The 68,029-nt window shown below is 40.3% G+C and overlaps 13 protein-coding genes across 17 annotated transcripts; 12 read left to right on the top strand and 1 right to left on the bottom strand.

The window, feature by feature from the left end:
• The first annotated feature begins 9,614 nt into the window (after nt 1–9,614).
• Nucleotides 9,615–15,559, top strand: mrps16 (mitochondrial ribosomal protein S16). The gene is made up of 3 exons (XM_084736613.1): nt 9,615–9,757; nt 12,547–12,813; nt 14,304–15,559. Exons 1-3 carry the CDS (start codon nt 9,745–9,747, stop codon nt 14,438–14,440), a joined length of 417 nt encoding a protein of 138 aa, XP_084592739.1. The 5' UTR covers nt 9,615–9,744; the 3' UTR covers nt 14,441–15,559.
• Nucleotides 15,560–23,963: 8,404 nt separating this feature from the next.
• On the top strand, nt 23,964–26,044 carry LOC146331885 (uncharacterized). Its single transcript, XM_084743329.1, has 2 exons — nt 23,964–25,718; nt 25,958–26,044. The coding sequence occupies exons 1-2, from the start codon at nt 23,964–23,966 to the stop codon at nt 26,042–26,044; spliced, it is 1,842 nt and encodes a 613-aa protein (XP_084599455.1).
• A 1,447-nt stretch (nt 26,045–27,491) lies between these two features.
• LOC146331884 (uncharacterized) lies at nt 27,492–31,333 on the top strand. The gene is made up of 2 exons (XM_084743328.1): nt 27,492–29,693; nt 31,247–31,333. The coding sequence occupies exons 1-2, from the start codon at nt 27,492–27,494 to the stop codon at nt 31,331–31,333; spliced, it is 2,289 nt and encodes a 762-aa protein (XP_084599454.1).
• A 7-nt stretch (nt 31,334–31,340) lies between these two features.
• On the top strand, nt 31,341–32,401 carry LOC146331883 (uncharacterized). Its single transcript, XM_084743327.1, has 2 exons — nt 31,341–32,200; nt 32,362–32,401. Exons 1-2 carry the CDS (start codon nt 31,341–31,343, stop codon nt 32,399–32,401), a joined length of 900 nt encoding a protein of 299 aa, XP_084599453.1.
• A 127-nt stretch (nt 32,402–32,528) lies between these two features.
• On the top strand, nt 32,529–34,357 carry LOC146331882 (uncharacterized). Its single transcript, XM_084743325.1, has 2 exons — nt 32,529–33,221; nt 34,271–34,357. The coding sequence occupies exons 1-2, from the start codon at nt 32,529–32,531 to the stop codon at nt 34,355–34,357; spliced, it is 780 nt and encodes a 259-aa protein (XP_084599451.1).
• A 691-nt stretch (nt 34,358–35,048) lies between these two features.
• LOC146331881 (uncharacterized) lies at nt 35,049–36,121 on the top strand. Its single transcript, XM_084743313.1, has 2 exons — nt 35,049–35,846; nt 36,035–36,121. Exons 1-2 carry the CDS (start codon nt 35,049–35,051, stop codon nt 36,119–36,121), a joined length of 885 nt encoding a protein of 294 aa, XP_084599439.1.
• A 742-nt stretch (nt 36,122–36,863) lies between these two features.
• On the top strand, nt 36,864–38,641 carry LOC146331880 (uncharacterized). The gene is made up of 2 exons (XM_084743300.1): nt 36,864–38,513; nt 38,555–38,641. Exons 1-2 carry the CDS (start codon nt 36,864–36,866, stop codon nt 38,639–38,641), a joined length of 1,737 nt encoding a protein of 578 aa, XP_084599426.1.
• Nucleotides 38,642–38,828: 187 nt separating this feature from the next.
• LOC146331879 (uncharacterized) lies at nt 38,829–39,562 on the top strand. Its single transcript, XM_084743291.1, has 2 exons — nt 38,829–39,374; nt 39,494–39,562. The coding sequence occupies exons 1-2, from the start codon at nt 38,829–38,831 to the stop codon at nt 39,560–39,562; spliced, it is 615 nt and encodes a 204-aa protein (XP_084599417.1).
• Nucleotides 39,563–39,584: 22 nt separating this feature from the next.
• Nucleotides 39,585–42,421, top strand: LOC146331878 (uncharacterized). Its single transcript, XM_084743278.1, has 2 exons — nt 39,585–42,269; nt 42,335–42,421. Exons 1-2 carry the CDS (start codon nt 39,585–39,587, stop codon nt 42,419–42,421), a joined length of 2,772 nt encoding a protein of 923 aa, XP_084599404.1.
• A 415-nt stretch (nt 42,422–42,836) lies between these two features.
• LOC146331877 (uncharacterized) lies at nt 42,837–44,941 on the top strand. Its single transcript, XM_084743263.1, has 2 exons — nt 42,837–43,805; nt 44,855–44,941. The coding sequence occupies exons 1-2, from the start codon at nt 42,861–42,863 to the stop codon at nt 44,939–44,941; spliced, it is 1,032 nt and encodes a 343-aa protein (XP_084599389.1). The 5' UTR covers nt 42,837–42,860.
• A 7-nt stretch (nt 44,942–44,948) lies between these two features.
• LOC146331876 (uncharacterized) lies at nt 44,949–48,469 on the top strand. The gene is made up of 2 exons (XM_084743250.1): nt 44,949–46,118; nt 48,383–48,469. The coding sequence occupies exons 1-2, from the start codon at nt 44,949–44,951 to the stop codon at nt 48,467–48,469; spliced, it is 1,257 nt and encodes a 418-aa protein (XP_084599376.1).
• A 2,031-nt stretch (nt 48,470–50,500) lies between these two features.
• Nucleotides 50,501–53,484, top strand: LOC146331875 (uncharacterized). Its single transcript, XM_084745298.1, has 9 exons — nt 50,501–50,778; nt 50,962–51,086; nt 51,289–51,353; nt 51,455–51,654; nt 52,266–52,431; nt 52,547–52,711; nt 52,847–52,917; nt 53,040–53,122; nt 53,235–53,484. Exons 1-9 carry the CDS (start codon nt 50,619–50,621, stop codon nt 53,277–53,279), a joined length of 1,080 nt encoding a protein of 359 aa, XP_084601424.1. The 5' UTR covers nt 50,501–50,618; the 3' UTR covers nt 53,280–53,484.
• A 7,394-nt stretch (nt 53,485–60,878) lies between these two features.
• errfi1a (ERBB receptor feedback inhibitor 1a) lies at nt 60,879–67,750 on the bottom strand. 5 transcript variants are annotated; one of them, XM_084736585.1, is made up of 4 exons: nt 67,540–67,750; nt 63,369–63,574; nt 62,752–62,843; nt 60,879–62,489 (listed from the first exon to the last, which is right to left on the bottom strand). In XM_084736585.1, the coding sequence occupies exons 2-4, from the start codon at nt 63,518–63,520 to the stop codon at nt 61,363–61,365; spliced, it is 1,371 nt and encodes a 456-aa protein (XP_084592711.1). In that variant the 5' UTR covers nt 63,521–63,574; nt 67,540–67,750; the 3' UTR covers nt 60,879–61,362. The 5 variants fall into 5 exon arrangements, with proteins under 5 accessions (XP_084592711.1, XP_084592715.1, XP_084592720.1 ...); XM_084736589.1 differs by having other exon boundaries at nt 62,752–62,840; XM_084736594.1 differs by lacking the exon at nt 67,540–67,750 and adding an exon at nt 63,023–63,095 and having other exon boundaries at nt 63,369–63,527.
• Between the last annotated feature and the right edge of the window lie 279 nt (nt 67,751–68,029).

The following is a 68,029-nucleotide window of genomic DNA, read 5'->3' as shown; positions in this document are numbered from 1 at the left end:
AATCTCAGGTCTTTGCACTCGAGTCACAAGTCCTGAACTTTGATTTTGGAGTCTAAACAAGTCATAATGTAAAAATGAGTTTCCAGCCTCATTGATTACAAAGTTATTTATCTGTTAAGCTAACATTAGCTAATCATTAGCTAGCTAACTGTGTTAATATTAGCCTCGACTTATTTTTACTATCAACTATTTAACAAAACTAAAAATTTTTGCATCTATAACTTTTTATTTGTAACTTTTAACCCAGGCATTTTGCCTTGTAGTTTTTGTATGCAAACAAAATAGGCCTTTTTCGCAGCAGCCATTTTGTTTTACCAATGATCTGAATTCAATTCTGGTCAAACAGAGTCAGGCTGCTTCTATTGTGCTCATTAGAAAAGGCTCTGCTAGACTAAACAGAACAGGACTTTAGTATCCTTGGTAACACCTATGTTTACCCCACTATTTGATATGATTATCACTTTAAAAAAAAATAGAGAAAGAAAAGGGTCTATTATCTTTGGTATATTTTTTTTCCAACCCGGAGCTCAGTATCGTTACATTAGCTCTTCATGGTTCTCTCCTGCAGTTTGATTGGATGCTGCTGAATTGGTTCAAACAAAGTAGATCTAAGGAATTCGACATGCTGAGAATGAATAGCAGTAATGTTATAGTTGATTCAGGAAAGGAAAGGAAATTAACTGATTTGCAACACATTTTTTAAAATACTCTTTTAATCTCTGGACGTTGGTAAAGGCATTGAGTATTTTCAAGTCCAAAGTCACTGCAGTGTTAAAATTCACGTCAAGTTGCAAGTCTTTTTTGATTTTGTCAAGTCTAGTTTTAAGTCAAGTCATGTGACACAAGTCCACACCTCTGCCCTATATTATATTACTGAGTCATTATCACTGATGCATTAACGTAGCATTTTAATGCTGAAGCTGTTTGAGAAGCTAATTTTAAAAACTTTATCTATTATATATTCATGTTTTATATAGCTATCATATGATTGGGCTATATAAAATGAATCTGAAGCTGCAGTGTAAGTTTAGCTGTAAAATAAATGCAGTGATGTAAAAATTACAGTCTTTCCCTCCGAATTGCAGGTAGTTGAATATAAAATAGTAGTGATGGGAATACTCAAGTAAATTACTTGAGTTAAAGTACATGTTTCAGAATCGGACTGTGACATTGATTACATGAGCCCCACACAGCACTTTTTGTCTGTGATTGAGCGCAATTATTTATCTCTGGTCCACATCCTGTCAAAATGTGGTTTAACTTAACAAATATAATTAACATGTCTGGTTGCTCCAGTATACAGAAATTTACCACTGTGTTGTAGCATGTCACTAACTGTTCAATGGACAATTGTTTTGGCCTTCAACATCTAATTTTAAGCATCATATCATGTTAATACGAGTTCAAATATGGTCACAAACATTTGCTTTATCTTAGGTCAGATGGAATTAATTTTTGCACAGCTGTCTGTTTTTAGTACAAGGAAGAAATAAAGTCGTTAAAACCTTGCAGAAAGGTTACAGCTAAATTTGTATGAGCTGTTCTGACTATCCAGACTTTTGAACTGCAGTCTTATTGAGATCTTTGGTGACTTACATGATATCCCATTAGACTGTTTGTTTCTAACATCAAAAGCAGTCGAAGAGGTATGATGTATGAAAGGCAAGTCAAGTTCCCATTCTGGTAACACAACTGTTTTCTTCGTTAATTTAATGCTGTTACATAATTAATGACAAATAAAGGCCTTTCAAAGTAACAAAGTGGGGGCTTTTAAGATATTTACCAAATGAAATGGGCTCTACATCACCAACAAAATTCACTACTTTGTTGACTGAGGCCAACCAAGACACATGCCTCTCAATTCCAAAGAACACAGAGCATTTTTGCTTTAATCAGAGGCTTTAAGAGTAGACAAATCTTATGAAAAAAAAGTAGCAGAAAAATAAAAAGTCTCTTTGTTAATGAAGATAAAAGTAATGCCTCCATTTTGCATGCTATCACAATTAGTCTCACCACAACCATCTGAAAGATCCTTCCAGAGAAGGGAGATCACTTGACCCCCCATCTGTGACCGTATCCTGTCTTTCCATTAGGTGCTCTCCACAAGCATAACGTCTATCTCTGCTCACGCTGGACATAGATGCTTAAAAAAGCAGAGGGCATCACAAAGAGCTCACAGATGAGAAGTCACACGGCGTCTGTGATTGAAAGGATCCATTATTCTGACTGAGCGTACTGAAGAATCTTATGCATATGCTGCTCCTTTCAAACAGCAAACTTAAGACAACATAACGTTTAGACCAATACCTGCAATAAAACATTAAAGTACAACTCTATAAAATGCATTTTCTTATGAACTCTTCTTCTTTATCGTTCTTTCCGTTTAAGTGTTTCAAATAAATTAATTTGAACCTCCCGCTTTAACATTCATAAGCAGAATGCATTTTTTTTTTACACATTTAATAAATGGTTTAACGCATCATAATGTGGTTGTAAGCAGACTTAAGTTCAGAGTTGAGGTCTAATCGATATAGTGTATTTATAGTGAAGCATCCGTGACTGTGTGCTGGTATATAAACAAGCAATAAATGACAACATAATATAATACAGGTGTAATAAAATCCTTACACTTTTCGACATAAACCTAAAGGTCTTATCTTTTATTTTAGCTTTGATTTGTTTATCACAAATACATGAATATAGCTCATCTCACCCTCCCCATCTAAGTGTGTAGGAGAATTTACTGTGGCTGTGAAACTTGCAAAAGGCCCAGGAATTGTTTTTTTTTTTTTCTGCTTTGGACTTTGCAGATATAAATGACTCATTCTAAGGTAACAAAAACACAACAATTCTTATTTTCAAGGTAATTGTATACTAATGAAAACATACTTATGAATATTTTATTCAATTTCTGCCATATTCTGCCCATAGCTCCCCATAAATCTTACACATTGGACCTTTAAAATGTCATAAACTATTAAACTTTCTATAACTCTCATAAATGATAAATAAGTGAAGCGTAACCAAAAAGCCCATTGGGTTAAACTTTGATACTGTGGTGATACATGGTTTTTAAGAACACTGATGACATGTAGCCTCTTCACAGCAATCTCACCCTCAGTCCTGAGGTTTTAGTAATGAAAAATAACAGGAAACAAAAAGCACTACTTAACAAAAAGCACTGAGAAAACTTTGGGCCATTCAGAACCAAACACTTTGACTGGCTATTTTCCAGATAATCCACCTTAGAAAATGTATGATTTGGTGCCAAAATGGTGGTCAGAGGTATGAGGCATAAAATGGTTTAAGCTGTTTTGGAGATCTGGGTGTCACAGCGATTCAGTGGTTAACACAGTCACCTAGGTTTTATCCTTGGTTTTTTTTTCTGTGGTATTTCAATGTTCCACATAAAACAAATAAAAATTCACTTGTTGCTCAGGACAGAGGGATGTTCGATCAGCATTTTTGCCTTCCTGATATCAATTCCCATATCTGAACTTTGCATATCAGCCAAAATATGATACCAATACATTAAAAAAAACAAAACATGTAAGCTACTAATCCTGTATGGACGTGATATCATTGCAATCATTGTTTAAAGCAATCTGGTTATGGGGGGGGGGGGGGGGGGGGTTATATCTTTAATCAGCAGGACAGCTGAAGACATGACAGGAAATTGGGAGAGAGAGTGGGGGAGTGACATGCAGCAAAGGGCCACAGGCAGGCTGGATTTGAACCCATGGCTGCTGCAGAGGACTCACAGTCTCCGTACATGGGGCGTGTGCTCCCCAGGCACCCCCATTCTCCCAATGTTCATGCTGGTTTCCAGTGGCTTCTCTACATATTTCAAAGACATGTACGTAAACAGGATAGTCAACACTGCTCAATTTAAACAAATGTATTTCAGTGTTGGGAAGTCCAAGGTTTCTTCTGTCCTTCTACGTGGATCCTTCAAATGGCTCCAAACCAAGTCCAAGCCTGAAAATTATCCAGCAGGCATTAGAAAGTGAACATTAAGGTTTTGTGAGATGCAGTTTTATATTTAAATATTTTTATATTTATTTATATTATATTTATGGATGGTCTATTACCAGAATATGGCAGATATTGAATATAGTACTAACTATGTTTTCATGAGAGTAAAATCACCTGAAAATAATAATGGCTGTATTTTCGTTACCTTAGCATGATCCACTTATATCTACAGAAGGTGCAGGTCATCCTCGAGTTTTGCATCCATCATAGGTTCTCCTAAACGCTTGGAAAGAGAGAATGACACGAGGTGTTTGCAATCGACAAAGCTCACCTCTAGATGTCTCTAAATCTTTCCCACGGGTCCTTCAATAGCTTTCAAAGTTTAACAAAATGCATCAAGCAGTAAAAAGGCATAATTCCAGTCACCCTAACCCACATGCATGTAAACCCAAAAAAATGGTTAGATATGCACTCATTTTAACATTTGCAAATAAAAGTTCAAGATCTAGTTGAAGATGCTTGACATTTTGGGAAATACCTGTAATTGGTTTCTTGCGGAAAACTTCAAGATTGACACCACTCTTATATTTGTCTGTTAGAATAGAATAGAAAGGCACTGCCAGCAGTTAATTAGCTTAGTTTAGCACAAGGACTGGAAACAGATGGAAACAGCCAAAATGTACCTACCAGAACCTTGAAAACTCACTTATTAACACATGTATGTTAGTATTTACCAAACAACCAGTTTCCAGGAAGTTACTCATAAAACCCATAAAACAAAGACTTGCCGTTTCTACTCTTCAGTTTATGTATGGATTAAACAAACAAGATATAACAGTCAGTAGTGAGCTTTTGAGGAGGTGGATTCTGTTACCTTTGGACAAAGCCAGGCTTTAGTTTTCAACCTCTATTTATTGACAAAACAAGTTAAAATACAAGTACAAGCATATAACACATAGCCTGTTGAAACATATGAAATTAGACTCCCTGGTAAGCTATCTATAGCTTAAAAAAATATGGTTCCAGACATTACACAAATAATATTTAAATATATGTTCACTAACACTCCATCCAGATTTTAAAATATGCATGTATTAAACTGTTACATCTACAACCTACACCTACTCTACACCCTAAACTAGACTTATGAAACTACTTTATTATCCTAAGACATTTTTGCATAAGTCCAAACATTGGTTAAATAACTAAGATAGAATAAATACACACATATCGTAAGTGAAAGATACCAGAACAGTTTAAATTGATTTCAGAGTACAGTAAGAAGTCCTCAGCTTTTCAGGGTATTCAAGCTTCAACATATTCTAATAGTAACTGATGCCTGAAGCTCTTTTTAAAGACAGACACAGATAATGAGATGATTGGCTGTTTCCTCCCTTTTTCAGACTTTGTGCTAAGCTAAGCTAACTTCATATTCACCACACAAATATAGGAATGAAATAACCCTTCACATCTAATTCTCAACCAAAACATGAATAAAGATCTTTCCCAAAATATCAAAGTATTCCTTTAATTGCTTTCCTGTCACAGGTGATAATAATGCCAAAAAAAAGTGGCTATCAATGTACCTAAAATCTTAACACCAGTCCTAAAAAAATCAGCATTAAAAAGTGGCTCAGAGGATTTTATTGTTGCTTTAATTCAGTTAACAGAGGTAGTGAGAGGTGTTTGTAAGTGCACATTGTAAGAGCACGCTCAGTGCTCAGAAGATATTATAAACATCCTCCACATAATCAAATTAAATTCAGATATCTTTGACTACAATGTCTGGAGCCGCTTTCTTCATTTAAAGCAGACTCCTCTTGCTTTTTTCCAAGTAAAATATCTGGTCATCTGAGCGTCTCTAACTGAACTGTCACAGATGATTAGAGGAGGAACAACTCGTCTTGGTATCCCAAAGAGCATGGGGTCCTCACGAGAGAGTGAGCCACAACCAGAATCAATGTCACCGTTCAGATAATCACGCATTGCCGATTCACCATGTAAGATGCATTTTGTTTGCTCCCTAACTGTGTAAAGCCTCTATTCATTTTCACATTTTTTACACAGAAAAAACATGGTCAACTCAATAATGACGCCTTCCTCTTGAAATTTCAGCCCTGGTTGTTGAGAAACAAACGTTTTGTGTTAGGTTCTTCGTCTGGTTGTTGGAATTACCTCTGTGACAAACCAACCTGACTGAAACTTTTCTAATCTTCTTTCCTTGTAATTTTGTTATTCTTTTGTGTGTGCGAATGTTCAGATGACGTGAAGTGAATCAGATTTGTTCCAACTACAGTATACTATTCAGTACTACTTTTGGTAATTAAAGCATTTGTCATGTTTCCCTTGAAAAGTGGTTAATTAATTTGCAATAACATCACAGCTGCTGTGTTTTATTAATAGTTTATAATTTAGAAAGTTAGACTACATTACAAGAGACATTACGATGAATAGGTTATATTAGTTGCAACCTTGTAACCTTTACTGAAAACATTTCAATTAATTTGATCAAATCAGGGTTTAAACAACTAATCAAAAACAACTATTTAACAAATACACTTACACTGTGGATTATTACAAGTTAAACCCTGTCTCCTTTACTTGCTACTTTTTCATAAAAGCACGTCAAGTCAGGTTTTGCGGATCTGACATCATGATGTCCACGTCTCTCCTACATCCCCCCTGCAGTTGAGCAGCCATTTTCTCTTGGTGACTCAGACAGCCGGTCTAAAAAGTCTAATGCAAGACAAGGTTGTGCTTTGTGATTAAATAATTTATTTTGTCAGATATAAAATGGTCCAACTGAATTTGTGCTAATTCAATTTACGCTAATTCAGGCCAACGATAGCCATGATGTTATGGTAATTATTCTATATTTAACAAACTAAAACAACACACTAAGGTCACTATAACAAGTAATTCTCCTGATACGATACTATTAACCATACTATTAGCCTGCATTGTTAAGGAGCATTATTTTACTTTTAGGTAAGGCTGCAAAAGTAAAGTAAAGTAAAGTTTCATTAATTTAAACTGTTGAAAGCAATGAGATTCTTAAGTACATCAGACTCAAAGCAATTGTGTTCATCTAACTTGATTTATAGCAGTGTCACGATTCTCTAAATCAAAGATTCAATCTGACTTTTTGATTTTAAGGTCATGATTTGATTTGATTTTGGTTTTTGGTTTTTCCATTGTCAGGCAATCAAGTTCTCACCTGCAAAAATCCATCAGCCCCTCGTTAGGGAAGGTGGCCTTGTGGGTAACCTGAATCCACAGACTTGAGGGTTCGATAAGTGAGTCTCTCCCAGTGCCAACATTGCTGCAGTCACAGAGATGTGCGTGCTACAAGGGGTTGTTAAACACACAACAAGGAGTTTTTAACTGGTTATGAAACAGTCTCAATTTAATAATGATACCTTTTATGTCCTACATAAGCAAACAAGACCATCTGCAAGAAGCTGGCTGTTTCTATGTAGCTTCTCTTAATGTCGATTTTGATTTTGAAATTGGAAGCTCATTTTTACAGACTTTTGATTTAGAATTGAAATTGTTAAGTTGGTGGAATAACTCTTTTTTTTTCAGTGTGCGTAGTGTCTCCTTTATTTGTTTGTGATCATCAAATGTCTTTGGCTTTATGTATGAAGACTCATGCAGAGACAGTTTCAGAATTACAAACAAGGCCCTATCTCTTTGTGTGTCTTCAGTGACCTCTCCTCACAGAAAAACATGTGTTTGTGACACACACACGCACACACACAGAAAAAAACAAGCTTTACACAACAGGAGTGTGAAATCACCATGTTCCAAGACTGGGGGGGTAGTTGGGCTCCCAGTAGGCAGAAATCTCTGTGCAACTCGGACGGCATCAGGCAAAGCAATGACCCCTGAATTCATGAGCGCTCTCAGGAAATCAGTGTTTCATCTCTGCTGGGGTCAACGGTGGAAACTGATTTAAAACTCAATGCGTTGCTGATGTAAGACACACATCACATGTAGAGTAGGAATTACAGAAAATAGAATGAGATGACATGACCTGACAGCACAGCTGTAACCAGAGAACCTGTAACCTCGAGTGACACACCATAATATTTACAAAGTCATAATTATAAATGTAACAGTTAGCATTTTGTCTTTTTCTCATGTTTAGGATATTATTTTTGTACTCGCTCATCTATCTTTAGTAAAACCAGAAACTGGATTATTCATGTTTTTTGAAGCATTACATTTACATTTCAGTAGATTTACATATTCACACATTTCAGGCCTTTAGCTGCATTTATATATGTATACATGTATACATACAGCCTGATGTATTTGACCACTGAGACTGTGACAAAATGTAGCTCCTGCACACTAATTTAAGGCAGAAATCAGTGTTTTATTTATCATCAAAGAAAAAAATTATCCGCTACCTGAGCATTTCCATTGTGTGCTACTTTAAACCCCTTACTACTACGGGGATGTTCAAGATTTTTTAGACCATGGACCCCTCAGCTGATAGAGAGAGGTATAATATAATATACAGTGCACTGGGTATTTCTGGGTCTTCTCTTGTACTCCTAGCCTCACCCTCTGAACTTTTTTTTTTCTGGGATAAAGGGTATGTTATGTTTCAATAATACGTAGCTAACTAGTTCACCACAGTAGGTAAACAAGCTTTTGTCAAAGTTGTTGAAATGAATGAACACACTATGTAGGCCTATGTTGGGCTTGTGGACTGGTAATATTGAATATTGTATTGATATTGTACCCCACTACATTTACAGCTGTAATTCACTATAAGATTACAATTATAAGTAGTTTAATTCATGCAATTTATATGACATGATAGGTTAATTTCAACCAGCTAAAATATTAAAATGCTGCTTACATGTCAAGGCATCAAAAATAATAATACAATAACATTAGTAGTAAGTAGTCTAGCTATAATCTTAACCAAGAACACCCCAAAGGGGCAACTCTGTGTGAGTACACCTGGTTTTACTTTTTATTTAAAATACTCCTGTACTTTTTCTTTTAAAAATTACTTTTACTTGCAACATATAATTTTGAAGTATGTTTTTATTACTTTTACTTAAGAATCCGAGTAATCCTAACATACCACCTCTGTGACTACAGTATAAAACCACAGTATAAAAACTTGTAGCAACTCTAATCTCTGAGTATTTTTTTTTATTTTATTTTATTTATTTTCCAAGGCTGACATAAATTCTTTAAATTGTTTTAACGTGTCCGAAAATATTTCAGGCTTTCAACTTTCACATTGTTGTGCAGTACACTTGTGTTGGCCTTCGCTTCCTCATGGCACATTAAAAAGCAGTGCAACAGCGCCATCCTGCGTCACAAGAATGGAAAAACAACGAGGCCTTACGTCATTTCCTGTTTAAACATGGCGGCGCACTGACAAATGTCACATTACTTCTGCTGGTGAAAACATACTGTTGTCGTCGTTTCATTAAACACCTGCCAAGCGAATTAAAAAAGGCGACATCAGGGGAGACTTTTTGCTTTACTTCGTTCAACATCCGCGGAGGTATTTCACTGATTTTCTGCTTATTTTTAAGCCGCATGTAACGTCATCATGATGCTCTGTGCTGTTACCGTTAGCCGTTAGCATGAGCTCCACAGATGACACATCCAGGGTTATCGTATGTGTAGTAAATGTAACAGCATGAGCCACTGCTGGCGTTGTTTGAAAGGAAGTTTCTCCTATACACTTGAGTTAAAGGTGACTTTTCTCTGTTGCAGGATAATCCAGCCAACACGATGGTTCATTTATGTGAGTATACAGTGTAAACAGGCACATTATTTTGTGGTAGCAGGGAAGAAAGTAGCCTAAAAACAAGTTACACACTGCGTACATATGTTACATGTAACTCAAACTGAAATGTTTCGTCCTACTAACAGTCCAAAACACAAATGCATGCAATTACAAATAATACAGGACTCTTAGAAGGAGCAAACCTTTACATTTGTGAAGTAATAAAGAAATAATATTTTCCATTTTTTCTTGATTTAGCAAGTGCAATGGTTAATCGGTTAATTTTCTGACAGTCGATTAATCAACTGATTGTTTTGACACAATATGAATCACAGATGAAGCTGTGTGCAAGTTAAATATCATGTTTATAGTAACTAAAAGGGTCTGGTGACCAGTATCACTGTGACATTGTTAAAATGTACTGAAAATGTTATAAACAAAGTACTGATAGACACAGAAATCATTTCACCATCATTTTACATTGATAATGTCTCAGCAAGTTTAAATGGCATCATGTCCTTTGTGATGAAAGATTTTTCATTGACGCGAAACGAAGAGTTTTCAAAGTACAGTTATCAAACAAGGTTTTAAAGGTAATTCAGTTTTGAAGCAGTAATACTAATTGTCAGAAATTTCATTGTGATTTATTGTGAAACTGGGAGGGATAACATAAATGCACTCAGTTGCCAGTTTTTTTTAGGTACACCCAGTTTAAACTAATAGCAGTCCTGCAATTAATCCCATCTTTAGTTAGTTATGATGCTTAGTTTTTCATAAGATAAGACCATCCTTAATCAGTCCCACAGTGAGAAAATTGTCATTGTTACAGCAGAATGAACGAAGCACCAATAAAAGCAAGCAATAGAAAACAAATAAGTAATCAAGCAATATGACCTAGAGGAAATCTAAAAGAAAATAGGAACAATGTGAACAAAATAAATATATAAAAAAGGAACAACATAAACAAGACAAAAATATAAAAAAAAATAGGAACAATATGTACAATAAAAACGAGAAACACTGCTGCATATAAAAATATTGATATTGCAGAGTTGAAATGATAATACAGCTGAGAGAAACATTGGACCTCATGCAAGAACTGTTCGTATGAACAGATTTGTTTTTAAGTGACGTGTATGAGTGATTTAGGAGAATTGTTGGATGCACCAGTTCTCTCGTATTTTGAATTTTCTGTCAGATACAGTTTACAAGTGGTCCAAACCAAAGTTTTTCACTAATCACTGTATATTTAATTAATGTAAAGATGTTTTGAGTTTGAAGAATGAATTGCACTTCAGAATTATGTCGACATTATCCTGTTTGACTACATTGCAGATTATAATATAATTAGAAATTTACATATAAAACCTATCATCATTCATTCAGTGATCTGTTATTACCTGCTGGCAGGTGTTTGACTGTATATCTTAACAGTCTGTGTCCAGGACGAACATCATTACTTATTCTGTCTTCGATCTGCGTGATGAAAACTTCTCCTTAACTTCCTCCTCCTGATGCAGTCATCGCTCGCCCTATACTGTGGTTGTGGCGAGTCATTTTTTTTTTCTTTCTCTGAAGTCATTTTCATGTTGAGACGTTTATTCTTTATTTCAATGACAGTCTGACCCTTCAGTAACATGGCATTAACAGCATTTGCTTTTCCCGCTTTAGCAGGTCTTTTAATTCCACTGTCGATGCTGATAAAATGACAGATTTTCCTTTATGGTTCTCTGAAAGCAGGACGTCAAACACCAAAGTCTTTAAGTTCTTATTTTTTCTCTTTGATGCCATTTTTGTGAATGAACACTTCCTGACATTTGGAGCAGGAAGCGCAGCCATATATGGCCTTACTGGGCATTTGTTGAATCTGACATGACATGTTCCTATGATTCATACAAGCCCTTCTTGCGAAAAAAAAAAAGAAGAGAAATTTAAAATAAGAATACGAGTTCTTGCATTAGGCCAATTGATGTTGCACACCTTGATATAAAATTACCCCTCAATGAATACTGATATTGCACAGTAGTACATGTAGTATAGTATAGTGCAGTCAGTTTGTCAGTTCTGGTGTGTGTGGCCTTCTGGGAGCAGTGCTGGGCGTAAAGTCTGACAGTAGCAGGAAGAAAGGATCTGCGATATCTCTCCATCACACTTACAGATAATGCTCTGTCACTGGAGGAACTCCCAAGTGCTGTGAGAGTGTTTTATAGAGGTGCTGATTTAACTGTGTGGTCACTTTAGAGGAGGTTGGTTCAGGTGCTTTTGTTTTGCATTTTCAGCTAAGTACTAAGACATTTTTCTTATATTTTCTCCTCACAATAGCAGTAGACTGAATATTAGAACCTTCCTAACACTGATTTTACAGAGACTGAACATTATAAAGGCTGGATTTAAACTTCATTAGACTAAGCTACATGCATGTAATGAACTGGCAGCACCTGAAGCTGTGCAGCACCTTTACAGAGCAGATATCACAAAGTGTTTTACAATAAATGAGAAAAGTGACAGACACAAAATGAGATCAATACATAAAATAGAGAGAAAAAAAAAAACACCAATAAGCAAGTTGTGAATGTTTAACGATTGCTCCTTCCCCTACATCTTCTCCCACCACTGTGTTCAAGAAAGTAACTTTGAACGAGGATGCAATCAGTATATTTCTCAGGAAAACAGTGTCCTTATTACCTCCAGAGAATGGATTATCAATCATTTATTGATGCAGTGAGGTGATAAGCTCTTGGGTGTGATGAGAAAGAAACCACGTTCTTGTCTTTGACAGTGTTTACTGTGTTTATTTCTTTCTGCAGCATCATTCCTGTTGAAGAAGTACCATGGGGGTTATGTTGTTATCCGACTGGCTCTTGCCGGCCACAAACAAGCAAACAGACCCTTTTACCGCATTGTGGCAGCTTACAACAAAAGGGCAAGAGATGGTAAATACCTAGAACAACTGGGTACATATGACCCCCTCCCGAACATCTACAATGAGAAACTTGTAAGCTTCAACTTCGACCGAATCAAGTACTGGATCGGCTGTGGCGCACACCCTACAATGCCAGTGGCCAAACTCCTAGGTGTGTATTAGCATGTTCTTTTAAGGTGGATCAACATTGCTCAATTTTATTGTGGGGCTGTTGTGTGCTGCTCTGTAGTCATTATTGTTTGTTTAGGGAGGTCCATCCATAACTTTTATGAACACCTACACCTTTTAGACAATATTAAACTAGAGATACAGTTCACTGAGCTGACCTGTGTTTGAAATGTGTTCTTACATTCTGTATTATCTTTTAACATTTATGATGATTGTTATCTTGCACTTTTACGTGTTAATGACTGAATCCATGCCCTCTGGTTTAAAGCATTGTACAGATCATAAATGCCTTTTTTGGTCAGAACAAGCATTCAGAGTAGGGAAGCACAATATGGATTTTCTCCAGCCAATACTGATAACCAATAATTATCTGCTTCTCACAGCCAATACCTATAGGATAACCAATAATTTTACATTTTTGTATTTAAAAAGACGTTACATAACCAGTAGTTTATGCACACTTGATTGTAAGAAAGGCCAAGAAAGATGGATGATTTGATGTTCCACAGATCTGACTGAATCAAATCTGACATCAGTATTACAACAAAAACAAAGAATAGTTCTGACTTTTTGAATGTTCATTTATTTTTCTAGAAAAATAGAACAAAAAACTTGACAAATATACTTTGGCTTTTATAGAGTATTTCGCCAAAGACTGGGGAATGGAAATCTCTGACCATTTTGGGCGATGGTACCATTTTTGGAGGACAGCGTTTGTATCTGTCATTATCTGTCACTGTCACTGGTGATTTACCACCTGGCAAACTGTTCGTAATTCAAAATGCATTAAGTATGTGCTAAAGACACATCCCCATATAAAGTTCTCAACAGTGTTAATATATCCTAAACTTGAAGTTAGTTAATGATATCAGTCTTTATTAATTAGGAGACAGTGGACCTTGATTCAGATGATCAGCTCGTCATCAAGCCTCTGCAGGAGCCTGACAACAACCTGATCATTTGAATCAGGTGTGCCGGAGCAGGGAAACATCTAAAACATGCAGGGCAGTGTGCCTTGAGGACCAGGGTTGGGAACCACTGACTTAATCTGTAGCTAAAACTATGCTCATAAACATTATCCCCTTCTTGCAGTTGCCAGACAAGCTATTAGTGTCTCTCAGTGATGTTGATCTCAGTAGTAAAAGTAACCTGATGATTTAATGTTTACTGTTCGTTAGTTTTGCAACTGGCTGTTACAGCTCACTGTAGAACAGTGTTTACTGACCCTGTTAAAACTGAGTTACACAAAGTTGAACGGGTTGAGACTATCTGTCATGTTATTGTAGGCAGTATTTATCTTATTTAATGTATCACTCAGTCGGTTCTTCAGAAATCAACTACAGGGAATTCAAATTATCTTAAAATGATCATGTATCAGCTTCCAGAAGATTTGGCAACTCCAGGCAATGTCTCTGCCACAGTTTGTTGAAAAAGGCTGTAGTGAAAATGTGGTTTCGTTCTCTCTTTCTGCAGGGTTGGCAGGATTTTTCCCTCTGCACCCCATGACGGTAACAGAAGCAGAGCGTCGACGGGCTCAAGCGTTGCTGACAGAAACGGCGACAGAAACACAGGATGATCTGGAGGAGGGACAGAAGGAGGCTGAAGTGTGATAATTTCAGCTGGGAAGTGTGTGTGACTGTCTAGGACAAAACGATGTCACAGTTATTTGGAGAGAGAACCGATCGATTTGTTTCCCAACCTGCTGGCTGGACGTCTGGTAGTAACATCAGATATGGCATATTGTAGTTCTTGTTGCTATGAAGTAGCAGCTATGAACAGCTGATCCTTTTTTGAGAGTGGAGTGCCACAACAGGCGGGTGTATCTATTTACTGCTGTATTTGATTTAAAATATTTCAATATAATTGTATTTGTTTGAGGTTAAGTTGCATATTTTTGCTCATGTCCTACATTTAACTCTGACCTTTGCAAAATGTCAAGCAATTAATTACTTACGTGTCCTTTCAACCTGGCTCATGAACCTTGCAATCATTCTGCCTTCTTTTGTCTGTGTTCTTTCTTTTTTTGCCAGTATATATTTGAATGTACACCCATGAATCAATAGTGAACGTCAATAATGTGAAACTTAAGAAACGAAAGAAATAAGAGCTGGGTGGGTGTGTTGATACGATTAATGGCAAGTTCCTCTGTGGCTCAATAGCAACTTCTCCACCCTAACATATACTGTACTGTGTGTTGTGGAAACGTTTGTAAAGTGGAAAATCCCTCTTCACTGATAGAAGTCACATAACAGTCACAGTTCAACAGTTATCTTGGCGTTATGATAAAGTTACATGTTAACTGTTTGAGAGAAAACAGCCCAGTGACATTTTTTCCCATCACAGACTGTAGTGAGACTAAATTCATCATGCTGTAGGATCCAACTTGTACTGAAGACAGAAAAAATCTATGAAATGATGAGATTCACAATAGATCTGTTCAGATACAGATTTTTGAGGCCAAAAATTCACTGATTCCTGACATGCTGGCCAATATAATGAAATTTTGAGCTAGAATTTTAAAAAAGACGGTTTCTATGTGCACTGTGCACTAATTTTTCCACTGATATGACTGATATGCAGAAGCTGCTTTCTTAAACAAATAGCTTCATCAACAAATATTAGATATATTATTTAACATGTTAAGTAATTTAACATATACATATGTCAACCGACTGTTGAAAGGAACACTGAGAAAAATAAACAATAAAATAAACATCAGTAGTATGCAATGCAATGCAATTGCTGAATATTTGAATACAGGTTTGCTGTTGCTTTGGATTTACACCATCTTCATAAATGTTTCCCATTGTGCTAAATCAAAATGATATCAAGCACTGTTTTCAACATTATATGTTCTGCAAAAAAGTTTTCATATTGATGCATATTGGTAAACATGTACGCCAATACAGACATATCTGTGATTGGCCCATATCAGGCCAATACATCGGCTCTACAGTAATATGCTGATTTATCTGAAGCAGGAATGTCAGACTCATTTTAGTTCACGGGCCACAGACGGATTTGATCTCAAGAGGACTGGACCAGTAAAACCATTGCATAATAATCTACCAGTCAAAAGATAGGACACAGTTTCTCATTTTTCTCTTTATTTTTATTATTTTTCTACATTTTTGTACTGTAGATTAATACTGGAGACATCAAAACTATGAAATATGGAATTATGTAAAAAGCAGAAAAAAAAGTGACAAGGCAAAATATGTTTTATATTTTAGCTCCTTAAATAGCAAACATACTCTCACACACTGTCTTCATAACAAAGTTATTAAATTGTAAGTGCAGAAGACGTGTGCGAGTCTTTTTGCTTTATATTGTCCGCCCATGGACTTTTCCTGTGCACCTGCCAAAGTGTACAAATGTTTTCGCTCTTTGATATTTTAGAATCTTCAAAGTAGGAGAAGAAGTAGAAGTAAAAATACTTGCAGACAACTCTACGTACGTGCTGTTTTTTGTTGCACCTACTGCAGAGAAAGTACACATAGGCTGCACATTCAGTTTGTTTGGGCTCTGTACTCATAAAAAGCTCAAAGATGAGCTCCAGAGATCACAACAAAGGGACAGTTCTACAGATTTTTCAACAAAGTATGACAAACATTTGTTGAACTGAAATATAATTCATATTTCTATGATTTTTCTTCCATATATAGAAATGGCTGTCTGGTTTGCCCGTCACATGCTTGGCCATGCATGTTTGTTTTATCTTGAATAGGTCAATATTACAAACTGCAAGTGTTTGTGTTAATCAGGTATTGATAAAAAGACTAATTTGAGCCAAGACACACTTAACAACACCCAAAACCTAAAATAGTTATGCTGTTGATATCGAATTTGCTTCCTTTAAGGATGTGGAATAAAGGTCAGCTTGAGTCTTTAACATGTTGGTGTATTTAGTGTTCCCAAATACTGATTTAATTTTTGAAGCAGCAGGGCATCGCTGAAAAATTATGGCCAGCAATTCTACTCAAATTCATATGATCTGATTTGATGATAAAATCTGATGAATTTCAAGACATTATAGATAAAATAAAAATATAAAAAATGTTCCAAATCAATTTAAGGTGTATTTAAAAAAAAAATATTGCAAAATGTATTGCAGTACATAGTGAGCAGGAAATAACCTGTTTTTTTTTTTGTGCGTCAATTGAGAAGTGATTTTATAATCAGCAAACAGAGGTGTGGAGCTTTACCCAAACCTCTTGCGGTTTCAAGATCAAGGGAAATATTTGTGTTTAACTCCGTCACAGCTCAGGTCCTCTTGAGACTGTTTATTAGCCGTCCTCGGCGAATGTTAACAGTCTATTTATAGCATGGCTATTGAATTCATATGGCTATATTGTCAATATGTTACTCAATGTAATGTACCTTAAACAAGAGTCATGTAAACTTCTCTATCACGTCCTGTGATGTCATAGCATGTAAATATTGGATTGAAATAACTATCAACAACAAAGCAAATAAAATACAATTTGGCAGATAAAATATTAACATATTAACAATTTGAATTAAAGTGAAATGTTTAATCTTTAAAAAGTGTACAGAATATCTTGACGTAAGGTGGGAGTAAGTCACGTGTGTGAGTCTCAACAAAGTCCCAAGTTACTCTGGCGAGAATTAAGCCAGTCGAGTCCCTGCTGTAAGACGAGGAAGTCACAAGTCAAGAAATTCTGATGATTCCCCCTAGTTTCAACATTAAAATCAGTTAAAAGACAGTGTGGTCATCATCAAAAGTTACGTTTTATTTTCAACAATAACAAAAACAGTTGCAACCTGCTTACACCTACACCTAATGTAAACATTACTGATATTTAACATTTTGTGGCACCAATAACAAGCTTCCTAAATCTGAATAGTTTAACTAGCTGTATCACATTCACGTCCCTTTCTCTGTGGATTTTGTAGTGATGGATGAAGTTGCATGTTGTGGTTGTGTTGCTGATTTTTCAGCTGCAGACCTTGTGAGCTGCTGTTCTCTTCTTACTACCATCATCAACAACATAATCATTGAATCCAAAATTTTATTATTTTTGGACTGGCCCCTTCTGTGAGAGCTTCCTCGTGCCTTGACCTCCGCTGATCCGCTGCCAGGTTTTACATGCATTGCACTAGAAATCACCCAATCATGTTTCAAAAACAGCACATAACTTCTCAATATCTATAGGAATGAAAATATTTAACTTAATAAACAACACTCCTTTAAAAATCTCTTTTTAAAGAATAAATTCTGAACAGAATTAGAATTTAATATTTTAATGAAATGTAGAGCAGCAACAGTAATGTAATGTCACTATATAAACTCATATCTCTGGTAACAAATCGAAACTGTCAATTAATTCAATCATATTTTAAAAAGGAGATGGTTGCTCTGTAGTCAAAAAAATAAATCATATTCCTGACATCACAATTCTGAGTGAAGTTTACAAAGAATGATGAAGAGTCAGTTAGTCTCAGTCCTTCATCCTGTCCTGTGGGTACAATTGGTAGAGGAGGGACTGCTTTGTCTCAGCCAGCAGTAGGTTTGTAACAATCTGAAAGATTTCAAGATACATGGCAAACAAAGCTAAACATTTAGACCACATACACTAGCTTTCATTTTAGCTTGCTTGTAACAATTCGCTATCAGCTGAGCTGATGGCTCGGCTGATAATAGATGGATGAGAGGCCGCGAACAAATCAGATTGAAATATTGCTTTACACGTGTTTAAGTGTTCGTGTTTGCTGAACAGGTGTATTGATAAAATATTGGCTTTTTACCCACAAAGATTTATTGCACTTACTTACACTAACAAGCATATTTTCAAGTCACCTCACCTGTCTGCACCTGCGGTGTCTCCATGTTTGCGTGTATGTGTGTACTGTATGTGTGTGTGAGTATGGAGGAACTGATGCACAGAGAAAAGAGGAGAGGCTGCAGCGCTATCACGGACTACACCAAAACCTTAAAAAGTACCAATAAAAGGATCGATTACATTGGAGCTTATCAATACTTTTAGTACTGGTTTTTAGTACCCAGCCCCACTCTAGTCTTACTCAAGTCTCAAGTCCAAAATACCAAGTCGAGTTGAGTCTTTTATCAGTCTTAGTCATGCCACTCTCAAGTACTCAAATTTGTGACTTAAGTCTGACTCGAGTTAAATCATGTGACTTGCATCCCCCACTTGTGGTATTTGGTGTGTCCCCCAGTTTGATGACAGAATGCACTTGAGTTGACATAGACTCATTAAGTTTGTGTAAAACCTTATGACCCTCACTATTCCATCACGATTTGACAATTTTGGTTCATACACTGTGCCTGTGACCCTTAGAGTGAATATATTATATGAAAAATGCTGGCAGTTGCATGAAACGTTTATAACTGGTATCAGGATGGTTAATGTAAGACTGGGTAATAAGTTTTTTATTGTCAGAATCACCCACCCAAACCCCACCTCACCCACTCAAGCATGAGTCCTTGTCCACTTTAACGTCACCATGATCTGGACATTTGTAAACATGTACAGGGTGTGAGTGTACTTTCAGTGAACTCAAATCGCTGCAGTACCATGCCACAATACATCAAAAGTTTGCCTAGGGAGGGCACTACATCAGTAGCAGCCTCAGTATACCGGTTGATCAGTGATGACACATCAGCTGATAGAGATAGACCAATGTTTATATGGCCTACAACTGCCAAAGGGATCAAACTTAACTGCCAATTCACAGATCATCAGTAGGGCAGATTGTTGGGAGTTTACTGGATGACTGAAAATCGCAGAACATTTAATTTCTTCTTCATTGTACAGCGTACATGTTCATGGATTGAAAGACAGCAGTTGAAGTATTTCAGCTTTAGCCAATATCTTTTGGATGGTTACCTGAACACACCGCAAAATGAAAAAGTGGATTTTTTGGGGATCTTGTAATTGGAGGAGACTATCCACCATTCTTATAATCCTTACCTTTGTGGTCATTGTACTGATTGCACTCTGTGTGTTCTTTGTACAAAATAGAGGTAAGTCTGTGATTTCTGTAATTATTTTCTGCATAATCAGATGAGCAATACTCAGAATTATTTTGAGTTCAACCCCCTTAACATTGATATTATTTGACAGAATATATATTGCCAATAAGGTTTGACATGACTGATTTTGGTCCTGACAGTCCTTCAAATACATTGCAATTAATGCGGAAAGCACAAATGGAATGACTGCTTCTCAATATTAACTTACATTGTCATATTCACACAATACTTAAAGGTTATTTGTATTTGTATATATTTTTCTTTTTGGAACATTAATGTTCACAGAAAATGTTAATGTTATTTCAGTTGGTTATTTATTACTTATTTTGAGTTCAAGTCTCCTGAGGTAATGCTTTTTTGGATGCATGTTAGGAAGCTTATTACATTTTTATACCTTTATGTTTCTTACAGTTTTCAGGTAGTTTATTTTTTAACAGCCACACATCTTCTCAAGCTTGGTCAGTAATTATTTCAGGGGTGCAACCTAAATTCCATGGAAGCAATAGAGGGATTAATAAATACTTACTGTAGATTTCCTAACATATTCTGTTAATGATTGAAGAAATTGAATAGATGTTAGATATGCATCTGAGATAAGGAAATAGCCTATTCAGTTTTAGGGGAAGTGATTTTCATTAAATATGACTATTGTTTTTATATTAAAATTTACTAGGACCTCACCTCTGCAGTACTGAAGTAAAACAAAGCTAACACTGACAAAAAACTTGATTCAACAGGATCATGTGACTGATAACTTTGCAGACAGAAGATTTTAGGATACAATTGTTCTAAATGAATATTGTTAAACCAAACAACCAAATGGAGAAAAAACACAAAGCGTTCTTGTTAACTTAAATCTTAATTTCCTTAAAGTCCTGCATTTTGCACTGAGGTACAGCCACAAATATAAATATACATATATGAAAGGGAAACCCTCTATATCAGTAAAACATGTCAGTATTTCAATTGTTTCAATAAATTTTTATTTATTAAAGCTGCTTCCAACAGTGCAGCACATAAGAGCAATCTTGGTAAAGAGAAATAATATTACTGGGAATACATGTTACATGTAACTATATGTGTGGTACTAACACAGAAAAATAAGAATGTTAAAAAGAAACTCAGACTGATTCATATAGGCTAATACCGGTCTTACTACCAAGTACAAAGATAATTATAATTTATACAAATTGATTGGAACAGAGTAATTGGCTATTATGAAAAATCCAGAAAAAACATTGTTTATTCTGCTATCAGTGTATGGTGTTACATGTGGTAAACCATGAGTATTAGAGCTGGTATTTCATTTCAGCCAAAACTTAGCCAGAAACATAAGAAATGCATCAATATGGAAAAAGATTTTTACTGGAATGAGCAGCAGGCAGCCGGGTAGGTTGTAACATGTGTTTGTAGGGTGTAGTTGCCATATACAAAAAACACCCAGTAGAGGGCAGCAGACACCAAACAATGGTATGAGAATAAGTAATGTTTTACTGTTTTCAGGCCTGTAACCTTTTCATTTCTGAAGCATAGATGGAGGAAAATTAGGTTTAAATTAAATTAGAAGAGAACAGCCTACTAATTTAAGTAAATAAATCAAATATAATATATTTTAATATAATATTTGAAATATTGATATGTAAGACCTTATGTGAAGGGTTTGTCTCTGGTTTTTACTGCCCTCTGGATATGACATATGACAATTACACACTACAGACACCTCCTGTTGTCTCAAACGATCTGACTGCCTGCCACATATTCCTAGCTTTTTGGTGTATCTTGCTATCTTTTGGGGAAACTTATATCTGAGTGGGTGTCACAGTGTTGCAGTGGTTAACACTGCCACCTCACAGCAAGAAGATCCTGAGTTTGAATCCCCCAGGAGCAGGGCCTTTCCACTCGTCTGAGTGGTTGTGAGTGGTGGTCTGTCTCGATGTGTCAGCCCTGATATATGTATATATTTTTTTATATACATTTTTATATATGTGTGTGTGTGTGTGTATCTGCCTAAAATATTGTCTTTTTTAACAGGACATCAAAATGTAACAGAAGATCAACCTGATGAAACTTGGAAAAAAACATACTTGGCGCAAAATGATGAGGTGAAAAATCAATCAAATTTAAACGTGACAAGAAATGAATTACCAGAGAGTTTGGAAGTAAGATTATTTTATGAGGCAAACCAGGAAAATATGACTCATTCACTAGAATCAAATCAAAGCCTGATAGATGATACAAGAACTTCATTTCATTTGAGTGACAGAGTAACTAGCAATAACTTAGCGGTTACATCAAGTGGGACTACAAGAACTTCCAGCACTGATCATTCCAGCCAGGAAACATCTGTAACAAGTCTAACCTCATCGGCAAAACCACAAACTGCACGTGCTGAGACTGGGACAACCACAACACAAACTGAGTCAACAATGTCAACCTCAGCAGTAACATCAAGTGGGACTACAAGAACTTCCAGCACTGATCATTCCACACCAACTGTCACTTCCACCACAAGTAATGAGGTCTCACCAAGTTCACCCTCTACAGTCCCTCCAACAACCACTCATTTGAGTCAAACATTAATTAGCCAGGAAACATCTACAACAAGTGTGCCCTCATCGACAAAACCAAAAATTACACATACTACGACTGTGACAACGATGGGACAAACTGAGTCAACAATGTCAACCTCAGCAGTAACATCAAGTGGAACTACAAGAACTTCCAGCACTGATCATTCCACACCAACTGTCACTTCCACCACAAGTAACGAGGTCTCACCAAGTTCACCCTCTACAGTCCCTCCAACAACCACTCATTTGAGTCAAACATTATCTAGCCAGGAAACATCTGTAACAAGTGTGCCATCATCGACAAAATCACAAATTACACCTAATAGGACTGTGACAACCACAGGAGAAACTGAGTCAACAATGTCAACATCAGCAGTAACATCACGTGGGACTACAAGAACTTCCAGCACTGATCATTCCACACCAACTGTCACTTCCACCACAAGTAATGAGGTCTCACCAAGTTCACCCTCTACAGTCCCTCCAACAACTACTCATTTGAGTCAAACATTGAGTAGCCAGGAAACATCTGTAACAAGTCTAACCTCATCGACAGTACTACAAACTGCACCTGCTGAGACTGTGACAACCATGGGACAAACTGAGTCAACACAGTCAACCTCAGCAGTAACATCAAGTGGGACCACAAGAATTTCCAGCACTGATCATTCCACACCAACTGTCACTTCCACCACAAGTAATGAGGAGTCACCTGGGTCACCCTCTACACTCCCTCCAACAACTACTCATTTGAGTCAAACATTGAGTAGCCAGGAAACATCTGTAACAAGTATAACCTCATCGACAGTACCACAAACTGCACCTGCTATGACTGTGACAACCACGACAAAAACTGAGTCAATAATTTCAACCTCAGCATTAACATCAAGTGGGACCACAAGAACTTCCAGCACTGATCATTCCACACCAACTGTCACTTCCACCACAAGTAACGAGTTCTCACCAAGTTCACACTCTACAGTCCCAACAGCAACCACTCATTTCAGTCAAACATTAACTAGCCAGGAAACATCTACAACAAGTATGCCCTCATCGACAAAACCACAAACTACATCTACTACAACTGTGACAACCACGGGACAAACTGAGTCAACACCGTCAACCTCAGTAGTTACATCAAGTGGAACTACAATTACTTCCAGCACTGATCATTCCACACCAACTGTCACTTCCACCACAAGTAACGAGTTCTCACCAAGTTCACAGTCTACGGTCCCAACAGCAACCACTCCTTTGAGTCAAACATTAACTAGCCAGGAAACATCTACAACAAGTATGCCCTCGTCGATAAAACCACAAACTACATCTACTACAACTGTGACAACCATGGGACAAACTGAGTCAACACAGTCAACCTCAGTAGTTACATCAAGTGGAACTACAATTACTTCCAGCTCTGATCATTCCACACCAACTGTCACTTCCACCACAAGTAATGAGTTCTCACCAAGTTCACACTCTACGGTCCCAACAGCAACCACTCATTTGAGTCAAACATTAACTAGCCAGGTAATATCTACAATAAGTATGCCCTCATCGATAAAACCACAAATTACACCTTCTACTACTGTGTCAACCACAGGACAAACTGAGTCAACAGTATCAACCTCAGCAGTAACATCAGGTCGGACCACAAAAACTTTCAGCACTGATCATTCCACACCAACTGTCACTTCCACCACAAGTAACGAGGAGTCACCAGGGTCACCCTCCACAGTCCCTCCAACAACTATTCATTTGAGTCAAACACTGAGTAGCCAGGAAACATCTGTAACAAGTCTAACCTCATCGACAGTACCACAAACTGCACCTGCTGAGACTGTGACAACCACGGGACAAAATGAGTCAACACCGTCAACCTCAGTAGTAACATCAAGTGGAACTACAATTACTTCCAGCTCTGATCATTCCACACCAACTGTCAGTCCCACCTCAAATAACGAGTTCTCACCAAGTTCACCCTCTACAGTCCCTCCAACAACCACTCATTTCAGTCAAACATTAACTAGCCAGGAAACATCTACAACAAGTATGCCCTCATCGATAAAACCACAAACTACATCTACTACAACTGTGACAACCACGGGACAAACTGAGTCAACACAGTCAACCTCAGTAGTTACATCAAGTGGAACTACAATTACTTCCAGCACTGATCATTCCACACCAACTGTCACTTCCACCACAAGTAACGAGGTCTCACCAAGTTCACCCTCTACAGTCCCTCCAACAACCACTCCTTTCAGTCAAACATTAACTAGCCAGGAGACATCTACAACAAGTGTGCCATCATCGACAAAACCAAAAATTACACCTACTATGACTGTGACAACCACGGGACAAACTGAGTCAACAATGTCAACCTCAGCAGTAACATCAAGTGGGACTACAAGAACTTCCAGCACTGATCATTCCACACCAACTGTCACTTCCACCACAAGTAACGAGGAGTCACCAGGGTCACCCTCCACAGTCCCTCCAACAACTACTCATTTGAGTCAAACATTGAGTAGCCAGGAAACATCTGTAACAAGTCTAACCTCATCGACAGTACTACAAACTGCACCTGCTGAGACTATGACAACCACGGGACAAACTGAGTCAACACAGTCAACCTCAGCAGTAACATCAAGTGGAACTACAATTACTTCCAGCTCTGATCATTCCACACCAACTGTCAGTCCCACCTCAAATAACGAGTTCTCACCAAGTTCACCCTCTACAGTCCCTCCAACAACCACTCATTTCAGTCAAACATTAACTAGCCAGGAAACATCTACAACAAGTATGCCCTCATCGATAAAACCACAAACTACATCTACTACAACTGTGACAACCACGGGACAAACTGAGTCAACACAGTCAACCTCAGTAGTTACATCAAGTGGAACTACAATTACTTCCAGCACTGATCATTCCACAGCAACTGTCACTTCCACCACAAGTAACGAGGTCTCACCAAGTTCACCCTCTACAGTCCCTCCAACAACCACTCCTTTCAGTCAAACATTAACTAGCCAGGAGACATCTACAACAAGTGTGCCATCATCGACAAAACCAAAAATTACACCTACTATGACTGTGACAACCACGGGACAAACTGAGTCAACAATGTCAACCTCAGCAGTAACATCAAGTGGGACTACAAGAACTTCCAGCACTGATCATTCCACACCAACTGTCACTTCCACCACAAGTAACGAGGAGTCACCAGGGTCACCCTCCACAGTCCCTCCAACAACTACTCATTTGAGTCAAACATTGAGTAGCCAGGAAACATCTGTAACAAGTCTAACCTCATCGACAGTACTACAAACTGCACCTGCTGAGACTATGACAACCACGGGACAAACTGAGTCAACACAGTCAACCTCAGCAGTAACATCAAGTGGAACTACAATTACTTCCAGCTCTGATCATTCCACACCAACTGTCAGTCCCACCTCAAATAACGAGTTCTCACCAAGTTCACCCTCTACAGTCCCTCCAACAACCACTCATTTCAGTCAAACATTAACTAGCCAGGAAACATCTACAACAAGTATGCCCTCATCGATAAAACCACAAACTACATCTACTACAACTGTGACAACCACGGGACAAACTGAGTCAACACAGTCAACCTCAGTAGTTACATCAAGTGGAACTACAATTACTTCCAGCACTGATCATTCCACACCAACTGTCACTTCCACCACAAGTAACGAGTTCTCACCAAGTTCACAGTCTACGGTCCCAACAGCAACCACTCCTTTGAGTCAAACATTAACTAGCCAGGAAACATCTACAACAAGTATGCCCTCGTCGATAAAACCACAAACTACATCTACTACAACTGTGACAACCACGGGACAAACTGAGTCAACACAGTCAACCTCAGTAGTTACATCAAGTGGAACTACAATTACTTCCACCACTGATCATTCCACACCAACTGTCACTTCCACCACAAGTAGCGAGTTCTCACCAAGTTCACAGTCTACGGTCCCAACAGCAACCACTCCTTTGAGTCAAACATTAACTAGCCAGGAAACATCTACAACAAGTATGTCCTCGTCGATAAAACCACAAACTACATCTACTACAACTGTGACAACCATGGGACAAACTGAGTCAACACAGTCAACCTCAGTAGTTACATCAAGTGGGACTACAAGAACTTCCAGCACTGATCATTCCACACCAACTGTCACTTCCACCACAAGTAATGAGTTCTCACCAAGTTCACACTCTACGGTCCCAACAGCAACCACTCATTTGAGTCAAACATTAACTAGCCAGGTAATATCTACAACAAGTATGCCCTCATCGATAAAACCACAAATTACACCTTCTACTACTGTGTCAACCACAGGACAAACTGAGTCAACAGTATCAACCACAGCAGTAACATCAGGTCGGACCACAAAAACTTCCAGCACTGATCATTCCACACCAACTGTCACTTCCACCACAAGTAACGAGGAGTCACCAGGGTCACCCTCCACAGTCCCTCCAACAACTATTCATTTGAGTCAAACACTGAGTAGCCAGGAAACATCTGTAACAAGTCTAACCTCATCGACAGTACCACAAACTACATCTACTACAACTGTTACAACCATGGGACAAACTGAGTCAACACAGTCAACCTCAGTAGTTACATCAAGTGGAACTACAATTACTTCCAGCACTGATCATTCCACACCAACTGTCACTTCCACCACAAGTAACGAGTTCTCACCAAGTTCACAGTCTACGGTCCCAACAGCAACCACTCCTTTGAGTCAAACATTAACTAGCCAGGAAACATCTACAACAAGTATGCCCTCGTCGATAAAACCACAAACTACATCTACTACAACTGTGACAACCATGGGACAAACTGAGTCAACACAGTCAACCTCAGTAGTTACATCAAGTGGAACTACAATTACTTCCAGCACTGATCATTCCACACCAACTGTCACTTCCACCACAAGTAGCGAGTTCTCACCAAGTTCACAGTCTACGGTCCCAACAGCAACCACTCCTTTGAGTCAAACATTAACTAGCCAGGTAATATCTACAACAAGTATGCCCTCATCGATAAAACCACAAATTACACCTTCTACTACTGTGTCAACCACAGGACACACTGAGTCAACAGTATCAACCTCAGCAGTAACATCAGGTCGGACCACAAAAACTTCCAGCACTGATCATTCCACACCAACTGTCACTTCCACCACAAGTAACGAGGAGTCACCAGGGTCACCCTCCACAGTCCCTCCAACAACTATTCATTTGAGTCAAACACTGAGTAGCCAGGAAACATCTGTAACAAGTCTAACCTCATCGACAGTACCACAAACTACATCTACTACAACTGTTACAACCATGGGACAAACTGAGTCAACACAGTCAACCTCAGTAGTTACATCAAGTGGAACTACAATTACTTCCAGCACTGATCATTCCACACCAACTGTCACTTCCACCACAAGTAACGAGTTCTCACCAAGTTCACAGTCTACGGTCCCAACAGCAACCACTCCTTTGAGTCAAACATTAACTAGCCAGGAAACATCTACAACAAGTATGCCCTCGTCGATAAAACCACAAACTACATCTACTACAACTGTGACAACCATGGGACAAACTGAGTCAACACAGTCAACCTCAGTAGTTACATCAAGTGGAACTACAATTACTTCCAGCACTGATCATTCCACACCAACTGTCACTTCCACCACAAGTAGCGAGTTCTCACCAAGTTCACAGTCTACGGTCCCAACAGCAACCACTCCTTTGAGTCAAACATTAACTAGCCAGGTAATATCTACAACAAGTATGCCCTCGATAAAACCACAAATTACACCTTCTACTACTGTGTCAACCACAGGACAAACTGAGTCAACAGTATCAACCTCAGCAGTAACATCAGGTCGGACCACAAAAACTTCCAGCACTGATCACTCCACACCAACTGTCACTTCCACCACAAGTAACGAGGAGTCACCAGGGTCACCCTCCACAGTCCCTCCAACAACTATTCATTTGAGTCAAACACTGAGTAGCCAGGAAACATCTGTAACAAGTCTAACCTCATCGACAGTACCACAAACTACATCTACTACAACTGTTACAACCATGGGACAAACTGAGTCAACACAGTCAACCTCAGTAGTTACATCAAGTGGAACTACAATTACTTCCAGCACTGATCATTCCACACCAACTGTCACTTCCACCACAAGTAACGAGGTCTCACCAAGTTCACCCTCTACAGTCCCTCCAACAACCACTCCTTTCAGTCAAACATTAACTAGCCAGGAGACATCTACAACAAGTGTGCCATCATCGACAAAACCAAAAATTACACCTACTATGATTGTGACAACCACGGGACAAACTGAGTCAACAATGTCAACCTCAGCAGTAACATCAAGTGGAACTACAATTACTTCCAGCTCTGATCATTCCACACCAACTGTCAGTCCCACCTCAAATAACGAGTTCTCACCAAGTTCACCCTCTACAGTCCCTCCAACAACCACTCATTTCAGTCAAACATTAACTAGCCAGGAAACATCTACAACAAGTATGCCCTCATCGATAAAACCACAAACTACATCTACTACAACTGTGACAACCACGGGACAAACTGAGTCAACACAGTCAACCTCAGTAGTTACATCAAGTGGAACTACAATTACTTCCAGCACTGATCATTCCACACCAACTGTCACTTCCACCACAAGTAACGAGTTCTCACCAAGTTCACAGTCTACGGTCCCAACAGCAACCACTCCTTTGAGTCAAACATTAACTAGCCAGGAAACATCTACAACAAGTATGCCCTCGTCGATAAAACCACAAACTACATCTACTACAACTGTGACAACCACGGGACAAACTGAGTCAACACAGTCAACCTCAGTAGTTACATCAAGTGGAACTACAATTACTTCCAGCACTGATCATTCCACACCAACTGTCACTTCCACCACAAGTAGCGACTTCTCACCAAGTTCACAGTCTACGGTCCCAACAGCAACCACTCCTTTGCGTCAAACATTAACTAGCCAGGAAACATCTACAACAAGTATGCCCTCGTCGATAAAACCACAAACTACATCTACTACAACTGTGACAACCATGGGACAAACTGAGTCAACACAGTCAACCTCAGTAGTTACATCAAGTGGGACTACAAGAACTTCCAGCACTGATCATTCCACACCAACTGTCACTTCCACCACAAGTAATGAGTTCTCACCAAGTTCACACTCTACGGTCCCAACAGCAACCACTCATTTGAGTCAAACATTAACTAGCCAGGTAATATCTACAACAAGTATGCCCTCATCGATAAAACCACAAATTACACCTTCTACTACTGTGTCAACCACAGGACAAACTGAGTCAACAGTATCAACCTCAGCAGTAACATCAGGTCGGACCACAAAAACTTCCAGCACTGATCATTCCACACCAACTGTCACTTCCACCACAAGTAACGAGGAGTCACCAGGGTCACCCTCCACAGTCCCTCCAACAACTATTCATTTGAGTCAAACACTGAGTAGCCAGGAAACATCTGTAACAAGTCTAACCTCATCGACAGTACCACAAACTACATCTACTACAACTGTTACAACCATGGGACAAACTGAGTCAACACAGTCAACCTCAGTAGTTACATCAAGTGGAACTACAATTACTTCCAGCACTGATCATTCCACACCAACTGTCACTTCCACCACAAGTAACGAGTTCTCACCAAGTTCACAGTCTACGGTCCCAACAGCAACCACTCCTTTGAGTCAAACATTAACTAGCCAGGAAACATCTACAACAAGTATGCCCTCGTCGATAAAACCACAAACTACATCTACTACAACTGTGACAACCATGGGACAAACTGAGTCAACACAGTCAACCTCAGTAGTTACATCAAGTGGAACTACAATTACTTCCAGCACTGATCATTCCACACCAACTGTCACTTCCACCACAAGTAGCGAGTTCTCACCAAGTTCACAGTCTACGGTCCCAACAGCAACCACTCCTTTGAGTCAAACATTAACTAGCCAGGTAATATCTACAACAAGTATGCCCTCATCGATAAAACCACAAATTACACCTTCTACTACTGTGTCAACCACAGGACAAACTGAGTCAACAGTATCAACCTCAGCAGTAACATCAGGTCGGACCACAAAAACTTCCAGCACTGATCATTCCACACCAACTGTCACTTCCACCACAAGTAACGAGGAGTCACCAGGGTCACCCTCCACAGTCCCTCCAACAACTATTCATTTGAGTCAAACACTGAGTAGCCAGGAAACATCTGTAACAAGTCTAACTTCATCGACAGTACTACAAACTGCACCTGCTGAGACTGTGACAACCACGACAAAAACTGAGTCAACACAGTCAACCTCAGCAGTTACATCAAGTGGAACTAAAAGAACTTCCAGCACTGATCATTTCACACCAACTGTCACTTCCACCTCAAATAACGAGCTCTCACCAAGTTCACATTCTACAGTCCCAACAGCAACCACTCATTTGAGTCAAACATTATCTAGCCAGGAAACATCTACTACAAGTGTGCCCTTATCGACAAAACCACAAACTACATCTACTGCAACTGTGACAACCACGGGACAAACTGAGTCAACACAGTCAACCTCAGTAGTTACATCAAGTGGAACTAAAAGAACTTCCAGCACTGATCATTCCACACAAACTGTCACTTCCACCACAAGTAACGAGGTCTCACCAAGTTCACCCTCTACAGTCCCTCCAACAACCACTCATTTGAGTCAAACATTAACTAGCCAGGAAACATCTACAACAAGTGTGCCCTCATCGACAAAACCAAAAATTACACCTACTACGACTGTGACAAGGACAGGACAAACTGAGTCAACAATGTCAACCTCAGCAGTAACATCAAGTGGGACTACAAGAACTTCCAGCACCGATCATTCCACACCAACTGTCACTTCCACCACAAGTAACGAGGAGTCACCAGGGTCACCCTCCACAGTCCCTCCAACAACTATTCATTTGAGTCAAACACTGAGTAGCCAGGAAACATCTGTAACAAGTCTAACCTCATCGACAGTACTACAAACTGCACCTGCTGAGACTGTGACAACCACAGGACAAACTGAGTCAACACAGTCAACCTCAGCAGTAACATCAAGTGGAACTACAATTACTTCCAGCTCTGATCATTCCACACCAACTGTCAGTCCCACCTCAAATAACGAGTTCTCACCAAGTTCACCCTCTACAGTCCCTCCAACAACCACTCATTTCAGTCAAACATTAACTAGCCAGGAAACATCTACAACAAGTATGCCCTCATCGATAAAACCACAAACTACATCTACTACAACTGTGACAACCACGGGACAAACAGAGTCAACACAGTCAACCTCAGTAGTTACATCAAGTGGAACTACAATTACTTCCAGCACTGATCATTCCACACCAACTGTCACTTCCACCACAAGTAGCGAGTTCTCACCAAGTTCACAGTCTACGGTCCCAACAGCAACCACTCCTTTGAGTCAAACATTAACTAGCCAGGAAATATCTACATCAAGTATGCCCTCGTCGATAAAACCACAAACTACATCTACTACGACTGTGACAACCACGGGACAAACTGAGTCAACAATGTCAACCTCAGCAGTAACATCAAGTGGGACTACAAGAATTTCCAGCACTGATCATTCCACACCAACTGTCACTTCCACCACAAGTAACGAGGAGTCACTAGGGTCACCCTCCACAGTCCCTCCAACAACCATTCATTTTAGTCAAACATTGAGTAGCCAAGAAACATCTGTAACAAGTCTAACCTCATCGACAGTACCACAAACTGCACCTGCTGAGACTGTGACAACCACGACACAAACTGAGTCAACAATGTCAACCTCAGCAGTAACAACAAGTGGGACTACAAGAATTTCGAGCACTGATCATTCCACACCAACTGTCACTTCCACCACAAGTAGTGAGTTCTCACCAAGTTCACACTCTACGGTCCCAACAGCAACCACTCATTTGAGTCAAACATTAACTAGCCAGGTAATATCTACAACAAGTATGCCCTCATCGATAAAACCACAAATTACACCTTCTACTACTGTGTCAACCACAGGACAAACTGAGTCAACAGTATCAACCTCAGCAGTAACATCAGGTCAGACCACAAAAACTTCCAGCACTGATCATTCCACACCAACTGTCACTTCCACCACAAGTAACGAGGAGTCACCAGGGTCACCCTCCACAGTCCCTCCAACAACTACTCATTTGAGTCAAACATTGAGTAGCCAGGAAACATCTGTAACAAGTCTAACTTCATCGACAGTACTACAAACTGCACCTGCTGAGACTGTGACAACCACGGGACAAACTGAGTCAACACAGTCAACCTCAGCAGTAACATCAAGTGGAACTACAATTACTTCCAGCTCTGATCATTCCACACCAACTGTCAGTCCCACCTCAAATAACGAGTTCTCACCAAGTTCACCCTCTACAGTCCCTCCAACAACCACTCATTTCAGTCAAACATTAACTAGCCAGGAAACATCTACAACAAGTATGCCCTCATCGATAAAACCACAAACTACATCTACTACAACTGTGACAACCACGGGACAAACTGAGTCAACACAGTCAACCTCAGTAGTTACATCAAGTGGAACTACAATTACTTCCAGCACTGATCATTCCACACCAACTGTCACTTCCACCACAAGTAACGAGTTCTCACCAAGTTCACAGTCTACGGTCCCAACAGCAACCACTCCTTTGAGTCAAACATTAACTAGCCAGGAAACATCTACAACAAGTATGCCCTCGTCGATAAAACCACAAACTACATCTACTACAACTGTGACAACCACGGGACAAACTGAGTCAACACAGTCAACCTCAGTAGTTACATCAAGTGGAACTACAATTACTTCCAGCACTGATCATTCCACACCAACTGTCACTTCCACCACAAGTAGCGAGTTCTCACCAAGTTCACAGTCTACGGTCCCAACAGCAACCACTCCTTTGAGTCAAACATTAACTAGCCAGGAAACATCTACAACAAGTATGCCCTCGTCGATAAAACCACAAACTACATCTACTACAACTGTGACAACCATGGGACAAACTGAGTCAACACAGTCAACCTCAGTAGTTACATCAAGTGGGACTACAAGAACTTCCAGCACTGATCATTCCACACCAACTGTCACTTCCACCACAAGTAATGAGTTCTCACCAAGTTCACACTCTACGGTCCCAACAGCAACCACTCATTTGAGTCAAACATTAACTAGCCAGGTAATATCTACAACAAGTATGCCCTCATCGATAAAACCACAAATTACACCTTCTACTACTGTGTCATCAACAGGACAAACTGAGTCAACAGTATCAACCTCAGCAGTAACATCAGGTCGGACCACAAAAACTTCCAGCACTGATCATTCCACACCAACTGTCACTTCCACCACAAGTAACGAGGAGTCACCAGGGTCACCCTCCACAGTCCCTCCAACAACTATTCATTTGAGTCAAACACTGAGTAGCCAGGAAACATCTGTAACAAGTCTAACCTCATCGACAGTACCACAAACTACATCTACTACAACTGTTACAACCATGGGACAAACTGAGTCAACACAGTCAACCTCAGTAGTTACATCAAGTGGAACTACAATTACTTCCAGCACTGATCATTCCACACCAACTGTCACTTCCACCACAAGTAACGAGGTCTCACCAAGTTCACCCTCTACAGTCCCTCCAACAACCACTCCTTTCAGTCAAACATTAACTAGCCAGGAGACATCTACAACAAGTGTGCCATCATCGACAAAACCAAAAATTACACCTACTATGACTGTGACAACCACGGGACAAACTGAGTCAACAATGTCAACCTCAGCAGTAACATCAAGGGGGACTACAAGAACTTCCAGCACTGATCATTCCACACCAACTGTCACTTCCACCACAAGTAACGAGGAGTCACCAGGGTCACCCTCCACAGTCCCTCCAACAACTACTCATTTGAGTCAAACATTGAGTAGCCAGGAAACATCTGTAACAAGTCTAACCTCATCGACAGTACCACAAACTACATCTACTACAACTGTTACAACCATGGGACAAACTGAGTCAACACAGTCAACCTCAGTAGTTACATCAAGTGGAACTACAATTACTTCCAGCACTGATCATTCCACACCAACTGTCACTTCCACCACAAGTAACGAGTTCTCACCAAGTTCACAGTCTACGGTCCCAACAGCAACCACTCCTTTGAGTCAAACATTAACTAGCCAGGAAACATCTACAACAAGTATGCCCTCGTCGATAAAACCACAAACTACATCTACTACAACTGTGACAACCATGGGACAAACTGAGTCAACACAGTCAACCTCAGTAGTTACATCAAGTGGAACTACAATTACTTCCAGCACTGATCATTCCACACCAACTGTCACTTCCACCACAAGTAGCGAGTTCTCACCAAGTTCACAGTCTACGGTCCCAACAGCAACCACTCCTTTGAGTCAAACATTAACTAGCCAGGTAATATCTACAACAAGTATGCCCTCATCGATAAAACCACAAATTACACCTTCTACTACTGTGTCAACCACAGGACAAACTGAGTCAACAGTATCAACCTCAGCAGTAACATCAGGTCGGACCACAAAAACTTCCAGCACTGATCACTCCACACCAACTGTCACTTCCACCACAAGTAACGAGGAGTCACCAGGGTCACCCTCCACAGTCCCTCCAACAACTATTCATTTGAGTCAAACACTGAGTAGCCAGGAAACATCTGTAACAAGTCTAACCTCATCGACAGTACCACAAACTACATCTACTACAACTGTTACAACCATGGGACAAACTGAGTCAACACAGTCAACCTCAGTAGTTACATCAAGTGGAACTACAATTACTTCCAGCACTGATCATTCCACACCAACTGTCACTTCCACCACAAGTAACGAGGTCTCACCAAGTTCACCCTCTACAGTCCCTCCAACAACCACTCCTTTCAGTCAAACATTAACTAGCCAGGAGACATCTACAACAAGTGTGCCATCATCGACAAAACCAAAAATTACACCTACTATGATTGTGACAACCACGGGACAAACTGAGTCAACAATGTCAACCTCAGCAGTAACATCAAGTGGAACTACAATTACTTCCAGCTCTGATCATTCCACACCAACTGTCAGTCCCACCTCAAATAACGAGTTCTCACCAAGTTCACCCTCTACAGTCCCTCCAACAACCACTCATTTCAGTCAAACATTAACTAGCCAGGAAACATCTACAACAAGTATGCCCTCATCGATAAAACCACAAACTACATCTACTACAACTGTGACAACCACGGGACAAACTGAGTCAACACAGTCAACCTCAGTAGTTACATCAAGTGGAACTACAATTACTTCCAGCACTGATCATTCCACACCAACTGTCACTTCCACCACAAGTAACGAGTTCTCACCAAGTTCACAGTCTACGGTCCCAACAGCAACCACTCCTTTGAGTCAAACATTAACTAGCCAGGAAACATCTACAACAAGTATGCCCTCGTCGATAAAACCACAAACTACATCTACTACAACTGTGACAACCACGGGACAAACTGAGTCAACACAGTCAACCTCAGTAGTTACATCAAGTGGAACTACAATTACTTCCAGCACTGATCATTCCACACCAACTGTCACTTCCACCACAAGTAGCGACTTCTCACCAAGTTCACAGTCTACGGTCCCAACAGCAACCACTCCTTTGAGTCAAACATTAACTAGCCAGGAAACATCTACAACAAGTATGCCCTCGTCGATAAAACCACAAACTACATCTACTACAACTGTGACAACCATGGGACAAACTGAGTCAACACAGTCAACCTCAGTAGTTACATCAAGTGGGACTACAAGAACTTCCAGCACTGATCATTCCACACCAACTGTCACTTCCACCACAAGTAATGAGTTCTCACCAAGTTCACACTCTACGGTCCCAACAGCAACCACTCATTTGAGTCAAACATTAACTAGCCAGGTAATATCTACAACAAGTATGCCCTCATCGATAAAACCACAAATTACACCTTCTACTACTGTGTCAACCACAGGACAAACTGAGTCAACAGTATCAACCTCAGCAGTAACATCAGGTCGGACCACAAAAACTTCCAGCACTGATCATTCCACACCAACTGTCACTTCCACCACAAGTAACGAGGAGTCACCAGGGTCACCCTCCACAGTCCCTCCAACAACTATTCATTTGAGTCAAACACTGAGTAGCCAGGAAACATCTGTAACAAGTCTAACCTCATCGACAGTACCACAAACTACATCTACTACAACTGTTACAACCATGGGACAAACTGAGTCAACACAGTCAACCTCAGTAGTTACATCAAGTGGAACTACAATTACTTCCAGCACTGATCATTCCACACCAACTGTCACTTCCACCACAAGTAACGAGTTCTCACCAAGTTCACAGTCTACGGTCCCAACAGCAACCACTCCTTTGAGTCAAACATTAACTAGCCAGGAAACATCTACAACAAGTATGCCCTCGTCGATAAAACCACAAACTACATCTACTACAACTGTGACAACCATGGGACAAACTGAGTCAACACAGTCAACCTCAGTAGTTACATCAAGTGGAACTACAATTACTTCCAGCACTGATCATTCCACACCAACTGTCACTTCCACCACAAGTAGCGAGTTCTCACCAAGTTCACAGTCTACGGTCCCAACAGCAACCACTCCTTTGAGTCAAACATTAACTAGCCAGGTAATATCTACAACAAGTATGCCCTCATCGATAAAACCACAAATTACACCTTCTACTACTGTGTCAACCACAGGACAAACTGAGTCAACAGTATCAACCTCAGCAGTAACATCAGGTCGGACCACAAAAACTTCCAGCACTGATCACTCCACACCAACTGTCACTTCCACCACAAGTAACGAGGAGTCACCAGGGTCACCCTCCACAGTCCCTCCAACAACTATTCATTTGAGTCAAACACTGAGTAGCCAGGAAACATCTGTAACAAGTCTAACCTCATCGACAGTACCACAAACTACATCTACTACAACTGTTACAACCATGGGACAAACTGAGTCAACACAGTCAACCTCAGTAGTTACATCAAGTGGAACTACAATTACTTCCAGCACTGATCATTCCACACCAACTGTCACTTCCACCACAAGTAACGAGGTCTCACCAAGTTCACCCTCTACAGTCCCTCCAACAACCACTCCTTTCAGTCAAACATTAACTAGCCAGGAGACATCTACAACAAGTGTGCCATCATCGACAAAACCAAAAATTACACCTACTATGATTGTGACAACCACGGGACAAACTGAGTCAACAATGTCAACCTCAGCAGTAACATCAAGTGGAACTACAATTACTTCCAGCTCTGATCATTCCACACCAACTGTCAGTCCCACCTCAAATAACGAGTTCTCACCAAGTTCACCCTCTACAGTCCCTCCAACAACCACTCATTTCAGTCAAACATTAACTAGCCAGGAAACATCTACAACAAGTATGCCCTCATCGATAAAACCACAAACTACATCTACTACAACTGTGACAACCACGGGACAAACTGAGTCAACACAGTCAACCTCAGTAGTTACATCAAGTGGAACTACAATTACTTCCAGCACTGATCATTCCACACCAACTGTCACTTCCACCACAAGTAACGAGTTCTCACCAAGTTCACAGTCTACGGTCCCAACAGCAACCACTCCTTTGAGTCAAACATTAACTAGCCAGGAAACATCTACAACAAGTATGCCCTCGTCGATAAAACCACAAACTACATCTACTACAACTGTGACAACCACGGGACAAACTGAGTCAACACAGTCAACCTCAGTAGTTACATCAAGTGGAACTACAATTACTTCCAGCACTGATCATTCCACACCAACTGTCACTTCCACCACAAGTAGCGACTTCTCACCAAGTTCACAGTCTACGGTCCCAACAGCAACCACTCCTTTGAGTCAAACATTAACTAGCCAGGAAACATCTACAACAAGTATGCCCTCGTCGATAAAACCACAAACTACATCTACTACAACTGTGACAACCATGGGACAAACTGAGTCAACACAGTCAACCTCAGTAGTTACATCAAGTGGGACTACAAGAACTTCCAGCACTGATCATTCCACACCAACTGTCACTTCCACCACAAGTAATGAGTTCTCACCAAGTTCACACTCTACGGTCCCAACAGCAACCACTCATTTGAGTCAAACATTAACTAGCCAGGTAATATCTACAACAAGTATGCCCTCATCGATAAAACCACAAATTACACCTTCTACTACTGTGTCAACCACAGGACAAACTGAGTCAACAGTATCAACCTCAGCAGTAACATCAGGTCGGACCACAAAAACTTCCAGCACTGATCATTCCACACCAACTGTCACTTCCACCACAAGTAACGAGGAGTCACCAGGGTCACCCTCCACAGTCCCTCCAACAACTATTCATTTGAGTCAAACACTGAGTAGCCAGGAAACATCTGTAACAAGTCTAACCTCATCGACAGTACCACAAACTACATCTACTACAACTGTTACAACCATGGGACAAACTGAGTCAACACAGTCAACCTCAGTAGTTACATCAAGTGGAACTACAATTACTTCCAGCACTGATCATTCCACACCAACTGTCACTTCCACCACAAGTAACGAGTTCTCACCAAGTTCACAGTCTACGGTCCCAACAGCAACCACTCCTTTGAGTCAAACATTAACTAGCCAGGAAACATCTACAACAAGTATGCCCTCGTCGATAAAACCACAAACTACATCTACTACAACTGTGACAACCATGGGACAAACTGAGTCAACACAGTCAACCTCAGTAGTTACATCAAGTGGAACTACAATTACTTCCAGCACTGATCATTCCACACCAACTGTCACTTCCACCACAAGTAGCGAGTTCTCACCAAGTTCACAGTCTACGGTCCCAACAGCAACCACTCCTTTGAGTCAAACATTAACTAGCCAGGTAATATCTACAACAAGTATGCCCTCATCGATAAAACCACAAATTACACCTTCTACTACTGTGTCAACCACAGGACAAACTGAGTCAACAGTATCAACCTCAGCAGTAACATCAGGTCGGACCACAAAAACTTCCAGCACTGATCACTCCACACCAACTGTCACTTCCACCACAAGTAACGAGGAGTCACCAGGGTCACCCTCCACAGTCCCTCCAACAACTATTCATTTGAGTCAAACACTGAGTAGCCAGGAAACATCTGTAACAAGTCTAACCTCATCGACAGTACCACAAACTACATCTACTACAACTGTTACAACCATGGGACAAACTGAGTCAACACAGTCAACCTCAGTAGTTACATCAAGTGGAACTACAATTACTTCCAGCACTGATCATTCCACACCAACTGTCACTTCCACCACAAGTAACGAGGTCTCACCAAGTTCACCCTCTACAGTCCCTCCAACAACCACTCCTTTCAGTCAAACATTAACTAGCCAGGAGACATCTACAACAAGTGTGCCATCATCGACAAAACCAAAAATTACACCTACTATGATTGTGACAACCACGGGACAAACTGAGTCAACAATGTCAACCTCAGCAGTAACATCAAGTGGAACTACAATTACTTCCAGCTCTGATCATTCCACACCAACTGTCAGTCCCACCTCAAATAACGAGTTCTCACCAAGTTCACCCTCTACAGTCCCTCCAACAACCACTCATTTCAGTCAAACATTAACTAGCCAGGAAACATCTACAACAAGTATGCCCTCATCGATAAAACCACAAACTACATCTACTACAACTGTGACAACCACGGGACAAACTGAGTCAACACAGTCAACCTCAGTAGTTACATCAAGTGGAACTACAATTACTTCCAGCACTGATCATTCCACACCAACTGTCACTTCCACCACAAGTAACGAGTTCTCACCAAGTTCACAGTCTACGGTCCCAACAGCAACCACTCCTTTGAGTCAAACATTAACTAGCCAGGAAACATCTACAACAAGTATGCCCTCGTCGATAAAACCACAAACTACATCTACTACAACTGTGACAACCACGGGACAAACTGAGTCAACACAGTCAACCTCAGTAGTTACATCAAGTGGAACTACAATTACTTCCAGCACTGATCATTCCACACCAACTGTCACTTCCACCACAAGTAGCGACTTCTCACCAAGTTCACAGTCTACGGTCCCAACAGCAACCACTCCTTTGCGTCAAACATTAACTAGCCAGGAAACATCTACAACAAGTATGCCCTCGTCGATAAAACCACAAACTACATCTACTACAACTGTGACAACCATGGGACAAACTGAGTCAACACAGTCAACCTCAGTAGTTACATCAAGTGGGACTACAAGAACTTCCAGCACTGATCATTCCACACCAACTGTCACTTCCACCACAAGTAATGAGTTCTCACCAAGTTCACACTCTACGGTCCCAACAGCAACCACTCATTTGAGTCAAACATTAACTAGCCAGGTAATATCTACAACAAGTATGCCCTCATCGATAAAACCACAAATTACACCTTCTACTACTGTGTCAACCACAGGACAAACTGAGTCAACAGTATCAACCTCAGCAGTAACATCAGGTCGGACCACAAAAACTTCCAGCACTGATCATTCCACACCAACTGTCACTTCCACCACAAGTAACGAGGAGTCACCAGGGTCACCCTCCACAGTCCCTCCAACAACTATTCATTTGAGTCAAACACTGAGTAGCCAGGAAACATCTGTAACAAGTCTAACCTCATCGACAGTACCACAAACTACATCTACTACAACTGTTACAACCATGGGACAAACTGAGTCAACACAGTCAACCTCAGTAGTTACATCAAGTGGAACTACAATTACTTCCAGCACTGATCATTCCACACCAACTGTCACTTCCACCACAAGTAACGAGTTCTCACCAAGTTCACAGTCTACGGTCCCAACAGCAACCACTCCTTTGAGTCAAACATTAACTAGCCAGGAAACATCTACAACAAGTATGCCCTCGTCGATAAAACCACAAACTACATCTACTACAACTGTGACAACCATGGGACAAACTGAGTCAACACAGTCAACCTCAGTAGTTACATCAAGTGGAACTACAATTACTTCCAGCACTGATCATTCCACACCAACTGTCACTTCCACCACAAGTAGCGAGTTCTCACCAAGTTCACAGTCTACGGTCCCAACAGCAACCACTCCTTTGAGTCAAACATTAACTAGCCAGGTAATATCTACAACAAGTATGCCCTCATCGATAAAACCACAAATTACACCTTCTACTACTGTGTCAACCACAGGACAAACTGAGTCAACAGTATCAACCTCAGCAGTAACATCAGGTCGGACCACAAAAACTTCCAGCACTGATCATTCCACACCAACTGTCACTTCCACCACAAGTAACGAGGAGTCACCAGGGTCACCCTCCACAGTCCCTCCAACAACTATTCATTTGAGTCAAACACTGAGTAGCCAGGAAACATCTGTAACAAGTCTAACCTCATCGACAGTACCACAAACTACATCTACTACAACTGTTACAACCATGGGACAAACTGAGTCAACACAGTCAACCTCAGTAGTTACATCAAGTGGAACTACAATTACTTCCAGCACTGATCATTCCACACCAACTGTCACTTCCACCACAAGTAACGAGGTCTCACCAAGTTCACCCTCTACAGTCCCTCCAACAACCACTCCTTTCAGTCAAACATTAACTAGCCAGGAGACATCTACAACAAGTGTGCCATCATCGACAAAACCAAAAATTACACCTACTATGACTGTGACAACCACGGGACAAACTGAGTCAACAATGTCAACCTCAGCAGTAACATCAAGGGGGACTACAAGTACTTCCAGCACCGATCATTCCACACCAACTGTCACTTCCACCACAAGTAACGAGGAGTCACCAGGGTCACCCTCCACAGTCCCTCCAACAACTACTCATTTGAGTCAAACACTGAGTAGCCAGGAAACATCTGTAACAAGTCTAACCTCATCGACAGTACTACAAACTGCACCTGCTGAGACTGTGACAACCACAGGACAAACTGAGTCAACACAGTCAACCTCAGCAGTAACATCAAGTGGAACTACAATTATTTCCAGCACTGATCATTCCACACCAACTGTCACTTCCACCACAGTTGACGAGTTCTCACCAAGTTCACAGTCTACGGTCCCAACAGCAACCACTCCTTTGAGTCAAACATTAACTAGCCAGGAAACATCTACAACAAGTATGCCCTCGTCGATAAAACCACAAACTACATCTACTACAACTGTGACAACCACGGGACAAACAGAGTCAACACAGTCAACCTCAGTAGTTACATCAAGTGGAACTACAATTACTTCCAGCACTGATCATTCCACACCAACTGTCACTTCCACCACAAGTAACGAGCTCTCACCAAGTTCAGACTCTACGGTCCCAACAGCAACCACTCATTTGAGTCAAACATTAACTAGCCAGGAAACATCTGTAACAAGTCTAACCTCATCGACAGTACCACAAACTGCACCTGCTGAGACTGTGACAACCACGACACAAACTGAGTCAATAATTTCAACCTCAGCAGTAACATCAAGTGGGAGCAGAAGAACTTCCAGCACTGATCATTCCACACCAACTATCACTTCCACCACAAGTAACGAGGTCTCACCCAGTTCACCCTCTACAGTCCCTCCAACAACCAGTCATTTGAGTCAAACATTAACTAGCCAGGAAACATCTACAACAAGTATGCCCTCATCGATAAAACCACAAACTACATCTACTACAACTGTGACAACCACGGGACAAACTGAGTCAACACAGTCAACCTCAGTAGTTACATCAACTGGAACTACAGTTACTTCCAGCACTGATCATTCCACACCAACTGTCACTTCCACCACAAGTAGCGAGTTCTCACCAAGTTCACAGTCTACGGTCCCAACAGCAACCACTCCTTTGAGTCAAACATTAACTAGCCAGGAAATATCTACAACAAGTATGCCCTCGTCGATAAAACCACAAACTACATCTACTACGACTGTGACAACCACGGGACAAACTGAGTCAACAATGTCAACCTCAGCAGTAACATCAAGTGGGACTACAAGAATTTCCAGCACTGATCATTCCACACCAACTGTCACTTCCACCACAAGTAACGAGGAGTCACTAGGGTCACCCTCCACAGTCCCTCCAACAACCATTCATTTTAGTCAAACATTGAGTAGCCAAGAAACATCTGTAACAAGTCTAACCTCATCGACAGTACCACAAACTGCACCTGCTGAGACTGTGACAACCACGACACAAACTGAGTCAACAATGTCAACCTCAGCAGTAACAACAAGTGGGACTACAAGAATTTCGAGCACTGATCATTCCACACCAACTGTCACTTCCACCACAAGTAGTGAGTTCTCACCAAGTTCACACTCTACGGTCCCAACAGCAACCACTCATTTGAGTCAAACATTAACTAGCCAGGTAATATCTACAACAAGTATGCCCTCATCGATAAAACCACAAATTACACCTTCTACTACTGTGTCAACCACAGGACAAACTGATTCAACAGTATCAACCTCAGCAGTAACATCAGGTCAGACCACAAAAACTTCCAGCACTGATCATTCCACACCAACTGTCACTTCCACCACAAGTAACGAGGAGTCACCAGGGTCACCCTCCACAGTCCCTCCAACAGCTACTCATTTGAGTCAAACATTGAGTAGCCAGGAAACATCTGTAACAAGTCTAACTTCATCGACAGTACTACAAACTGCACCTGCTGAGACTGTGACAACCACGACAAAAACTGAGTCAACACAGTCAACCTCAGCAGTTACATCAAGTGGAACTAAAAGAACTTCCAGCACTGATCATTTCACACCAACTGTCACTTCCACCTCAAATAACGAGCTCTCACCAAGTTCACATTCTACAGTCCCAACAGCAACCACTCATTTGAGTCAAACATTATCTAGCCAGGAAACATCTACTACAAGTGTGCCCTTATCGACAAAACCACAAACTACATCTACTGCAACTGTGACAACCACGGGACAAACTGAGTCAACACAGTCAACCTCAGTAGTTACATCAAGTGGAACTAAAAGAACTTCCAGCACTGATCATTCCACACAAACTGTCACTTCCACCACAAGTAACGAGGTCTCACCAAGTTCACCCTCTACAGTCCCTCCAACAACCACTCATTTGAGTCAAACATTAACTAGCCAGGAAACATCTACAACAAGTGTGCCCTCATCGACAAAACCAAAAATTACACCTACTACGACTGTGACAAGGACAGGACAAACTGAGTCAACAATGTCAACCTCAGCAGTAACATCAAGTGGGACTACAAGAACTTCCAGCACCGATCATTCCACACCAACTGTCACTTCCACCACAAGTAACGAGGAGTCACCAGGGTCACCCTCCACAGTCCCTCCAACAACTATTCATTTGAGTCAAACACTGAGTAGCCAGGAAACATCTGTAACAAGTCTAACCTCATCGACAGTACTACAAACTGCACCTGCTGAGACTGTGACAACCACAGGACAAACTGAGTCAACACAGTCAACCTCAGCAGTAACATCAAGTGGAACTACAATTACTTCCAGCTCTGATCATTCCACACCAACTGTCAGTCCCACCTCAAATAACGAGTTCTCACCAAGTTCACCCTCTACAGTCCCTCCAACAACCACTCATTTCAGTCAAACATTAACTAGCCAGGAAACATCTACAACAAGTATGCCCTCATCGATAAAACCACAAACTACATCTACTACAACTGTGACAACCACGGGACAAACAGAGTCAACACAGTCAACCTCAGTAGTTACATCAAGTGGAACTACAATTACTTCCAGCACTGATCATTCCACACCAACTGTCACTTCCACCACAAGTAGCGAGTTCTCACCAAGTTCACAGTCTACGGTCCCAACAGCAACCACTCCTTTGAGTCAAACATTAACTAGCCAGGAAATATCTACATCAAGTATGCCCTCGTCGATAAAACCACAAACTACATCTACTACGACTGTGACAACCACGGGACAAACTGAGTCAACAATGTCAACCTCAGCAGTAACATCAAGTGGGACTACAAGAATTTCCAGCACTGATCATTCCACACCAACTGTCACTTCCACCACAAGTAACGAGGAGTCACTAGGGTCACCCTCCACAGTCCCTCCAACAACCATTCATTTTAGTCAAACATTGAGTAGCCAAGAAACATCTGTAACAAGTCTAACCTCATCGACAGTACCACAAACTGCACCTGCTGAGACTGTGACAACCACGACACAAACTGAGTCAACAATGTCAACCTCAGCAGTAACAACAAGTGGGACTACAAGAATTTCGAGCACTGATCATTCCACACCAACTGTCACTTCCACCACAAGTAGTGAGTTCTCACCAAGTTCACACTCTACGGTCCCAACAGCAACCACTCATTTGAGTCAAACATTAACTAGCCAGGTAATATCTACAACAAGTATGCCCTCATCGATAAAACCACAAATTACACCTTCTACTACTGTGTCAACCACAGGACAAACTGAGTCAACAGTATCAACCTCAGCAGTAACATCAGGTCAGACCACAAAAACTTCCAGCACTGATCATTCCACACCAACTGTCACTTCCACCACAAGTAACGAGGAGTCACCAGGGTCACCCTCCACAGTCCCTCCAACAACTACTCATTTGAGTCAAACATTGAGTAGCCAGGAAACATCTGTAACAAGTCTAACTTCATCGACAGTACTACAAACTGCACCTGCTGAGACTGTGACAACCACGGGACAAACTGAGTCAACACAGTCAACCTCAGCAGTAACATCAAGTGGAACTAAAAGAACTTCCAGCACTGATCATTTCACACCAACTGTCACTTCCACCTCAAATAACGAGCTCTCACCAAGTTCACATTCTACAGTCCCAACAGCAACCACTCATTTGAGTCAAACATTATCTAGCCAGGAAACATCTACTACAAGTGTGCCCTTATCGACAAAACCACAAACTACATCTACTGCAACTGTGACAACCACGGGACAAACTGAGTCAACACAGTCAACCTCAGTAGTTACATCAAGTGGAACTACAATTACTTCCAGCACTGATCATTCCACACAAACTGTCACTTCCACCACAAGTAACGAGGTCTCACCAAGTTCACCCTCTACAGTCCCTCCAACAACCACTCATTTGAGTCAAACATTAACTAGCCAGGAAACATCTACAACAAGTGTGCCCTCATCGACAAAACCAAAAATTACACCTACTACGACTGTGACAAGGACAGGACAAACTGAGTCAACAATGTCAACCTCAGCAGTAACATCAAGTGGGACTACAAGAACTTCCAGCACCGATCATTCCACACCAACTGTCACTTCCACCACAAGTAACGAGGAGTCACCAGGGTCACCCTCCACAGTCCCTCCAACAACTATTCATTTGAGTCAAATACTGAGTAGCCAGGAAACATCTGTAACAAGTCTAACCTCATCGACAGTACCACAAACTACATCTACTACAACTGTTACAACCATGGGACAAACTGAGTCAACACAGTCAACCTCAGTAGTTACATCAAGTGGAACTACAATTACTTCCAGCACTGATCATTCCACACCAACTGTCACTTCCACCACAAGTAACGAGTTCTCACCAAGTTCACAGTCTACGGTCCCAACAGCAACCACTCCTTTGAGTCAAACATTAACTAGCCAGGAAACATCTACAACAAGTATGCCCTCGTCGATAAAACCACAAACTACATCTACTACAACTGTGACAACCATGGGACAAACTGAGTCAACACAGTCAACCTCAGTAGTTACATCAAGTGGAACTACAATTACTTCCAGCACTGATCATTCCACACCAACTGTCACTTCCACCACAAGTAACGAGGTCTCACCAAGTTCACCCTCTACAGTCCCTCCAACAACCACTCCTTTCAGTCAAACATTAACTAGCCAGGAGACATCTACAACAAGTGTGCCATCATCGACAAAACCAAAAATTACACCTACTATGACTGTGACAACCACGGGACAAACTGAGTCAACAATGTCAACCTCAGCAGTAACATCAAGGGGGACTACAAGAACTTCCAGCACTGATCATTCCACACCAACTGTCACTTCCACCACAAGTAACGAGGAGTCACCAGGGTCACCCTCCACAGTCCCTCCAACAACTACTCATTTGAGTCAAACATTGAGTAGCCAGGAAACATCTGTAACAAGTCTAACCTCATCGACAGTACCACAAACTGCACCTGCTGAGACTGTGACAACCACGGGACGAAATGATTCAACACAGTCAACCTCAGTAGTTACATCAAGTGGAACTAAAAGAACTTCCAGCACTGATCATTTCACACCAACTGTCACTTCCACCTCAAATAACGAGCTCTCACCAAGTTCACATTCTACAGTCCCAACAGCAACCACTCATTTGAGTCAAACATTATCTAGCCAGGAAACATCTACTACAAGTGTGCCCTTATCGACAAAACCACAAACTACATCTACTGCAACTGTGACAACCACGGGACAAACTGAGTCAACACAGTCAACCTCAGTAGTTACATCAAGTGGAACTACAATTACTTCCAGCACTGATCATTCCACACAAACTGTCACTTCAACCACAAGTAATGAGGTCTCACCAAGTTCACCCTCTACAGTCCCTCCAACAACCACTCATTTGAGTCAAACATTAACTAGCCAGGAAACATCTACAACAAGTGTGCCCTCATCGACAAAACCAAAGATTACACCTACTACGACTGTGACAAGGACAGGACAAACTGAGTCAACAATGTCAACCTCAGCAGTAACATCAAGTGGGACTACAAGAACTTCCAGCACCGATCATTCCACACCAACTGTCACTTCCACCACAAGTAACGAGGAGTCACCAGGGTCACCCTCTACAGTCCCTCCAACAATTACTCATTTGAGTCAAACACTGAGTAGCCAGGAAACATCTGTAACAAGTCTAACCTCATCGACAGTACCACAAACTGCACCTGCTGAGACTGTGACAACCACGACACAAACTGAGTCAATAATTTCAACCTCAGCAGTAACATCAAGTGGGACTACAAGAACTTCCAGCACCGATCATTCCACACCAACTGTCACTTCCACCACAAGTAACGAGGAGTCACTAGGGTCACCCTCCACAGTCCCTCCAACAACCACTCATTTTAGTCAAACATTGAGTAGCCAGGAAACATCTGTAACAAGTCTAACCTCATCGACAGTACCACAAACTGCACCTGCTGAGACTGTGACAACCACGACACAAACTGAGTCAATAATTTCAACCTCAGCAGTAACATCAAGTGGAACTACAATGACTTCCAGCACTGATCATTCCACACCAACTGTCACTTCCACCACAAGTAACGAGCTCTCACCAAGTTCACACTCTACAGTCCCATCAGCAACCACTCATTTCAGTCAAACATTAACTAGCCAGGAAACATCTGTAACAAGTCTAACCTCATCGACAGTACCACAAACTGCACCTGCTGAGACTGTGACAACCACGACAGAAACTGAGTCAATAATTTCAACCTCAGTAGTAACATCAAGTGGAACTACAATGACTTCCAGCACTGATCATTCCACACCAACTGTCACTTCCACCACAAGTAATGAGTTCTCACCAAGTTCACACTCTACGGTCCCAACAACAACCACTCATTTGAGTCAAACATTAACTAGCCAGGTAATATCTACAACAAGTATGCCCTCATCGATAAAACCACAAACTACACCTTCTACTACTGTGTCAACCACGGGACAAACTGAGTCAACACAGTCAACCTCAGCAGTAACATCAAGTGGAAATACAAGAACTTCCAGCACTGATCATTCCACACCAACTGTCACTTCCACCACAAGTAATGAGGAGTCACTAGGGTCACCCTCCACAGTCCCTCCAACAACTACTCATTTGAGTCAAACACTGAGTAGCCAGGAAACATCTGTAACAAGTCTAACCTCATCGACAGTACCACAAACTGCACCTGCTGAGACTGTGACAACCACGGGACAAACTGAGTCAACACAGTCAACCTCAGTAGTAACATCAAGTGGAAATAAAAGAACTTCCAGCACTGATCATTCCAGACCAACTGTCACTTCCACCACAAGTAACGAGTTCTCACCAAGTTCACAGTCTACGGTCCCAACAGCAACCACTCCTTTGAGTCAAACATTAACTAGCCAGGAAACATCTACAACAAGTATGCCCTCGTCGATAAAACCACAAACTACATCTACTACAACTGTGACAAACATGGGACAAACTGAGTTAACAATGTCAACCTCAGCAATAGCATCAAGTGGGACTACAAGAACTTCCAGCACTGATCATTCCACACCAACTGTCACTTCCACCACAAGTAACGAAGAGTCACCAGGGTCACCCTCTACAGTCCCAACAGCAACCACTCATTTCAGTCAAACATTAACTAGCAAGGAAACATCTGTAACAAGTCTAACCTCATTGACAGTTCCACAAACTGCACCTGCTGAGACTGTGACAACCACGACACATACTGAGTCAATAATTTCAACCTCAGCAGTAACATCAAGTGGGACCACAAGAACTTCCAGCACTGATCATTCCACACCAACTGTCACTTCCACCACAAGTAAGGAGGCCTCACCAAGTTCACACTCTACAGTCCCAACAGCAACCACTCATTTGAGTCAAACATTAACTAGCCAGGAAATACCCACAACAAGACTGTCATCATCAACAGAGCTTCAATCTACACCTGCTACAACTGCAATATCCTCCAAACAACCTCGGTCAACAATGTCAACCTCAGGTCTAACAGCTTCCAGCCCTTCCCCAAGTTCTACAAGTGTAAAATCAAGTACCAGTCCACAATCGAATTCCCCTAGTATTATCCCCCTCTCAAATGCCACTGTCACTGTGACAATGCCATCTACAACTCCTCACTGTACTGATGGGGACTGTCCAGGGTGTACTGGTACCTGTAGATTCAACGTGACTCTTGGAAAATGTCACTGCTTCTGTGAGGAGTTTGTCTTTGGAGATCGCTGTGTTTTTGGAGAGAATGATACCTCTGCTAATATTGGTGAGTTTGCCTAGTCAAATATTGTTCTCCAAAATATTGCCTTTGCTAAAAATAATTTCAGAATGCAGCGATATGTTGTAGGATTTAACAATATATTTATTTTTAAGTCGAATTTAAAATGTTACTGCAAATTCCTAAATATTATTGCAGTATCAGCACAATGGTCTGATCATTTTTTTGCAGATTCCGGAGAAATACCGACTCGAAAAGCAAATTTTACTTTGGAAGTCAACATCACTTTTGAAGCAGCTTTTCACAATATAAGCTCACCTCAGTCAGTAGCATTCATCAAGATATTGGAACAGGAGGTAGGTCATTTTTTCACTGATGCATGATTTCATGATTATTACACAATAAGTTATCCAATTTCAGAGCATTTTCTCATGTGTTATTACTTAATGATTAACCACCAGGCAATAACTGCAATAATTAATGTTAATCACACCACAAACCACAAACATGGATTCATTGCATTTATCATGCTGTAATAACATCTGTCCTATATTCCAGCTTGAAACCCTGTGCAAAGAAGCAGATCCACAAAATTTTCAAAAAGTGAAAATCATCAAGCTATCGTAGGTTTTCATTAATTGGTACTAATAAAATAATTTAGATTACATTTTATTCATGCACAAGCTATTTCTTTTGGTAATATTTTTCTGTTTTTCTTTTGTAGACCAGGAAGTGTTGTTGCAGATAGTGTGGCGGAGTACATCTATGCAAACAATGAAACTCAAATCCAGTTTGTCAACACCCAACTTGAGGGGGTGCTGACTGATATCTTGAATAACACAAGTAACCTCAAGAATATTTCTAGAGCCTTTAATGCAAGTGTGATGTTGAATGAAGTTACCTTCCAAAAACCTGCAATTAACAGTAAGTGTACTCTCTGTCTCTTTCCCAAACATGTATATTTAGCTGCATTTCCACTGCATGGTAAGACTTGACTATACTCACTGTTTTGTTTTTTTTTCATTTTCCATTGTGGCTAGTATCTGGTACCTGCTACTCCAAGTGAGCTGAGCCAATACTATGAAATGACTGGTCAGGGTAGTGAGTGCAGTGAGTGTGTAGTTGAGCAACTGAATGAGAGTGAGTGGCAGAGGGTGATGGTGAATGCGAGCGGAGCAGATGTAAGGGTGACCTCTGAATTTGTCAGTCTGGCAGTAAACGTACAGTGCAGGATAAAGGTTGTCAGTCAGTAAAAGCCACAGCAGTCAAGACCACAGTAAAGCTCCTGTGTGTCATTTCCCAGTTGCTTGAAATTAGCAACTTTCTGAATTTAGTTCCAACTAGGTTAAAGAGATGCTGCCTGAAGTAGAGAGATACCAACAATGAGTCATGTTGAGCTGCACCATGCATTGGAAAAACAGCACTTGAATTGTTTCAGCTTTTCTCAGTCAGTGTTTCTTCATTCAATATTTGTCAGCATTTCTATATTTGTATTATGGTCTTTGTACAAAATGACACTTTTCTTTATCAATCAGATATCACAGACCTAAGGCCTTTTGTTAACTGCTCTCGGTTTGCTAATTACACTGCTGAAATTAGTAATGGCCAATGGCAGTGTGTTGGACCTTGCAAAACAAACCCTGATTACTGTAATCAACATGGGCAATGTCAAAATAATGTTTACAAAGGGCCTATCTGCAGGTAAGCCAAAATATCTGTTTTTATTTCAATTGCAATGAACATACGTGTGTCTAATATAACTGCTCATATTAATAATTTTATGAATATTATTCACCCGTATGGCCCTTCAACCCAGCTGCTTTGAGTCAAGTCTGAAGCAGTTTTATGGCCAACAGTGTGAACTGTCCCGTTGGGGTCCAGGTTTCTATGGAGCAGTGTTTGGATCATTGGCAGGAGCACTCCTGCTCTTGATTATCATCGTCATTGCTGTCGTTGTCCTAAAGAGACATACGGGTGTTTGGTGGGTTATGATGCCAAGAATGCATCTTTCTTTGTACTAATATATGAATAGTCAACAAAATTTGCTTCTTTTTGCCTATAATCATAAAGCCAAACATTGCCACGAGAAACTAAAGAAACAGTTGCTCTGTTTTAGGAAAAGAAGAAACTCATTTAACAGAAGACTTTCTGCTTTTGAGGAAGATTTCTTTGACTTCTCTGCGACAGGTGTGTCCTGGCTTGTTTTTTATTAGTCTAGTCACTGATCTATTTAAAAAAAAAAATCAGTAAACAATTTCTCAGCAAGCACTCAACATTTGCAGTTTCAACTATAATGTTCTTTTCCCCAGGAGATCACAACTTGGGATTTGCAGGCACGTACACATCAACGGGTGTTAGACCACAGCAACAAAATGTTGACACCCAAGTACAGGTATTCTTGTTATTACATACACCCATGAAAATGTTAAGTACAAGGACAGATTAATGTAAGACTACAGTTAAAATTTTGATATTAATATGGGATCCTTCTTGTGTTTTTCCAGACCACAACAAAGCGTCCAGAGGTTTTGAGCACCAGCCCTAGATGAAAGTCACGGCCTGGAAAATGTTGTTTGAATTACATCATTTCCCATGTTAGGGAGAAAGAAAATTACAGAACAATATGAGCTATGAACTATGTATTGCACATGATTAATATACTAGTGATTTGTTGTTATTATATTTATGATTATACTTATATGTAATTTACTGTAGCCTCTTGTGCTGTATAAAAATAAATGTGTATATTCAGACTCCAGCACTGTATACTACATATATATACACATATGTATGTACGTGTGTGTTTGTGTGTGTGTGTGTGTGTGTGTGTGTGTGTGTGAGAGAGAGAGAGAGAGAGAGAGAGAGAGAGAGAGAGAGAGAGAGAGAATTAAAAACCAGGAGGAGACATACAGTAAGAATAAAATTAGATTTGAGATGTTTTTAAGGTGGCTTTTAGATAAGCGTAGTTTTTTATCAGTGTTGACATGAGGTTTAGATCAAGTTGATTTTGACACGTCATATAATTCAACAAAATGCAACGGGCTGTACCAACCTACCACTTCTCATACTCTCCCTAATACCTGCAATTGATATTTATCTATAACACAAAACTACTGTACCACATAATATTATCTAGCATTCAAATACATGGCATAAACAGAATTATAAACATCTGTCCACTTTTATGTAGGCTAATCTAATACAGGAGCACAGTAGTTGACCTCCACTAGGGGTCGCCAAAGATTAACAGGGGATTGCTAGGATTTGATTTTAAGAGGTAGAAGAACACTTTAAAATATATATACAGTATATATATACAGTATATTCATTTCTCTGAAGAATACTAAAGGAAATTGTTTTTTTTTTAAAGTCTAAATTATTATTTGAGATACAAACTTAAAAAAAATCTCTCACGATAAGGGCAAAGTGAAGACATGAATACAAGCTATATTTACAGAGCCTTCGCTCTCTGCTAAACAGCCTGACTGCAAGAAATAAAAAAAAGATATAATACAGGAAAACTCATCTCTGATGCAATATTCACAGGAAACACTTCCTGCAGATGTTGCTTTCACTGTTTGAGTTAATTATTTATATATACATACATATATATATATATATATATATATATATATATATATATATATATATATATATATATATATATATATATATATACACACATACAAGGCACATATTTTTTTATTATATATATACATATATATATTGAGCTCTGTTACAGGACCTGTTACTGTTTCCCTGTGTGGTTCCAAGGTCTGGGAACAACTTGTTACCAAGATTTAACAAAATGAGATAAACAGAGAATCAAGACTCTGACAGCAGAATTCTGCAAATCCATTCTCTGCATTCATTGGAAAATGCTACGTAAGAGAGGGCATTTAATTTTTTTTTAATACCTAAAAGAGAGCCCACAGACAGAAACCCTATTAGACTAAATCAAATTTTACCTCACCCCTGTGTCCGGAAATCCTTGACCATGCACAGACTCACTGAGCACAACCTTGCTGTGGAGAGAGGCCGCCACAGGCAAACCTGCTCCCCAGAGAAGGACTGTGCACCCACTGCAAACAGCGTGAGGTGGACACCGAGCTGCACTCTTTTAACCCCGTGTAAACTGTGCAAAGACATCAGAGACACTGGTCACAACTAGCCAAAAAGACTTTGAAGCCATGGCTAATAACAGAATACTTACACATCTGCTGAGCAATGTGCAAACACAGTAGCAAGATTTGTGAGCTGCTGTGACCAAAAAAGGGCATCCAATGGAATACAACGCTAAATCATCCCTTACATAATTTCACAAGATCACTGTGGTGCAATATACAGTCTAGTTACATTATATCATCAAACTGCATAGCAATATGCTAAATAGCATATTCAGAAAATATTGCCCAGCCATATTCAAGGAAAAATATACAACAATAATGACCTCTATCAAATAAAAACAAGACAAAACAATAATGACCGAAGTCTAAATTACAATAGAAATGACTAACAAAACAAGATCACTGAGCATATTGCTGGGGAATATATTCTCTGAACATGTTTTTTGAGTGTTGGTATGTAATTTACTAATAAAATGTGACTACACCAAATATTGTCTTCCACCCTATGATCTCATGAAATTATGTAAGAGATGATTAGGAGGCCGTGGGGGGCAGGTGAATTTGGGTGGAGGTAGGGGTGTGTTTATGTATAATGTATGTCTTTGTTGTGTTTTATATGTGGATACAAGGAAGAATAGCTGGTACCCTGGTAGCAGCTAATGGGGCCCCTATTTACAATGAAGAATAATAAACGTACCGTACATACATACAGAACAGACATCTTTAAATACATCCATTAAAAATTGTTGCAGTGTACAGAAGTTTATTATTCTTTATTGTAAATAGGATCCCGCAATTCACAATTATTTTAGTTTATGACCTTTTTTATTTCACATCACCCTAGCAGTGTAAATGATTGTTTTCCATGCCAATAAAGTCCCCTTGAGTTGAATTGAATTTATTGTTGATGTCCTTCAAAGTCAGTACAATATACTGTCACTAGATGGCGCAAACATACTCATTTTAAAGATGGTTTGTGTTTGCAGTATGAGAAGAGAGAAGCACAGAGACTGCAAGAGTTTGGTACAACATGTATGATCTTTAAATGCATTTGAAAGTGATTTGAAAATGTTAAATTCTTAAATCAATTTCAGCAGTGATCATTTCTGTTCTGTGGTAGAATTGGGACTGTGCTCTGTCAACATCAGGTAATAACAGCTGTATCAGTACTGTAACAGTCTAATATTACTGTTCCTTCCTATCGTACTAGTCGTGACATCGATGAGATGTTTTTCTTTTACTTTTTTTAACTGTGCTACTGTACCTCAAAATGCTAGTGCACGTCCCTGTTGCTGCTCCACAACAGCGATACACAGTTCACTGATGTCTTTTCATCTGAACCATTGATGGCTATTTGTGTCCGCCTATAGTGATTGATTCAGATGACAGATGTGACCATTTTCTTTACCTTCACATAATGTACTATATTTTCTTTACAAGTGCTCTGACCTGAGTAAAATTTAACCAGCAGCACTTCGGTCTGAGTTAAAGATTTACAACCCTGTCCACCCCTCACAGCAAATGATAAGAAAAGTTACACCAAAACAAAAACGTCATCGCACTCAGTGGAATTAATCTGCAGGTTTTCCAATCTAGCTCCATGTTTTGTGGAAAGAGGCAGGGAAGAAAAAGCCCATATAGAAATATAAAAGATTGCATATTACCAAAAAGATATCTATATATAACAGATACAAGCGAGCATTACTTTCAGGAATCAGTCCAACAATAGCAACTTTCAACTGTTGTGAATATTTTACTACATCATTTATGACAAGAAAACATTATTCTCATCATTGATTTGGTATGAATGAGCTTAAACCTAGAAAGTTATGTTTTTAGTACGCTGTTTCAGTGCAAAATGCATATAAATCTAATACCATGTGCAGAGTAAACAATTTTGTCAATTTCTGAACCTATTAGTGATTGTAAATTTGCCTCCATTTGCTGCTGCAAATTAGGGACATTTCTAGGCATTTACAGGGCTGAAAACACATTTTTGCAGTGACAGCGCAGTGCATTATTATTGAAGACAAAAGATGCATTTAACCAATTAATATCTTACTTTTTGGTGTGGGTATAGAAGTATAACAGTAGCTGTTTCATACTCAGAGTTAGATGTATCAGTGTAATAATCATTTCTGCATAAAGTCTAAAATATCTTATTGCTTCTTGTCATACTTTTTTGTTCTTCCAAACTTTGTAGAAGGATTTGATGTAATTTGCCTGATCAGTTTCCTTGCTGATCAGATTTTGATGGTTCATTTGTAGAACTAATTCCAGTATTCATTATACAGTGTAGATCTATGCAGCATTGCAGTCACAAGAAACAGACGTGCTCACTTCCACTCAAACAACTGCAGACTAATCGGCTGTAATCTGTATAGCAATTAATGAGACAGTAATCATAATTACTGTAACAAGTCTTATCATTAGAACAAGACTGGTTCACTTGTTAATCCATCAGCAGTGTCAGCCAAGGACTTTTATCTAATTAACTGAGGCCAAAAATATATTTGATGAAGTTGAGCCACATATTCAACGCCTGAAATGAACCAGAGAAAGGGCCAAAGCCTGATGGCAAAATTTAAGTTTAAGTTGCAAGTTGTGTTGACAAAATAAAGATCAGGAATCAAAAAGGCTGATGTGTGATTGTAGCAAAGAAAGAGGATAGAAACAGCCCCAGAAAGAGTTTGGGACACAAATCTTTGTGATCTCTTGTGCCATTTTGGCCAATTTTAGAGCTTAAAAAGTAAAGTACACAAACTTTGTCACTGTCACTGTTTTCGGGTATTGGTACTTTCATTTCAGTATTTACTTTTCTGACAAGTTTTTACTTATACCCCCTTCATTTTAACACAAATGTCTTTACTTTATACTCCTTCCATGTTCAAAACAGGCTTGTTACTTTAGTTTGAATGCATTTGAGGAGAATGATCGATTCCAAACATCAAGACCAGTTTCAACCTAAATGGATGAGACAATAACACATAAACAAAACTAAAGTAAGTTCCTGGGTGTATTCATAAGTGCATATCACACATAACAGGCATAGAAATATGAAGAACAATGTAAAAGATGTAACAAGATGAAACAGACAAGAGAGGGAGACTCAACTGTGCAGAAAGGTGAGGTTCAGTTTGCTTTACACAGAAACAGACTGAAGAAATGTCCTTCAGAGGGCTGCTTTTATACTTTGAGTACAGTTTGTACTTGTTCACTTTTACTTGAGTAAAGCTGTTGAATCTGTTCTTTAACTTTTACACAAATGTCTGTAATTTCACTTGTGTAAACAATGTGTATACTGTTACCACCTCTGCCCACGTTTGATAAGAAAGTTTCACAAGTCAAGTCACAAGTCATGAAAATGGTGAAATTGGAGTCTAAGCAAGTTGTATGTCACAACAGTGCAGTAATTTGTTTTTTTCAGAGGCTAATCTCAAACCGCATGCCTTGTTAATTCATCTGGAACTTGATTTATTTCTTGCCCCCAACAGACATTTCAAATGTGCAGCCTGTCTTCAGTTGCTATAGTCACCACCCATGCTGTCGCCTAGCAGCCCTCTTATAAGTGAACCAGGTGAAAGGGTTTGCAGGTGGCCCATATAGTTCAAACTTCCGCCTTTTGTTCCATTATTAAGAGGATAATGCAAAATCAATTATGCATGCAACAAACCTGCAGAAATGCTGAGACTGCTGAGAGGTTATGGTGGATATTATAACTGCAGCTGAACTGCAGCTTATTCAGTAATTATTGACCTCTAATGCTCTAATGCTCTGGCTCCTTGTGGTTTCGGCTCCATGCCTAACCACATGGACTCAAGTCAAGAGTAAAACACTTGCAACATTGTTAAGTGCTTAAAAACCCGTGGGTGCAAAGCTGGCTGCCACGGAGCATCTATGCAGTCATGCAGGAGGAGACCATGTTCTAACCAGGAAGAGGAAGGCAATATACTGTACACCTGTCAATCGACCATTGTAAGTCACTCTTCTCTCTCTGGATAGAGGCCAGTCACAATAAGGCACAGCATGAGGGTGTGTGGGTGATAAAACAGGCCAAACAGCTGAGTTGAGAGTTTAGGGCTTGACAGATTGAAGAAACAGAACGAAGCAGGCTCATAAATAAGTCATTTTATTTTGCTTTCTTTTCAAAGACTATATACTTATCAACTATTCATAACAACAAATGGAATTGTTAAATACTGTACACAGCATACTGTACTCTCCCAGTGCATGTCTTCACCACAGCAGAGAAGTTATTTCTTGATAAACTAGTCTTCATTCAGTTTTATTATTTCCAATAAGACATATGAATACCTTAAGATTAAATAGTATCAGTGTAGGATGTAAACATTTTTTCAGACATTTAAGTCAAAAGAGCAACATTGTGTTGGCAAAGTGTTGTGAGCAGATGGGAGAGGAAAAAATTACATTTCAATGACCGTTTGACCTTAGCAGTTATCTGTTTCCCAAACTGGACACCGTGTTCGATACTTCAATACATGTGCTACATTTACTATTATCATCCTGACGCTTTCTTGAATAATCTACAATAATAAAATTCATATATTTTCTAAGCTGCCAGCAGCCAAAGTCTTTCAGACCACACCCACTGCAATCATGTAAGGCAGGAATGCATGAGCAGAACAGGAAAGTCTGTGTCAGGTAGGTAAACCCTGCACTGTCTTTGTAATGCGTCTGTATTAACAGGTTAGCCTAACATCTATCTGTCATCTAAGATCTGCGTGATTTAAAATCTCTGTTTAAGGATATCCGGTTAGAATCGACGTTGTGTTACTCTCAACTGAAGTGTAACTGAATTAAAACTTTGTGTGGAGCTGGTTACCTCCTCTTTTCTAGATTATAATTTCCGATTTTGCCTTTGTTAATGGGGGAGTATGTGAAATATAGGATTAATATCAAAGGGAGGTAGTGCTTGAGGCTCACAGCTTGACCAAAAGTAAGCTTCTCCAACCGTTTTTGATGGAATTTCAGTAAGAATAGCATACATTCACTAACATCAAGGTTCAACAGGCCGATTTCTGTGCAACAAAACAGACCTGGACGCTGAAAGAAAGCAATGTGCTCTTTTTTTTTAGAGGGCTGTACTCAGTAAGCACACTGTAAAATGAAAAAGTTGAGAAAACACATCATTTCAAGACAACCTTTTGAGCCCAACTCAAAATGTAATAATGTTTTGCTGAGATAATTTAGTTTTCTTCTTTAGGTAAAATGAATCTTGTGTGTGAGTGTTAGAAACATCCAAAAAACTGGATTTCAAGTAGGAAAAGTGAATAATGTTTAATAATGATTGAATATTTTTAATTGTGACCATTTAATTTTGAAGCATTCAGATACTGACAAATCCGGTTCACAGCTCACTGTGAACAGTTTTTGAAATACAAACTATTTTGGGTTTCTAAAACTCAAAGATTTAAGTTTGTCTATAGAAGAAAAGTAAATTATCTTAACAAAAGTTAATAGGTCACGAAACATTGTTTACTTCATTTCAAAACATAAAAGTTTGATTCAAAACTCAAACATCTAAGGCAGCTGCCTTGAAATTACGAATTTTCTCAACTGTGTTTTATTTTTTACAGTGCAGGCACTGCCAATAAGCAGAGCACAGTAACAAGTATGGTTGACAATTTTCTACCATTGTGTAGAAAGTAATTTTCTCACAAGAACACTTTTCCAACTGCTGTTCACATGCACGTATGCACAAACACGTCCACGCACATACAGACATACACACAGACACTCACATCAACAGACACCATAAAAGCTGCACTAGACATTCCAACAGAAACATGCATAGCTACCAGTAATGTACCCACCTCTTAGTACAACATGTACCATGACAACATGCCATGTGGGAAACACTAATTAACACAGATATAGTGGCCTGAGTAAGACTCAAACTTCATCGAGGCAGGGAAACCATATCAGTGTTGATATATAACAGCAAACAGAATGGAGATTTGTGTGCTAGCATCCTTCATTTTCATTAAAAAATAATTGGCCTTGTAGTTAGACTTCATATATTAAGTGATACATGGTTACATTACTGACCTTTTGTCCCTTGTGAGATACAAAAGCAGCATCAATGTATCTCACAAACACGTCCTCAACCTTCCAGACACAGAAAACACTGAGCACATGAGGTTCAAGGCCTGCTTGTACCTTCTGACTGTACCACATCGTCAGCAAATTCATATTGAATGTCATGAAATAAAAATCATATAAAAAATAAGCTCTATAATGTTGGCTTTTGCCCACAGTCTATCATCAGAGATACAGTTTTTATCTTGGTTGTGAGAGCTTTTCCAACGTTACCAGTAACTGAATACAGTGCGCACATACCCTGTGTGTTCAGAATACATGAGGGGGTAAAATAAAAACAGTAAAAGCAGCAGTTTGGGGGTTTTTTAGTGTCCAGTTTCACCATTGTTTCAAGTGGTTTTTGCTCATGTACAGTAGAGTCCTCTGCTACTTCCACTAAAACATTTCAAACTAGATCCACTTGTGCTTTCCGTCTGGTGTGGCAGTCCCAGTCTGAGTCTGATACGTCTGTATTACGAGCGGCGGGGCTGCCCATGACCCGAAGAAACTTCTCTACACAAGGTGAGTCCACGAACGCAGGTCGCTGAGGCAGGAGATAGTAATGTGTGGTGCTGGCCTTTTTGCCGTTCTCCATGACAGGAAGGATGCAGGGGGAGCCCTCGCTGTTCTGTCTCTGTAAACCCCGACAGCTGACATATTTGGGGTCCGGTGCAAAGCTTTGGGTTGGGGGCATCACCCCGTTAATGTATGTTGGAAGGCTCTTGGGGCTTGGGGTGCGGGAGCTGCCTCTGGACAAAGGGTCTCTTGGGGGCACCTTGGGTGGTTTGTCATCATCGCTGTAAGCCCCTGACCCTGAGACCTCTGCTGACCAGCGGCGGTAGTCTCCTGTCTTGATAGTTCGGGGAGGGATAGGGGGCGGCACCTCGGGCTTATCCATACTGTTTGTGTGACGTTTGTGGCAGGTGAGGCGCAGCAGCGAGGGTTTGTTAAAGGATCCAGCTGGGCCGGAGTGTGAGCGCCGCAGCTTCCTCTGAGCTTTCTCCTGCTGTCTCTGACAGACCACCGGCTCAGGTGGTTCCTGCCGCTGCTGCTCATACTGTTCCCGCACTTCCTGTGGAGGATGTGCCTGATGTTGCTGCTGCTGCTGTTGGGACGGTCTTGGGCTCTGTGGTCCTAAGGGACCATCATAATAAGCATAGTTAATCTGCCCACAGTCCCTGAAGCTCCTTCGACTAGGGACTCCGTATCGAAAAGGAGATGATTTGGGACACTGATCAGACACCAGGCAACAGCTGTCATCCGAACTCGTGAAAAACTCTACCTCATTGTCCATAGCCTGCTCAGGGGAGATGTCTGTTTGTGGAGGGATGGGGGGCAGAGGCTTGGAGCATCTGCCCGGCGTCTGTGGTGGACTGCTACACTCGTACACCGAGAGCCTCTGGAATGATGGGACCACCTGGTCGTCATCAGCAGGACTCGGGGTGGATGGTTCAGCGCTGCAGGACAGGGGGAGATGAGAGGGCCGGGACTTCTTTGGTGGCAATCTCTGTGAGCTGGGACTGTGTTTATGTCCTGTCAGAGAGGAAACAAAAATATAACATCACATTAATGGCACAGAATTAAATGATTGAGTTTGGTTAACGACAGTCACAATTTCCTCCTAAAACTTCATTGTAACCTGTAAAAAATGATTCTACTAGCCTTCTCTACATTTCTGGAAAACCACTTACTATATCTAGTATGTAGCAGATGATTCAAATGCACAACACATGCACTGCAGCTTTTATGTATTTCAGAGGGCCTGCACTGTGCAGATGACAGATCATGCACTTACTTTCATAACTTAGAGACGGTGGAGGTGGCCCCTTTTGCTGAGTACGAGAGCTATGATCTGTGTGTGCAGTGTCCATACTGAAGTAGAAGCTGCTAAAAAAAAAGAAAAAAGAAAGATTAGTACCAGTTTAAATAAATAAGTCATATAACATTTCATTAGGGCAACTAACCATTATTTTCATTTAATCAATTTATCTGTTGATTATCTTCATGATTAATCGATTAATCGTTTAGACTATAAAATGTCAAAAAAATGTGAAAATGCTCATCACAATTTCCAAGAGATGTCCTCAAATTGCTTCTTTTGTCCAACCAACAGTCCAAAACCCAAAGACTCTTCATTTACTGTCATAAATGACAAAGAAAAGTAGCAAATCCTTACATTTAAGAAGCTGGAACCAACAAATGTTTGACCTTTTTGCTTATAAAATGACTGAAACGATTAATCGATTATCAAAATAGTTGGTAAATGCTTTGCGAACTATTGATCAACTAATTGCTCTACATTTCATCATAATTCACAATAAATCTCAGACTGACTTGAACCATTTAAAAAAAAACATATTTTTCTAAACCCCCCTCCTAATGGACAGTTAGTCCTGACACCCGAACACTCACTTGTCCAGCTCATGGCGATAGTTCCACGAGGGTTTGGATCCAGCCATGCTGTGACAGTAGCTGCCCCCCAGGAAGGGCTTTTCTATGGGAAAAGAGATCTCCTGGGCAGTCAGGCCCACTGTGGACATGCTCCAGGCACACTCGGGTCGCATCAAAGCCAGGAAACACTCAGATCGCCCGGCTGGCTGCCCCTGCTTCTGGTGTACCTGTAACACAGCCAAGACACAGCCATGAATGACAGTGAAAAGGAGGTTGAAAGCAAAAGCAGATGAAGAGAAACAGAATATGTGGCAGCACATTGAAAAATACTCTCTGAAAGCAGAGCCAATATCCGAAAGTGAAGCCAAGAAAGAAAGAAAATCCTGATATTAGAATAAGAGAGCAAATTACACAGAGCTTCCCTCTTTCTGCTGCCCACCAAAACCAAATATTCAGTTAAGGGTGACATGTGACATTTTTCTCTCCAAGAAGACAAGACAACAATCTTCTATGACAGAGGAATGACAAAAGCTCAGTTTGACAAGATTTTAGGACACTTGTGTCCCAACACACCATGACGACAGAGTTCTCTGTCATTCATAATGTTCTGCTATTGTTGTATTTGCAAAAAAAAAAACAAACTATAAAAGCAGTAGTTAGACTAAAACAGTTAACAAAGATCTCACTGTAAAAAAGTTGCTATAATGTGCACTCTTCATTTATTCTTCTTTATTTGGTCACTGGCCCGAAGTAGATAGGATATGGAGACATTGCTTATGAAACCAAACATAAAAAAATATTCTTTTCTTACCATCTTCTCTCTTAGAAAAGTGAATTTTACAAAGTAGAAAAAGCTGTTCCAGTTTTTATTTATCTGGCAGATAGACTGAAGTTTAGTTTAGGTGTTTCAATACTCAGTGAATGATCTTTACAAATCATATCTAGTCAGTCCATTTAACCTCAACAAAAGTTCAACATAGCAATCTTAGTTCTAAACAACTTCCAGACTTCTATTTCTACAGACTGTGTCTCCACTCTCAATAAGTTAACAGTTTATTTTAAAACTCGACTGTGTGTCTGTGCTCCAGTGCTGCAATCTGGCTTGTCCTGAACAGCAGAGTAAGGGGCTCCTCCTGTTACCAGAGAGATATACCTGATGTTGCAAGAAGTGCTCAAGTCAAATGACCTGAATGTTCGTGTCATGTGAAGTATGTGTCAGGGCTGAGTAAACAATGTATACAATATTCAGAGGGGAAGAAACCCTGCAGCGAATTGATATTTCTGGGGTTAACGATACACTGAAAGCAAAATCTGATTTATTTTCCCTGTCACACTTCTGGATTAACCTGTTCAGTATGTCACAATCTCTGATGACATGAGTTTAGAAAGTCACTAAATGTTTTGTATGTGGAGCCTTTATATTGTCAAGCATATGTATCATGAATAACTACAGGTGTCTTTGTTGTACACAATGTCTGAGTTCGCTGTGACACCAGCTGTGCATTGTTGCAGCAAATCTCCTAATGACGAGGGTTGGGTATCATTTGGATTTTAACAATCCTCAGTGTCCATTCCTGAATGTGTCCTCCTTCTTTGCTTCACAGCAGAGTTGTGTGAAATTACCACAGATAGATTTTACCAGCAGAAACATTGAGCTAAGATAACATTTGCTAGATAACCGTAACAATTCTGGTCTCTTTTCTGGTCAGACATTTTGGGATTTACCTAGGATATTTACATTAGAGAGTATCCCATCCTTGTAAACAGTTTTGTAGCATAACATTTGCTCACCTGAGGTGATTGTTACCAGACACACAATTTGTTATATTCACCTGCTAGTCAAGCAGCTTAGAACAATTGTGCAGTTTAACTGGGAATAATGCTAGACTCATGGTTTAATAAGACAAATCAGGGGACATGAAAACACGCATTTAACTCATGTCTTTGCAGTGCTGCAGGAATGAGCCGTATAACCCACAAGTGAGTTAGCATATTAACACTTCTGGTTTCCTCATCTCAAACTCAATGGATTTTTCGCACATTTTGGGGGGATTTAAGGTCTGCGATTTAAGGTTTGTGGCTAATGTTTTGTTCTATGAAACAAAATGTGTCAGTAAAAACCCCACTTGTGAATTTTGAAGCGTACACATATTTCAAAAGGTGGTTGTTAAATGTGTAGCTAAGTGAGATTACAGTTGTTGTCGCAGTCAATAAATATCATTATGGGCAACACTAGTCACTTAGTTGGGATGACGATGAAGTCATGCAACCGTGGTGTAGTTTGTTTATATAACATTAGCTTTTTATGTCTGCCGATTGGAATTACGCTTCAGAACTCATAGAAGTGATCTTCATTTGTAAAGAGAATTTTAATTTTGAAATTGACTCTTGTGTGGAATCGGTTCTTGATGCCCAAACCTACCAGGGCTGGGTATCGATCTTCAATACTTTTATGGCACTGACCAAACTGCTCCAATACTATCAAGTATTGAAAAATGCCTTGTCATTTGATACCAAGTGTCGATATCTAAGGAATAAATCTCATCGGTGTCAGTGTGCCGTAAGTGGTGATTTGCTTTCTAATGCTGTTAAAGCATGCAGGCAAAACAGTATGTTACGCCCAGAGAGGGGGATCATTGTTTTGTTTGTTCAAACAGCTTCTTCATATCATTTAATTTTCTTTTTGTTAAAATGAATTTGGTATAAAAAAAAAAAAAAAAGATCATTCAGGAACTGGTATCGAAGCCAAGGCATTGTTAACAGTACCACTATGAAACATTTTTGAATGACACCCAATTGTAAACCCTTCTTATGACTTCAGTGCTCCATCAGCCGTCTTCACCATTAATCCTATTTTTCAGAATGCAGGGAAACAGGTGCATCCATAGCCCCTGGTCGTCATCTCTCCTGGAGACCGCAAATGAGGTGTGTGTGCACACCCAGAGACACGCTGTCCTCCATATAATGTAGGAGTGATGACTGAGAAGAACACGGCCCCTCTCGTTCTGGGGTCTCCTGTGAGCCATATTTATGTGCTGCCCTGACAGCTGGTGAGAAACAAAGCTCTAAAACAACAGGAAGCCTGGGGCATCAGCCTGAGCCAAACTGCCCAACAAGGCATGCAATCCCCCCCCCCCGGCCAGGGCCAGGGCCGTCGATTCGGTTCGGCGGGGATGGGAAGCAACATGATCCTCGATAATGAACCCCCAGGGGCTTGTGCTTCCTCTTGCAACAGGTGCACAGACAGTTCATCCTGGCAGTTAACCATAGGAGCATTTACAGGCAACAGGATTAAACAAATGATGTGCAGCCACGCAGAGCATTAAAGGAGGAATTCTTTAAGTTAATTCAGATACTTTTGCCCAGATAATCCAGGCCAGAGAGGCGCCCCTGGGTGCTGGAAAGGTCTGATCTCTGATGAGTTGGCGGTGATGTAAAACATCAGCAGATAGCTCGCCTGCCTTTTGATTCAGGATTGCACTGTAGTAGTCACACACACACACACACACACACACACACACACACACACACACACACACACACACACACACACACAGACCTTGAAAGAAGGAGTTCACACCCCGCTCATGACACCCCTGCAGCGGTTTCCGAGCAACCATACCCGCTCTACCTGTGCGGCAAGCAAACAGCGCGCACACCCCCTCACTTTACCGGATTGAGATAATAATGGTTAAAAGCCCTCTAGCAGGCAGGTGACTCACACCACAACACACAAGTCAGCTATCTGGCACAGCCGAGCAATGATGATATAGAATGATTTGTTATGTGCCTTTTTGTTTAAGAAGAAAAATAGACATTGCAGAGTAATTAAAAGAATAAAACCATATAATGGGTTTGCAATCGGACAAAAGTTATGTAATATTCCAATGTTATGTTATAGAGGCGATAAAAGCTGATAAATGTACATGAGTTCTAGTTCATTTTTGCCAGGACTTTTTTTTTTTTTTTTAATATTCATAATTTCAGCAAAAAGACGAGTTGCTCCTCTAAATGTCTTTCTATATTCTCTAGAAATTTTTAAAAAAGTACTTAAAGCAAAACAATAATCGCAGTAGTACGTAGAGTTGCATCAATCAGTCTGTCGTGCTGGCACCCACATACAAAACAATAGACAGGCGAGGTTTTTTACAGTAGCCTACACAAGACATTTCCAATCACTTTCTGAACTCACCTAAATAACTCCGCTGTTCTCCTCCGCTGACTGACTCCTATAGACTCCCGTTTGGTCAAATATAGCTCCCCGGGCTCTTTTCTTTCTTTTGATCTGAGTCTGTATGATCTTCAGATTTTCTATTGCATCAGGATTCAGGAACAGGACGTCAGCGCTTTGGCGACGCTCCTGTTATAAGTGACACTTTTCTGATAAGTCTGTGTTGTAGTGAGCAATGTCTTATAAGCTCCACCACACGAGAGACGAGCTGACTCCGCCTTTGCACACTTGCCCTTAAAGGCGCAGTCTTCGTTTTTCGGCCCTCTGCAGTGTACGTGCAGCAGGACAGACAGGCTGCGTGCGCACGGATTGCAGAATCACACTTGAACATAAACACACGGGGCTAATTTAAGCAGAAGTAAACTCGATGTGATCAAAGTCTGCAGCGCTTCATTTGTCCAGGCTGCCTTAGAGGACAGAGCAGGTGTGAACACAAGGATACAAGTCAGCT

Source organism: Lutjanus erythropterus, chromosome 2 (assembly GCF_056507025.1).
Source record: "Lutjanus erythropterus isolate fLutEry1 chromosome 2, fLutEry1.hap2, whole genome shotgun sequence".
Taxonomy (NCBI): domain Eukaryota; kingdom Metazoa; phylum Chordata; class Actinopteri; order Lutjaniformes; family Lutjanidae; genus Lutjanus; species Lutjanus erythropterus.
The sequence above is the reverse complement of the archived record's forward strand: the minus strand, read 5'-3'. Positions and strand labels throughout refer to the sequence as shown.

Coding starts and splice junctions, on each gene's coding strand:
- mrps16 (XM_084736613.1), top strand. Junction 12,814..14,303: donor GCCAGTGGCCAAACTCCTAG/GTGTGTATTAGC, acceptor CTCTTTCTGCAG/GGTTGGCAGGATTTTTCCCT.
- LOC146331885 (XM_084743329.1), top strand. CDS start 23,964: ATGCCCTCATCGATAAAACCACAAATTACACCTTCTACTACTGTGTCA. Junction 25,719..25,957: donor TGAGTAGCCAGGAAACATCT/GTAACAAGTCTA, acceptor AACATTAACTAG/CCAGGAAACATCTACAACAA.
- LOC146331884 (XM_084743328.1), top strand. CDS start 27,492: ATGCCCTCATCGATAAAACCACAAATTACACCTTCTACTACTGTGTCA. Junction 29,694..31,246: donor CACCAAGTTCACACTCTACG/GTCCCAACAGCA, acceptor AACATTAACTAG/CCAGGAAACATCTACAACAA.
- LOC146331883 (XM_084743327.1), top strand. CDS start 31,341: ATGTCAACCTCAGCAGTAACATCAAGTGGGACTACAAGAACTTCCAGC. Junction 32,201..32,361: donor AGTAACGAGGAGTCACTAGG/GTCACCCTCCAC, acceptor TGTCAACCTCAG/CAGTAACAACAAGTGGGACT.
- LOC146331882 (XM_084743325.1), top strand. CDS start 32,529: ATGCCCTCATCGATAAAACCACAAATTACACCTTCTACTACTGTGTCA. Junction 33,222..34,270: donor CACCAAGTTCACAGTCTACG/GTCCCAACAGCA, acceptor AACATTAACTAG/CCAGGAGACATCTACAACAA.
- LOC146331881 (XM_084743313.1), top strand. CDS start 35,049: ATGCCCTCATCGATAAAACCACAAATTACACCTTCTACTACTGTGTCA. Junction 35,847..36,034: donor AAACTACATCTACTACAACT/GTGACAACCACG, acceptor AACATTAACTAG/CCAGGAAACATCTACAACAA.
- LOC146331880 (XM_084743300.1), top strand. CDS start 36,864: ATGGGACAAACTGAGTCAACACAGTCAACCTCAGTAGTTACATCAAGT. Junction 38,514..38,554: donor CACCAAGTTCACAGTCTACG/GTCCCAACAGCA, acceptor AACATTAACTAG/CCAGGAAACATCTACAACAA.
- LOC146331879 (XM_084743291.1), top strand. CDS start 38,829: ATGCCCTCATCGATAAAACCACAAATTACACCTTCTACTACTGTGTCA. Junction 39,375..39,493: donor AAACTACATCTACTACAACT/GTGACAACCATG, acceptor CACCACAAGTAG/CGAGTTCTCACCAAGTTCAC.
- LOC146331878 (XM_084743278.1), top strand. CDS start 39,585: ATGCCCTCATCGATAAAACCACAAATTACACCTTCTACTACTGTGTCA. Junction 42,270..42,334: donor CTTCCACCACAAGTAACGAG/GTCTCACCAAGT, acceptor AACATTAACTAG/CCAGGAGACATCTACAACAA.
- LOC146331877 (XM_084743263.1), top strand. CDS start 42,861: ATGCCCTCGTCGATAAAACCACAAACTACATCTACTACAACTGTGACA. Junction 43,806..44,854: donor CACTAGGGTCACCCTCCACA/GTCCCTCCAACA, acceptor AACATTAACTAG/CCAGGAAACATCTACAACAA.
- LOC146331876 (XM_084743250.1), top strand. CDS start 44,949: ATGTCAACCTCAGCAGTAACATCAAGTGGGACTACAAGAACTTCCAGC. Junction 46,119..48,382: donor GTCAAACATTAACTAGCCAG/GTAATATCTACA, acceptor AACATTAACTAG/CCAGGAAACATCTACAACAA.
- LOC146331875 (XM_084745298.1), top strand. CDS start 50,619: ATGCCATCTACAACTCCTCACTGTACTGATGGGGACTGTCCAGGGTGT. Junction 51,354..51,454: donor GTGAAAATCATCAAGCTATC/GTAGGTTTTCAT, acceptor TTTCTTTTGTAG/ACCAGGAAGTGTTGTTGCAG. Junction 52,712..52,846: donor AAGAGACATACGGGTGTTTG/GTGGGTTATGAT, acceptor GCTCTGTTTTAG/GAAAAGAAGAAACTCATTTA.
- errfi1a (XM_084736585.1), bottom strand. CDS start 63,520: ATGCGACCCGAGTGTGCCTGGAGCATGTCCACAGTGGGCCTGACTGCC. Junction 62,844..63,368: donor TATCGCCATGAGCTGGACAA/GTGAGTGTTCGG, acceptor CTTTTTTTTTAG/CAGCTTCTACTTCAGTATGG. Junction 62,490..62,751: donor ACCGTCTCTAAGTTATGAAA/GTAAGTGCATGA, acceptor CCTCTCTGACAG/GACATAAACACAGTCCCAGC.